At 36.8% G+C, this 72,089-nt stretch overlaps 3 protein-coding genes across 3 annotated transcripts; 2 read left to right on the forward strand and 1 right to left on the reverse strand.

The window, feature by feature from the left end:
* The first annotated feature begins 29,660 nt into the window (after nt 1-29,660).
* Nucleotides 29,661-38,645, forward strand: LOC114265021 (3-ketoacyl-acyl carrier protein synthase III). Its single transcript, XM_028205754.2, has 8 exons — nt 29,661-30,241; nt 32,254-32,402; nt 33,541-33,677; nt 34,053-34,158; nt 34,246-34,364; nt 35,585-35,649; nt 35,732-35,954; nt 38,049-38,645. The coding sequence occupies exons 1-8, from the start codon at nt 30,060-30,062 to the stop codon at nt 38,268-38,270; spliced, it is 1,203 nt and encodes a 400-aa protein (XP_028061555.1). The 5' UTR covers nt 29,661-30,059; the 3' UTR covers nt 38,271-38,645.
* A 546-nt stretch (nt 38,646-39,191) lies between these two features.
* On the reverse strand, nt 39,192-41,050 carry LOC114265020 (putative xyloglucan galactosyltransferase GT19). Its single transcript, XM_028205753.2, has one exon. The coding sequence runs from the start codon at nt 40,796-40,798 to the stop codon at nt 39,353-39,355; it is 1,446 nt and encodes a 481-aa protein (XP_028061554.2). The 5' UTR covers nt 40,799-41,050; the 3' UTR covers nt 39,192-39,352.
* Nucleotides 41,051-41,978: 928 nt separating this feature from the next.
* Nucleotides 41,979-44,763, forward strand: INP1 (transcription factor). Its single transcript, XM_028205791.2, has 2 exons — nt 41,979-43,553; nt 43,651-44,763. The coding sequence occupies exons 1-2, from the start codon at nt 43,538-43,540 to the stop codon at nt 44,442-44,444; spliced, it is 810 nt and encodes a 269-aa protein (XP_028061592.2). The 5' UTR covers nt 41,979-43,537; the 3' UTR covers nt 44,445-44,763.
* The last annotated feature ends 27,326 nt before the right edge of the window (nt 44,764-72,089 follow it).

A 72,089-nucleotide genomic window follows, 5' to 3' on the forward strand; every position in this document is an offset into this window, starting at 1 on the left:
CTCACCTGCTCTTCTACACCTTTAAATCATTGCATTAACCTAAGTTTTTCAAAACTCTTTGAACACTGCGGTGAAAACAAAGAGGAAGGAATTCCTCGGGTTTTGCAAAATTTGATCAACTGAGAGAAAGAGAGGCATGCTAAGCCCTTAATGATTGAAATCATGCTTGTTAGTGTGAGTACTGAGAAGGACCCTGGCTTGATCCAGATTGGTTCTATATTGTCTTCAGCGCGAGCAATTTGTCGCTTTTTTAAAAATTTTCAAAAAAATGTTTTTGCGCAGTCCTGTGAAGACCTGTGTGGAATCGCTCTTGAGATCGTGCAGCTTAGGATCGCTCTCAGCCTCGAGACTCGATCCCTCACTTTCAAACCTTGAACTTAGATTCAGAATGTTCAACGGCCAACCACAATGTAAGGCCCGTGTGGCCAGATCAGAAGCAGCCCATGAATCAGGGGCGAGAATATCAGATATGATCAAAAGGAAGCTTGAAAAGCTAGATCAGAAGTGCCCCCTGGAACTAGGGGCAAAAATGTCAGATGTGCTCGAAGAGCGAAAGATGAGTCATTCCTACAAACCAATGAAGACTGGCAAGAGTGCCAAATCCCAGAAGGAAGGAAAGAAGAAGGTATTGCTGAAGAACAACTGAGTTCCTATCCGCAACACTAAGGGGCAAATTTAGCCCCCCATTGGATGGACTCCTACATCGCCAGCGAACAGCAGCCATTCTCCTGGATTCAGATGACTTCGGGATCTCAAAACCATTTGACATGGACAAAGCTACATTATTACCCTTGAGAGGCTCACTGGGCCGAAAACCCGAAAGGGCGACCTAGGCAAAAGTTAGAGAAAAGAAAAGAACAAGAAAAAAAGAAAAAAGAGAAAAAATGCGAAGATAAAAAAATGAAAATGAAAAAAGAAGAAAAGAAAAAAAGAAAAAAAGAAAAGAAAAAAAGAAAAAAAGAAGAAATTAAAAGAAATGAAAAAAGAAATGAAAAACATAGCTCGCAAGGTTGAAAACCCGGAAGGGCGGCCTTGGCAAAAGTTAGAGCGCAAAAGGAGAGGTTAAATACCCGAGTGTACCTTACCGGAACTACGTAAGGCTTGAATCCCATGTTTGGGATACGTAGGCAACTTCATCCTGAAGTCCCGCCCCAAACACTTCCAAATTGATTATGTCCATGTAATGGTTTTGATCATCTTTGCCTTATCTGTATCCAAGAGTTTGGTTGTGTTCGTCACTCTTAGGACTGACTACAATGCACTGTGGTGCCATTCAAACAAGGGGCAACTTTCTATTGCCATTCAATGCGCTACGGTGCCATTCAAATAAGGGGCAACTTTCTGTTGCCATGCAGCTCTCTTCGAGTAAGGGGCAATTTTCCTTCGGATCTGAGGTTGTGCATCTCAAGAGTAGGTTCCGAGCTCGGTGAACAGTGGCCGTTTGCAAAAATAATTTTTGAGAATTTTTACTGAGATTGACTGATTCTCTCGAAATTTATTTTTCTAAAACTGGACCTTTTCTTGGACCCAAAAAAAAAGAAAATTTTCAGTGCTCATAACCTAACTTGCATGATTTCAAATCAAAAATCAAACAAGTGTGTTAATCTAACTCTCATGTTGGTTAAAAATGTTTTAGTACAAAACCAAAACAAAAATGGTCAAAATGATGAACTAGGGGCACAGTTGAGTTAGGTGTTCTGTCTTTTTCCCATTGTCAACATACTCGCCGGAAAGGGCGCTCCACTTACCAGGAAGGGCACTCTACCTGCCAGAAAAGGGCACGATTGAAGCTAACAATAAAGAGCTAAACCATGTGCGAAGCACGAATTGGAATGGATCAAGATATTCCACTCCCTCATCTGGACAGATCTGATCACATCCAAACTTCCCAGCAGAGCATTGTCAACCGATGTCAGCTGCAGACTTGTTACATACCCAGTTGTAGCACAACCTCTCTGTGGGAGAAACTCGCTGTTGTGAACAAGAATAAGAATCTGGTATCATACCAATAACAAGAGCCCACAACTTCCTGCTTATCCATCAACCACCTAGGGGAGGGATGAAAAAAAATGAGAGATTGAAGAATAGAGAGATGTGCGTTGAGAGAAAAAGTGAGAAAAGGGCTTTTTCAAAAAACTAGAGATTGAGTGCCAAGTGATATGAGAATCACAAGTGAGAAAGGGTGGGAAACAATACCCGATGAAACAGGCTCCCTGTGCACGTCTGAGTGTCGTGTCTTTTTGTTTTATCTCGATTCTTGTTTTGAGTCGTCTCGAGTGTTACTCGATGTGTTTAGGTTGTTTACCTTTTGTTTTCCATTGTTGAGTCGTAGTACGCTGTGTTCAGTCGTAGGCTCAATACCCGGTTAAGAACTCATCTCTCAATTTCAAGAATAAAATCGTTTTGTGCTCCGAGTGCCGTGCCATTCTCTACATTTGTGCAAAACAAGATTCTTTCTTTCATAAACTGCAAGGCTTCAACCCAGGTCATGAGAGAACAGTAGAACAAGGACCCATCTGAAGCTATATAGGTTTCGGGCTGCAAAGCAAGAGAAAAGAGGGAAAATTTGGAGCATCTTAGCATGTTTCAACTTCAGCGAATTCCAAGACTGCATTCCAGGTGCATCTTGTCAGGCCTCGCCTTTCTCTGGAGTATGAGTGTATCTTGACCCCAAGCTTAAGCCTGCTTCAAGTCAGAATGGCAGTCCAAGCAACACATGTGGTTTTAACATGCAGATGTTATCTCTTGCCAATATAAACAGGGTGTACCCTTTTCAAGCTGAGTGTGTTGCAAAGCCCTTTCAGAGATAAATCGGAGGCACCAGAGTACATGTTTGATGCCCCTCTATTGCATAGAATGTGCACTTTTATATACACTTCTGTTACATGCGTGCCACGCATCGTTATGATTCATGCATAGAATATGCTTGCTTTCGATTCCGCATAGAATATGCTTTGCTTTCACTATTGCATAGAATATGCTTTCCATGTTGCATAGAAAATGCCCCCTTACTTGCACAGAAGATGCATTTTATCGCACTTCTTTTGTGCACCTTCTTCACACTTTCTAGTGCATTGTATCTCTCTTGCACTGTCTTGTGCATTTTCACATTTCATAGCATTCGCACTGCCTTGTGCACTCGCGTTGTCTAACGCATCACGCTGTCTAGCGCATCGCACTATCTTGTGCAATCGCACTGTCTTGTGCACTCGCGTTGTCTAACGCATCGCGTTGTCTAGTGCATCACACTATCTTGTGCAATCGCACTGTCTTGTGCACTCGCATTGTCTAACGCATCGCGTTGTCTAGTGCATCACACTATCTTGTGCAATCGCACTGTCTTGTGCACTCGCGTTGTCTAACGCATCACACTATCTTGTGCATTCGCACTGTCTTGTGTTCTCGCGCTGTCTAGTGCATCGCACTATCTTGTGCAATCGCACTGTCTTGTGCACTCGCGTTGTCTAACGCATCGCGCTGTCTAGCGTATCGCACTATCTTGTGCATTCGCACTGTCTTGTGCACTCGCGCTGTCTAGCGCATCGCACTATCTTGTGCATTCGGACTATCTTGAGCACTCGCGCTGTCTTGTGCATTCGCACTATCTTGTGCACTCGCGTTGTCTAATGCATCACGCTGTCTAGCGCATCGCACTATCTTGTGCAATCACACTGTCTTGTGCACTCGCGTTGTCTAATGCATCGCGCTCTCTTGCGCATCGCACTATTTTGTGCACCTTACATTGCATTGCATCATTCGCGCTATTTTGCGCACCTCAATCGCATTGTTTTGTGCATTGCATTTCAATCGCGCTATTTTGCGTACCTCAATCGCACTGTTTTGTGCACCTTACTTGCATCGTGCATGCATATTATCGCGCTATTTTGCGCATCGCGCTATCTTGCGCACCTCGTCTGCACTTGTTAGTGCATTGTATTTTCATTCTCGCTGTTTTGCGCATCGCACTGTTTTGTGCATTACATTGTTTCCTTTACGCTATCTTGCACATCCCACCTGCACTTGCATCGCATTGTATTACATTCGCGCTGTCCTGCGCAGTCTACCTGCACTTGTTAGTGCATTGCGTTGTTACGCACTTTAACCTGCATTGTCGTGCACTCTTCACTTGCGTCGACACGCACGTTTCGCCTCCACCTGCAATGTCATGCATTCTTCACTTGCGTCGACACGCATGTTTCGCTTCCATTTGCATTGCCATGCATGTCTCTATCTTGCATTGTCATGCATATCTCATTTGTATGCATTTACTGCATCATCCATCTATCACTTGCGCCTTTCCATGTTGAGCTCGGTCTAATATGTGCCCATACTTTTCACGTTGTAGCACGGTTTGATATTATGTATACGCACCTAGTATTGAGGGTGACGGCACCGTTTCCGTGTTAAACGTAATTTGTGTGTGTCCATGCCTTTCCTAGGCAAGATTTGGTTTGGCCGCGCGCCTTATCCACTGCATCCATTGCATTTTTAGCTAGCATGTATATTGCATTGTACATAGCACATATTGCATGCATTTACTGCATCACCTCCATCTATCACTTGTGCATTTCCATGTTGAGCTTGGTCTAGTATGTGCCCATACTTTTCACGTTGAAGCACGGTTATGATATTATGTGTACGCACCTAGTGTTGAGGGTGACGGCACCGTTTCCGTGTTAAACGTGGTTTGTTTGTGTCCATGCCTTTCCTAGGCAAGATACGGTTTGGCCGTGCGCCTTATCCATTCCATTCATAGCATTTAGCTATTATATTGCATTGCATATAGAATATATATTGCATTGTAGTTTGCATGCATTTACTGCATTATCCATCTATAGCTTGCGCCTTTCCATGTTGAGCTTGGTTTGGTATGTGCCCATGCTTTTCACGTTGAAGCATGGTTATGATATTATGTGTACGCACCTAGTGTTGAGGGTGACGGCACCATTTCCGTGTTAAACGTGATTTATTTGTGTCCATGCCTTTCCTAGGCAAGATACGGTTTGGCCGCGCACCTTATCCATTGCATTCATTGCATTATAGTGTAGTGTGTTGCATCCAGCATTTAGGATCACGATCTTTCCTCAGCAGGTCATTCCTCACTTATATCATGCCACTCAATTACTTGTATTTTGTGTTCTGTCTACACACACATAGTTTTGCATGTGTACGCACCTATTCCACTGATGGGATTGTGGTTTGAGGGTGACGGCACCTTTTCTATGGTAGACGAAGTTTTATGTTGTATCTCCATCCTCTTCATGATATTTGTGTAGCTTTGTACTGCTTGTGGTTTGATCATCTCAAATGCATTGTATATCATTTGCATTGTTTCAATACATTATATATTATTACATTGTTTTGTAATATCGCATATCATTTTGCATCTTATACCCGCATTGTTATGCGCCGCAGACACATTGCATGCGTTGTCGCGCTATGCTTTACTTATATGTGTTCAAGTTCCTACACACATTGCATGCGTTGTCGCGTTATGCTTTACTTATATATGTTCAAGTTTCTATACACATTGCATGCGTTGTCGCGCTATGCTTTACTTATATGTGTTCAAGTTCCTATACACATTGCATGCGTTGTCGCGTTATGCTTTACTTATATGTGTTCAAGTTCCTTTATTTTCACACATTGCACATGTTGTCGCATGTGCTTTACTTACATGTGTACGTTTTATTCCTGCTATACACATTGCATACGTTGTCGCGTTATGCTTTACTTATATGTGTTCAAATTCCTTTATTTTCACACATTGTACATGTTGTCGCATGTGCTTTACTTACATGTGTATGCTCTTCCTCATCTCTACACATTGTACACGTTGCCACGTGTACTTTACTTATATGTTCTTGTGCCTTCATAGCATTGTTATGCTTGTTTCAAATTGCATTGTTATGCACACACTTGGGTTGCGTTGTTATGCACCCCTTCCACCCGCATTGTCATGCACCCCTTCGCTTGCGTTGTCACGCATCTTTCAATTGCATTGTTATGCATATTGCTAACGATATTGTACCTGTTAAGTTCTCTTTCTTTTTCAGGCACGATATTGTATGTACGGTTCATTTGAGGCTGGCACGACCAGAGGAACCGGACAGGAACGATATTGTATGTACGGTTCATTTGAAGCTGGCGCGACCAGACGAACCACACAGGCACTGTATTCTCCGCATCAAACGTAGCAAGAATTACATAATTCTCTTACATGCTTTCTGCATTGCAGTGTAGTTTGATTTGTGCTAGCTTAAAACTGTCGCATGTTATGCTTCATTACAGCTTTCTTTGCATGATCATAAATCATGCTCGGCTTTTTGCATTGTTTTGCATTTTGCCCCTGCCTTCGGGCGCTTACCTTTGTTTGTAGCTTGTATGCTTGTCTAAGTCTTCGGCCTTGTCAAAAATGGGTCGTCTCTGGGTTTTGATATTCACTCCCGTCATTGTTATGACTTTTGAGTTCTGTCAAAGAGGGGCAACTGTAGACAACCCATTTTTGACCGTCCTGAAGACTTGGGCGTCATCGTTTGAACACTCGGTGATCATCCATGTTCGTGTTCGTTTTGAGATCCCGAAGGACTCGGCTACGCGCCTTGCCTTAGGATCTCTCGACTTGACTGTTTTGTGCTTGGTTGTGGACCAAGGACTTTTGGTTTTTGCACCTGAGGGTAGGAAGTGGCTTGTTAGCCATCCCTTAAACCCACCGACCGTGACATGAAGCCACCGGCCCTGCTTTCTATCTACCGACCAATTGTTTGGTCGGTCAGCACTGATATCTGGTCGATCAGCCATTTATTTGGCCGATTGTCTCTTTTTCTGGCCGGTACCTCCTTTTTGCCTTTTTCAAGCATTGTGCATACCAGCTGTGCCAGCTGGAGTGCACATACCAATCCTCCATGTATGGAGGATTTGCACCCTTTGCTCTAGCTTCTTGAGGAAGCTTGACCCTTTGTCTTAGCTTCCTCAAGAAGCTTGGACCTTTGTCTTGGCTTCCTCAAGAAGCCTTGACCCCTTTGTCTTAGCTTCTTTAAGAAGCCTTGACCCCTTTGCCTTAGCTTCTCTAAGAAGCTTTGGCCTTTGTCTTGCTCTATAAAAGGAGGCCTCTCCTTTGGAATGGCAATTTGAAACCGGCCCGATGGGGACCCGACCCTCCGACCCCGAATCGAGTGGGTTTTTCCCAAAAAATACCCCCGACGGGACGGGGATAGTATTTAAAAATCAATCCCCGAACAGATTCGGGCCGGGGACGGGGATCAGTGTCCCAGCCCCGTACCCGGCCCGGCCCCGTCCCTGTCCCCGACCCCCGGCCCGATTTATCCCCGATATTAAATTACAATTTTACCCTTATATACATATATATATATATAAATCACTGACTTTACAAACCACTGACTTTACCTTTTTTTGTTTTTTTAATAAGCACTTATTTTACCTTATTTCACCTCAGATCTCATCTCTTTCTTCTCTACCCCGTCTCCGTCTTTCATCTCCCTCTAGCTCACTGACTTCTCTCTCTATCTCTCTCACAGATCCACAGCCACCACACAGCGTCTCTCATCCACTCCCTCCCTTCTCGACGTCGCCGACCACCACCGCCGCTCACAGATCAGATCTTTTTTTTTTTTTTCAGATCTGTTTTAGATCTGTTTCAACTCTATCTCAGATCTGTTTCACATTTTTTTTTTTAGATCTGTTTCAAATCTCATCTGTCTTGGATGATGATGTTGTTGTATTTTCTAAATTTATTTTTTTTTTCAGATCTGTTTCATATATATATTTTTTTTAGATCTGTTTCAGATCTGATCTGTCTCGGAATTTTACAAAAAAAAATTTCTCTAGATCTTTTTCAGATCTGTCTTGGATGATGATGTTGTTGTTGTATTTTCTGAATTTTTTTTTTTTTTTTTAGCCTGGGATTGCTCGGGGTCGGGGAAACCCGATCCCCATTGGGGACGGGGGTGGGGGCAGTGATAGATTCCCCGTCGGGGATCGGGGCCGGGGCCGGGGGAAATTCGACCATCGGGGATCGGGGACGGGGAGGGTGATCCCCGGCCCCGCCCCGCCCCGCCCCGCCCCGCCCCGCCCCGTTGCCATTCCTACCTCTCCTCCCTTTAGAGAGGTTCAGCAAAATCATAGATATATATGGCATATACACCACTCTCTCTCTATATCTCTCTCTCTCTACATTTGTGTGTGTTAGAGTGTCCAAAAGTGAGTTTTATTCTTAGTTTTGCACTAAGACACCTAGTGTCACACCATACCTTGGTTATTGAGGTGTTGAGAGGTTGTTTTTGGAGATTTTGAGTTGGTTTTGATCATAAAAGGGGGCTGGAGTTTTGGTTCTTGAAGTGTTCTTCAAGGGTGAGCATTATTGCTTTATATTCCCCATTCTTGCACTAACTTTTAACCTACTTTACATGCTGTTTTGAGCTTTGTGTATAACTGATAAAAGTTCTAATTTTTCATGTTTAAGATGTTTCATTAAGGTCATTTTTGTGTTTGAGGTCGACCTCCCCCTCTTAGGCCTTGTTTGGCCCTTTTGTGCCTTCTTTGTTTGAGCTTTGAGAACTTTCGTGTATTGGCCTTCTCACCACTGAAATCCAGAGGATTTTCAATGGTGGTGAAGGGGTTTTGAGGTCTTGCATAGGGGAGAGACACCCCTCTCCCCTTTTGTCTCATATGCTTGTGTTTTTGGCTCATAAGGGAAGCATGCATGCCTAGCTTTGTTTGACTTTACTTCAGAGGTTATTTGGTGTTTATCTAGCTTGTTTTACCTCTGTTCCATGTTGGTTCGTCGACCCCTTGCATGCACCATACACTTGCCTTGCATTCCTCTATTTTGCCTAGAGATGCATCTTGCATTTGGGTCACCATGCTTGCATGTTTTGGCCTAGCTTTGTGAAGTTTTTGGTCCTGTTTTATCATGTTCAAGCTCTGTTGGGTGTTGATTTGGTCATGCTTTCCATACTTTGCATAGTCTTTTGTATTTTAGCTTGTTGGCTTCGAGTGTATGAGTCTTTAACATGCATTACTTAGGTTATTTCAGTGATTTGGAATCACTTATCATACCATTTCAATCCATGTTTTATGCTTACATGCTTGCATTTGATTACCCTTTCAATGCCTTGAAGAGTTGTGGTCCTATGCTCCATGTTCGAGTCCTTGGTGTATGCCTTTTTGTTTAAATCCTTGGGCTGCCATATCAGTGGATTTTGGGGTGTATTTTGATGCATTGAAACTAGGCCTGTAAATGGATCGGATTCGGATCGGATCTGTCAAAATTTGAATCCGATCCGAATTCGTTTAGTCTGTATCCGATTATAGATATCTGAATCTGAATCCGATGATTTCGGATATCCAATCCGATAATCCGATCCGATCCATTTATTTATTTATTGAGCTACAATTTTATATAATTTGATTTTTTTTTTCATTTTGTGTTTTTTTCATTCAAATCAAGAATAATCAAATCGGATTATCGAGTCGGGTCAGATTTTTGCATATTCAACCCGATTAATAAATGGATTAAGCGGATTCAGATAATCGAATTATCGGGTCGGATTTTTTGTAAACGGATTCGGATTATCGGGTCGGATTCGGATTAAATCCGATCCATTGACAGCCCTAATTGAAACTCTGTTTTTAGTTGCATAATCCATGCCATGTGTGGTCATGATAGTTGTAGTGGAATACTCCCTTTTATGCCTTAGTTTTAGGCCCATTGGTATGCATGTTTGCATGAGCATTTGTCCATTATTTCCATCACTTTTGGCCACTGTTTATGGCAAGGCTGAGGTCTGCCCTTTGTGGTTTAAGTCCACCATTGCATGTTCGTCGCACGTTTGTTGCATATTTGGTTCATTGTGTGTTGGCACATGCTAGTTCCATTGCATATTTTTTCATATTTGCTACATTGCATTTTTGCATGCTTGGCATATTGCATATTTGCATGTATAGGTTGCATTGCATCTGGCATGTTTTGCTAACTTAGCCTAATATTGCATGCTTGATGCCGTTTTGTACAATTGAGCCATATTGCATACATACATTGCATTATGTTTGGTTTGGGGTGTGAAACCAAACATGGGGAGTGAGGTGTGTTCGTACTCAAAGTGACGAAACACGTCTCAATCCTCGGTCGCCAATGCCCTTGATCTCAACATGATAGGGCGTGAAGAATTCATTCATTTGTTGCATTCATTTACATTGATTTTCAAGCTTGGTGCCTTTGGCCATCATGCATCGAAATGCGTGGTTGGTGGCCCGAGGGCCACACTCCCTTGAGTCTATAGAATGATAGAAAGTGGCCATGCACACATTGCTTTGAAATTTCCTTGCCATGCACTATCTGTCCTCTGCTGCTGTCAAAATAGGATTCTGCAGGAATATTTGGCCGACCAACTACATACAATGCCGACCGACCAAAAATATCTGGCCGATGGCTTCACAACTGGTCGATGACAATCTATCAATGGCCGGTGGATCTTTACCTTGGCCGGTGGCATCCCAGAATGATCAGGGAGTGGTTCAAAAGCATCAAGAATATTTTCACAATGCTTAGAGGTGCAGAACAGTGCAAACAGAGGCAACAGTGGCATGGCAACGGGTTTCCGAGTGAGGCAATCAAGCATGCATCATTCAAGCATTCCGAGGCGGGGCTGCGGCCACCTCCTTTTGTATTTAATTTATTAATTAATTAAGTATTTTGTAATAATTAATTAGTTAGTTAATTAGTTAATTTGTATTATTTATTCGGACCCTCCGAGCGAGGGCAATTGTGTAATAAGTGTGCGTACGTGTGATGTATGCCTTCCAACCCCACATCTTTCTCCCTTTTATTTGCCAGCTTATGATGGTTAGATTAGGACATGTTTCAATTAGCATACTTATGCTTGCATGTTTGCATCATTCATCTGTATTGCATGCACCGGGCTCGACGCATCATACTAACTGCATCGTATTTCAATTCCAAGTTGAATACATCATTTTTGTAGCATTTCATATGCCATCTTAGAATAGCCAAGCCTATCTTAATTGCATTCTTGCATGTGTTGCATTAGACATCTCAGCATAGTTAGGATTCATGCATGTTTTCTAATTAGCTTCTTTCTTTGGCTCGGAGTACTCAGTAAGTCTTTATACTTTAGCATCTCGCATGTGCGTGAGTAGTAACATGACAACATGCTTACCATGAGGCTAATTGCTTATGTGATATAAATTGTCTGAATGCCTGTGGGTGAAGGTTGGATTGCTTGAATTGGAATAATTCGTCGAAATCCGTGTTTTAGCCTACTTGCGAGTAGCAAACCTCAATCAATTTTCAAAACAAACGGATATGCGATGCTTTGTTTCAAATTAGGCAATCTAGTCTATACTTGTATGCTGTGCGCATCACATAGTAATTCTAGGCTAATAACCGGAATAAGAGCACACAATGTTTTCAAAACTCGATATCATGGTTAGTAGAGGCCGACCTTTGATCGGGCGAGCGGGGGTGCTCACGAAGTGACCTTCTCCAATCGTATCCAAGTTCTCGAGCCGAGGCAACTTTGGTGATGACGGACACGTGGCCTTAGGCAAACGAGTCAGGGTTTCCTAAATTCCCTCATAAAAAATATTTAGGTGGCGACTCTGTATCTGGCAAAGCAGTCCATGTTTGGCACTTCTTTCTAAAAAAATCTATTTTCCAAAAACGATTTGCCGGATTTGGACTCTTTGGTGATTTATCAGTCTTGCATTGCACTTTGCAAGATCAGATTAAGAACCGTGACAATTTGAGTCCTGAACTGTAGTGAGCCCAAATGAACAAAACGGGATTTCCCCTGGGACGTTTGGGGACGTCTACACATTACAAAGCTCAATTCTACAAATTAATCACATGCATGTTTCATTTTACACCAAACTTGTTTCTAACACAACAATTCCATGCATTCAACACTTACACCCTTATGAATTGTACATGCATGTGACATTTTACTCTCATTCTGAACTTAGATGATGAAGAGATGGTCAAAAGCATGAGCTTTAACTAAAATCTCATATGGATTATCCATTTGTGCTCAAACATGCAATTTCAAAGCAATTACACACATGCATGCATATATTGAACTTCAATTCAACAAAACCAACTCAATTTCATCATACTCAATTAGACTCATGTTCTTGACCATTAATCAAACTTTGATTCACAAGATGATAACTTAAAATTCATGAATTCACTTACCTGGGAGCTTCAAACCCCCAAACTCTAGCCAATTCTTGAGTTTAATCTTCAAATTCCCAAGCCTTGAGCTAAGATTACACAATTCTCTCCCTTTCTCTCTCTATAGCCGACCCTTTCTCTCTCAAGGCACAAAATCAAATTTTTGAGCTCAAGTGTACCAATTGAGTGTATAGTGCCTCTTTACATAAGTTCCCACTAGCACCAATTTAATAATAATAAATAATTGGGCACTAATTCAATAAATTAATCCAATTAATCTGATCCGAATCAATTTTCAATTAAATTTCACCGTAGGCTCTAAAAATTACGCTAATCACAATGACGTAATTGATTTCGGGTTCTGTGGCCGATAAGGCCTTCAATTAATTTCCAAAGCAGATAATCAAACAGATATTCCTACGGTGAACAGATAGAAATTCAAAACCATATATTTTCACATAATGGCACACAAAATCATATTAAACACATAATCACATTCATGTTAAGGACCAATTAACATATTACGGAACAGGGATATCACAGGCCCAATCGTTCATATCCGACGACCTTTGGCCCAATCGTTCAGACCAAACTATCATTCATGTCCGACAGCCTTAGGCCCAATTCAGATATATCAAACATATCAACAGCAAATGGCAAATGGCAAACGGCAAACGGCAAACGGCAAACGGCCTTATACATATTAGGCATATAGAATACTCATTCCTATTTCAAATCAACAAATCCATAGAGTTTATACAGAAGTAGTATTTGGAGAGTAACATACTGTGAGTAATATCTTAGTAAAGATATTTTCAACTCTGTCATGACCCGAACCCGCCCCTATGGTTTAAGGACATAACCGGCCAATAATCAAGGGATTACCTACGGCCTCAAACCAAACAAGACATATCTCGTCAGAGTAAAGGGGCCAAACGGAAGCAAATTTAAAACTTTTGTCCATAAAGCTGTGCTTACATGGCACATCATAACAATTCATATATATATACTTGTTAATAACTCACATCAAAGGGATAATAACACAAAGTTCTGTACATACACAGGATCATTCAAGTCTACGTCAGTCAAACCCAAGATTTATATATAAAAATAATCCAATGTTTTCGCCAACATAACAAAACTATATCAAAAGAACAAAAAGAGGCGAAGACAAGTCGCGGGCGTGAGACGTTTGGGCTGACTCTCCAAAACCTTGACTGTTTCTCACATATTTCATCGAGGCTGGGTTTGGACATCCCTTGGCTCACCTACATAGACATGAATGAGCGTGAGCGAAAGCCTAGTGAATAATATCAAATACGGAAGATACATGAACAATCTTTGAAATAGTCACATCAGACAGCCTTGGGCCCAATTCATGTTTCTATTTAATGTATCAATCAACTAAAGTTCTAGACATATCAAACGGCCTTGGGCCCAATTAACTCATGCCCGACGGCCTTTGGCCCATCCATTCATGTCTAACGGCCTTTTTGGCCCAATCATTCGTATCCGACAGCCTTTGGCCCAATCGTTTAGATCCGACGGCCTTCGGCCCAATCGTTCATATCCGACGGCCTTTGGCCCACTCGTTCATACCAAACTATCATTCATGTCAGACGGCCTTTGGCCCAATCATTCATGTGTCAGTCTATCATTCATGTCAAACTATCATTCGTGTCAGACAGCCTTTGGCCCAATCATTCATATGTCAAACTATCATTCATGTCAAACTATCATTCGTGTCAGACGGCTTTTGGCCCAATCATTTATATGTTAGACTATCATTCATGTCAGACTATTATTCATGTCAAACGGCCTTCAGCCCAGGTAATTGTATCCAACGACCTTTGGCCCAATCGTATGGCATAACAAATATTTGTCCCCAATTCAATATAACAAACTTACAAGACTTATATGAAATTAAGCAATTGGTCAAATAACATACTTCAAATATCTTTATTAAGATATTACTCACAGTGATCTGCCGGTGGATTTGCCCTCGTGTTTGACCCTACACATTTCATGAACATAATGGGTCACAAACGATTCATTCCATTCTTAATTACTTAGGCTTTATTCTTATCCTTTTAACTCATTTTCAATGCTTAATGCATGCTTAAGAGCGCTTAGAGATGGAAGAGAATGGAAAATGAAACTCAATTCAACTTTACAAAATTTCAGAAACAAGGTTCCCCACTCGAGCGGACCCCCTTTTGTTTGCAAAAGTACTGGTTGCCTCATTTTTATGCTCGAGTGTGAATTCGGATGCTCGAGCTGAAGGTCACACTACATGGCTCCCCTCTCGAGCGGACATCCATGTCTGCAAAAAGTTCTAGGAGCTAACATTTCCCGCTGGAGCGGCGCTTTCCCCACTCGAGCGGACATGCAAAATTCTGGGTTTTCCAGAATTGTTCTTGAGGCTCAATTTCAACATTCAAAAGTTCCAAAGCTCGAATTAGGCATCAAAAACATGGGAAGTGATCACATAACATGAGAGCATAGGAGATTCGAGACCAATCATGTAAAACCAAGATCAAATTCCCAAATTAGTCAATATTTCTCTTGTTATGATCAAAGCCCATGCATCCAAACTTCATATTCCCATTAATCAAGCATGCATGTAAGTTTTGACTTCCAATTCTATTCCAAATGGTACAAATAAGGCATATGATCATGGAACTTACGAAAATCATGCATGCATGTGAGATTTGGTACCCAATTCTTTTGGTTCAACATGATTCATGCTTGAATATACAAAATTATAGCAATTATGCACATGCATGTTCATACAAGCTCCCAATTCAACAAATTTAATTCAAATCATGCTCTTGATCACAAACAAACCTTGAACTCATAAAATTACAAATTCAAACTTATGAATTCATAACCATTTACTCACCTAGAGGCTCAAATCTTCCAAATTATGGTTAATTCTTGAGTGAAGCTTCAAGATCACCAAGTTCCTTAGTCAAATCTCTATCTTGAGCCCCCCTCTCTCTCTAAATTCGGCTCTCTCTCTCTCTAGAGTACAATTTTCAGATGTTGAGCTCCAAACAAAGTGGTGAGTTCAAGAGTATATGGCCTATTTATATACACCTCTAATCAAATTCCATTAGCACTAATTAGTTGAGCATTATTAAATTAATTTAATCTATTTAATCCGATCCATATCAATTTTCAATTAAATTTCACCGTAGGCTCTAAAAATTACGTCAATCACAATGGCGTAGTCAATTTCGGTTTCTGTGGCCGATAGGGCCTTCAGATTAAATTCTAAAGCAAATAATCGAATAGATTTTCCTACGGTGAACAGATAGAAATTCAAAACCATATATATTCATATAAATGGCACTCAAAATCATATCAAACACATAATCACATTCGTAATTAAGATTAATTAGCATAATACAGAGCAAGGTTATCACAGATCAAATGTGCAATATTGGTTAAAGTCGTGTTTAGGTGGGAGAGGATTAGGGAGAGGTCGAGGATTGAGCGGTTTGAGATACCTTTTCTCCATCAGTACCCATAGTGCATATGTTAGGCTCATATGGAGTTGGGTAAAGGTTCATTTCGGGGAGGAGGAAGCATTAGGTTTAGAAACATTGGCAAATAGGTCGGCAGGTGTTGGTCGGGTATTCCTAGGCTTGGGACTGGGATCAGGATGGGTGTTTCTGGTAAAGCATCCATTTTCATTGCTTACCCTTTAATTCAAAATGCTCTCACCCTAGGTGACAAAAGTGTAATCCGTAGTTTTTGCAACAACTTCAAGCACTTGCTGCTTGTTTAACCCTTTGACTTTCAAAGTCTTAATAGCCCGCCAGAGTTGTGCATAGGGATCAATACTTGTCCCGGCTTTGTTCTTGCCACTTGCTTCTGTTTGGCCAAGGAATTGGGTGGCTATATCGAAGTGAGGCCCATTTGTTATTGATCTGTCATCACCCAGACATGAGATAGTTTTGGGTTGGCCCTTTTCAACTACAGCTCGCCTCAAGATTGAGGAACTTGGCGATGGGATCGAAACCCCAAATGTTAAATCTACCAACGTTCCTTGAAGGTCTTCAATTATTCTCAATATCTCAGCAGTAGTGGGTTCACCCATTTGGCGCCCTTGGTGTACCTGAATCGGATTGGGTGCATCTATCATGCACAAATCAGTGCTTTCGGAAATGAACACCTCAGGCTTGGATAAATGGGCCGGGGTAATGTATATGCTGGGGTTGAAAGTAGATGGGAATATATGGATAAAGTTAAGGTGGGCATGAGATATTTGGTCATGGATGGGAAGTGGGTTGGTGGTAATATTAGGGTCTTGAGGTGGAGCTATTATTTGGTTGTCAATGAGATTCTAAACCTCATGACGAAGATGGTAGCAACGATCGGTGCCATGACCGCATTGCTGATGATACACGCAGTACTTGGTAGGGTTATGTCTGGCAGGGAGTGGGTCAGGCAGAGGTTGAGGATCAAGGGCCTTGAGATACCCTCTTTCCATCAAGACTTTTAGTGCGCTGGTTAAGCTCATATAGAGGGGGGTGAAAGTTCTGCCTTGAGCTCAAGTTGGGCTAGCCGTTTGTGGGGTTGGATTGGTGAATGGGTCGACAGTTTTGGAAGTCGCGGCAATGGTATTGATTTCAGTGGATTTAGGAATAGCATTGGTACTCCCAGAAAACACCATCCTTGTTAGTTCACTTGTTCTGGGAATAATCCCTCTGTTAAATGCACTCTCAATCTGAACCCCTAATTCATGCAAAGTTTTGAAGGTGAATAATGGAGCAACTATTAACTTCTACAACATATTAGGTTCAAGGTTCTGTACCACTATCCACACTTGATCCCTCTCAAAAGGTCGATCTGTCATTTGTGCTTCATTTGCTCTCCACCTTGCAACAAATTCCACAAAAGGTTCTATAGGATTCTGGTGGGTTGCTTAAAGCTCTTGAGTAGTCATTTCAATTTGGGTATTGTAAAAATACTAATCGACAAATGCCTCAGCCAATTCTTCCTAGTTCTGCTTCATTGTATCCTCCAACTTGGCATACCAAGTGGCTGCTATACCCGACAAGGTTCTTTCATACAGAGAGAGTTTCTAAGGCTTAGTCAGACCCATCGTTTTCAGAATGTCCAAGAAAAGCCGGATATGTACCATAAGATCTCTAGACCCATCGAAACGGTCAATGTGTGGCATTTTGAATCTGTCTAGGAGTCTTACAGCAGCCTCGGTGTACTCATCCTCAATGTCAGGGATAGAGTTAAGGCCTTGTGCCTTTTTGAATTCTTCTCAAGATTAGAAATTTTTACCAAGGTCGGGTCGAGATTATTAGTATCAAGGGGATAAAGCCCCCCATTAGGCTGCACCAGGGGTCTGAAAACTTGAGCTTAAGCCAACCCTTCTTCAGGATCTGGGCCGTGCAAATCTTCAGCTGGTGGAGGTGGATCAAAGCTCAGCTGGGGGCTCGGGACTGGATATGTAGTAGATGCCCCAGATAGGCGTTGTATTTTAGCATTGGTTTCATCCTGCATGGCAATTCCCTAGTTTAAGGCCGCTATCATGGCCATAACTTTTCCTGGACTCTGTGCCATCATGGGTTTGCTGAGTTGGCAATCGGGAAAATGGATGGGTGTAAGCTAAAAGCTAACCAACGAGGATTTCGACCTGGTTATATTTGATGAATTTGAATTGGATTGGGCTTTTTTAGAGTGGATCTTTTGGCATTGGTTGGATCTTTGCTGAGTAGGTTTTTTTCTGGGATTGAATAGACTGTGATGGGTTAAGACGGGTACTGCTCCTTCTTTGGCTCAAAAAAATCTAGCATTAAAAACAAATGCCCCATCATATTGGGATACCGGATTTGCTGGTCAAAATAATGTAAGATACAATTTGGGCCCTAGCTCTGGTTTTGCTGAAAATTCACCCATATCAAACATAAACCCCAAGATTTCAACCCAAATCTAATTCTGATATGATCCTCAAGTTTGAAAAGGAATCGCCTCAATATTAAGACTCTCCGAGGATTACATCATTCATTCCCAAAGAGTTCACATTTTGCATAAAAGCATTCAAAACACCCCTATAAGAGGATAGGGTTTCCCTGTCCTATCTTTTGGAGTGATCTACAGCTTTATTACTCAAACAAAGTGATATCACATCATCCTGCGTATGGGAGAGTATCCTGTCCTAAGTTGGAACAGTCTCTATGGCTTTACTATATGCAGCTAGGTCAAATGGTTAGAAAAGGTGCCTCGGCAAGACTACCTAATATGCCTCTCACACTTAACACTGAGAAGTGAAAGACGGATCAAGCGGTACAGCGGTAGTCCAGATCCAAGGGTTGTGTTCCCATCGTGGTAGAGCCCGCGATCGGTCAGCCTTTGGGCAAGCTTTTAGGCAAGCCTCCGGCAAACCGTCTAGGAATAGCAGATGGCAAGCACAGTGACTTAGGCGCACCAATGCAAATGCAATGCAAAGAAACATATAAGTGTAAATAAAATTTCATATCATGAGTTAAAGTCAAGTTCTCTAAGTCCCCAGCAGAGTCGCCAGAAACTGCAGCTCGGCTTTTTCGCGTCCCCTTTTGGAAGTTCAAAATATCCCCTACAATTCGGACACCCTCGGTTCTGAATCTAATTTCACAAGTGTAATGTGAAATTGATAAACACTAAAGAGTCCAAATCCGGCAAATCTTTTGGAAAATCGATTTTGAATCAAATTGCCAAAAATTGACTGCTTTTCCAGATACAGAGTCGCTACCTAAATATTTTATTTTGAGAAAATTTAGGAAACCCATGACTTGTGCCAAAGGCCACGTGTCCGTCATCACCAATGTTGTTTCGGCTCGGGAACTTAGGGTCGAAAAGGGAAGGTCATATATTGAGCACCCCAGCTCGCCCGATCAAGGATCGGCCTTTACTAACCATGATATGATTTTTATCAACATTATATGCTCTTGTTCCGATTTATTAGGCTAGCATTTACTATGTGATGCACACACGAGATATAGACTAGTTTGCCCGAATTGGAACAATTCAATTTCATGTTTGTTTTTCGAAAAATGTGTGATTTTGCCACTTAACAAAGTGGACTTAAAGTTTTTGAATTTGCCACTTGACAAAGTGGGCTTAAATGTACATTTATTGAATCATTCCAATTCAAGCAACAAGCCTTCATCCACAGGCACTCAAACAGTTATAACAAGTAAGTACTTAGCCTCATGGCAAGCATGCTAGTCATGGCAGTCACTCACACTCATGCAAGTATGCTAAAGCACTAAAAACTCACCTAGTACTCCAAGCCAAAAGAGAAACTAGTTAGAAAAATGCATGATTCCTAACTATGCAAGATGGTTAATGCAATGCATGCAACTAAAATAGGCTCGACTACTTAACATGTTATTTGCAACAATTTCATAGCATGCGTTTAAACACGTATTCAATGAGGTATTGAAACGACAATGTAGTTTGAATGATGAGCCGAGCCCCGGTGCATGTAAGACAAATGAATGGATGCAAACATGCGAGATGCTAATTGAAACGTAATGCTCCTAATCCAACCATCAAAAAACGGATAAATAAAAGGGAGAAAAACGTGGGGTTGGAAGACATACATGTTATTACATCACGCTCTCACGAAGGAGAGTCCAAATGAATAAACTAAGCTAACTAGCTAACTAAGCTAATCTAATTAAGCTAATTATTACAAACCGAATAAAATAAACTAGTTAGGCTACTTAACTAATTATTACAACACTTGAATTAATTAACTAGTTAACTAACTAATTAAAGAATTACAACACAATTGCAATTAATAATTAAACTAAGCAATTAACTACTCTACCTCGGGAAATGAGAGATATGCATGTGCATGCTTGGATTCCACCCAAAAAGACCACTGTTTTGCTCCCGAATGCCTCTATTTGCACACTCGAACATTTCCAGAACAACTTTGCTTCACCTTACCAACACTCTGCTGAGATTTGCATTAGTGGCCAGCCGACCACTGGTAAAGATTACCAGCCACCTGTCGGCCATCAAAGGTGGTCTGCTGGCCACCTACCGACCATAGAAAGTGGCCTACCGGCCACTGATGCACAGGTTCATCTTGCTGCAACAGAGAACAAATAGAGCATATACAGGGTATTTTAAGGGTTTGTTTGCACAACTCACCTTTCCTTTTCATGAACAAATCCAAGGAGTTGTGAACTTAAGCCACAAACCACCTACTCAAGCAATTTCATTGCATGATGGCTTGTGACTCAAGATGTGAAAGCTCAATAAATGTAAAACAAGACACAAAACTCCTCCCTTTCATGAAATATCAAGGGAAGAAGTTGACCTTGGAGACTTGGATCATTTCATCACTAGCACATATGAAATGGTCCAAGCCCCATGTGTTCAATTAACGTCCGATTGAACACACCAAGTTATTATCTTGCTCACTTTTAGTTCCAAGTTTTAATTACTCATTTTAATCTACCAACCATTCTTCAATCCAATTAAGTCCAAAGGGTGAGATTAAGTTCTCTAATGGAAAGAGGGCTCAAAACATAAGTTGCTTAGGGTATGAAAGAAGCATCATATCATTGGTAATGAACCCCCTAAAGGATTAAACCATTAAGTATGAAACCTTAATTTTACACTTAGGCAAGCAAGTGACTGGAAACCACTTTCAAAGCAAAATTAAAAGCTAAGAAAGGAGGGAGGTTGCCAAGATTATTAGTGCTGAAATTAAGTGTGAAAAGCACTAAAACAATGCAATCAACTTGAACAAATGGTGTCTAAAGGCCTAAAACACCAAGCTTGTGAGGACTATTACACTAGAAGCATGCAAAACAAGACTCAAATGACTTAACCAACCCAAAATATAGTTAAAATAGCCCAAATCAAAGGCTAAAACATGCTAGAATTAAGCTAAAACAAGCTAGAAAAATAAGCTAACACATAGCACCAACTAGGCTAGCAAACATGACACAAGGAGGGGAGGCTAACCCCTCCAAATTTGGACTTCAAAACATGATTTTTACCACTAAAAAAGCTCTAAAATCAATTTTTAAAAGCTTAGAAAAAGATAGTTTGAAAGTGGGAAACACAAGTGGAAAGGCCTTACGAACAAGGTACAAAGAAAGGTGAACCACCCCATACCTTAAATGGCCTAAAACCACAAATTTCAACGCACAAAGAAAGAGTTTTTATAGCCCAAAAATAACCCCAAAACAGTGAAAAAAAGATAGAAAAACAAGTATGTAAAGCAAGCTAATAAAGCAAATATTATACCTTTTGAAGAGAAGAGTAATTCCAAGCTACAAAACCAAGCAAGTACACCCTCTAGAGCTCAATCCGAGCTCAAGAACACCTCAGCTCAAAGATGAGAAGATTTGGTTATGGGTGTATAGGCAAAGGTTAAGGAATTGAAGGCTAAAGTGTAGAGAAATGCTAGAGAGAGAGGAAATTTTTTGAGTTCAAAATTTTCTAACCTTACTACAAGAGAGAGAGAGTCGCTATATATAGAAAACATAAAATTCCCTCAAGGAGATCCAGCCCTACACGTGGGGATAGATGGGTGCATCTGTGCAAACAGCTGGCACAGTTGGCATAAAATATTTACAAAATACACTGGTGGCCGGTAAGCCACATCAGTGGTTGGCAAACCAAAAGTGATGGCTGGCAGCCTCTAGGGATGGCCGGCAGGCCACCAGAGGTTACAAGCTGGAAAGACCAAGGCCTGGTCCAAAAATGAGACAAAAAAAGGCGCAGGGTTTGAAAAACTCAAAGTTGTGGCATTCCGCTGAAGACTTCAAGCACTTGGTGAGCAAATACATTCATCATCGGGCGTGCATACGAGGACGTCAAAAATGAGGTGTCCACAAGGTGATATCACTACAAGAAAAAGCACATTCGGCGACCAAATTTCCCGACTAAAAAAATTTGGTCGCTGAAAGTATAGCTTTCAGCGACCAAAACAGCATTGGAAGCCAAAAGTAAAGCTTTTTGGCGACTAAACAATATTAGTACCCAAAAGTCTACAATTGGCGACTAAAAATAAGTTCAGCCACTGATTATATGAGTTTTAGTGACTAAAAAATTTTTAGTAGCCCAAAGTAAAGCTTTTTGGCGACCAAAAAAAATTTAGTACTAAAAATAAGTTTGGTCACTGGTTTTATGGGTTTTACCGACTAAAAAACTTTTAGTAGCCAAAAGTAAAGCTTTTTGGTGACTAAAAAAATTTTAGTAGCCAAAAGTCTACAATTGGTGAGAAAAAAAATAAGTTTAGTGACCAAAAGTGGTCATTTTTAGCGACTAAAATTATTTTGGTCACTAAAAGTTAATTTTTTTTTTATTTTGCTACTAAATAGTTTATTTTACATAAATTATGTAATAAAATAATTATTTTTGAGTAAACTACCAATAAGTCCTAATAATTTGATTTAATTTCGATCAAGTCCTATTGAAAATAAGTCATGGTAAAATTGTCGCTAAAAATAATTTTTTTGTGACAATTTTTTATTTATGTCGCTAAAAATTGACAATTAGTGACTTTTTTTGTCATGATTTTTATAAGTTGTCGCTAAAATTTATAATTAATGACTTTTTTTATGACAAATTTTTTCTGTAGGACCTATTAGATAATAAATCCACTTATTAGGACCTACACATAAGTACCCTTTATTTTTATACGTATACTTTTATATAAATATGGGTGTATCTACTATATAGATAATATATGTCACATATGCAATCATGTGGTACTATAGAGGTGTAGTGGGAAGAATATGGTACAAAAGGTTTATGGTGCGGGAGGTTAGTGGTTCGAATCTCCATAAGAGCGGATCAAATTGTTCTACAACGAATTATTATTATTATTTTTATTTTTTCCATGTTTGAAGCTTTTGGCGACTAAAGGTGTTGGTCGACGATTCCTTGACTATTGGCGACTAAAACATTGATTGATAAATGTATAATTTTAAAGAAATATAATTGACTATTGGTGACCAAGATTTTGATCGCCAAAGACTTGCTTTTTGGTGACCAAAGGTTTTTTGGTCGGCAAAACCCTCCAAGATCTTTCCCAACAGGGTTTTAGCGATAAACGTAGCGACCAAAATTTTTGGTCGCAGAATGTCATTGGCGACCAAAAAACAGACAATTGGCGACCAATATTTTAGTCGCTAAAAGTGACTTTTTGTAGTGTATTACCCGGTTAAAAAAGTTGATGTTTGTAGTGTATTACCTGGTTAAAAAAGTTGATGAATTGTTCAACTCAAAGCTTATAACTGAGGTGGTTTTATCCGGTCAAAAGAGTTGATGAATTGTTCAGTTCAAAGCTTTTAACCGAGGTGGTTTTACCTAGTCAAAAGAGTTGATGAATTGTTCAGTTTAAAGCTTATAACCGAGGTGGTTTTACCCGGTCAAAAAAGTTGATGAATTGTTCAACTTAAAGCTTTTAACTGAGGTAGTTTTACCCCGGTCAAAAGAGTTAATGAATTGTTCAACTCAAAGCTTATAACCGAAATAATTTTGTCCGGTCATAAGAGTTGACAAATTGTTCAACTCAAAGCTTCTAGCTTGGGTGTTTTGTGCTCGGCTACTAGAGTTGATGATTTGTTCAACTCTAAGAACTTAACCAAGGTATTTTGCCTGGCTACAGGAGTTGATGGCTTCTTCAACTCCTAGTTTTTAGCCGAGATGCTTTGTCCGGTTACGAGAGTTGATGACTTGTTTAACTCTAAGTTTAGACGAGGCGTTTTGCCCCGCTAAAGGAGTTGATGCTTTGTTCAATTCCGAATTTTTAGCCGAGATGTTCTGCTCGGCTAGAAGAGTTGATGTCTTATTCAACTTCTGACTTTGGCCGAGATGTTTTGCCCGGTTACATGAATGGATGTTTTGTTCAAGCATATAACATGGTTGTAATAAAGAAACACAACGCAATTGCAAGTAACAACGGTTGTAAAATTTTCATTGATTATAATTGTAAGTACAAAAGTTGGGGGCTAGTAGCTCGGTTACAAAAGACTTCCAAAGGAAAACAAGAAAGAGCACAAATCTAAACTAGGGGAGAGGGGAAAGATCAGCAAATTCATCCTCGTCTCCTGCGGTGGTCTTCTCTAAGTCCACTACGGCGGTTGCATCACCGCGCTTCCCTAGTCCGGTTTGGTTTTGACTGCCTTTTTCTACGACCTCCTCTTCGGCCTCCTTTTGCAAAGAGTTGAAGACGTCGTTGGCATAAGGCACCATGTAGCCCGGTAGGAAGGCAGGGGGTGGAGAGGTGAACACCTTGGTCTTGGGTCCTTGACCGAGCTTCTCGCAAGATGCCTTCCAACCAGACTTGAAGAAGATGTCCTTGGTGGCTTCAACTTGCTTTGCGTAGCTCTCCTCGGCTTCTTTGAAACCGAGGTTGTTGGCCTCATCCACCGTTTTATCCTTTGCCTTTTTCACCTCTTCAAGCTCGGCCTTATGGGCATCTCTCTCTTGCTTGGCTCTGCCGAGCTGACCAAGCAATCTCATTATTAGCATTCACGATTTTGAGTGAAGCTTTTGCTTGGCCCAACTTACCTAAGACATTCTTCCCAACGGTGTTCAGCTCGGTTACCTTTTGTTGTAAGCTGACAATGCGGTCCATGACAATGTGGGTCTTCTGAATAGACTGCAGGAAACTAGAAGAAGGTTAAACCGAGCAAGTAACAAACCGAGCAAATAGTTAGGAAGATTTCAAATTTGAAGCTCTTACCCTCGTCATGGATTTCACCGTGGTCTTGACAAGCCGGGTGTCTGGAACATGCTCGGTCCCTATCATGTCTTCCAGTAGATGTAAGGACTTGGAAAGATCGAAAGCAAGGAGATGTTCCTTGTCCCCTTTCATAGAAGCGTTGGCCGGGATAGGGCCTCCCCCAGACTTCAACCTCGACTGCCAAGCAGGAATCGGTTTGACTTCGGTCGTTGCGTGTTCAGTATTAAGCTCAGTTGCTAGCTCAACAGATGGATCAGTTGAGCGAGCCCTCTTACCAGTCCAGCATTGCTCAACATGTTGTGTAACTGTGGAAGCCAAGGCGATCACGGTCCCCGAGCTCTGGCCAGCTGTTGGTGCAGAAAGCAGGTCGCTCGGCAACTCGGTAGAAGTGGCGATGATTAGGTTCTTAATCCGGCTCCTTTTTGTCATCTCTTTCTCCTCGGTCAATCTAATTAGGGGCATATCTGGCAGAGTTAGGTTAGGCAGAGGAAAAGGAGCTCAGAGAAAATTGGTAACCTTGCTCTTACAAGAAGCTAAGTAATGGTAGCTCGGTACGTACCCGAGAAGCTCGTAGCAATCTCGGTGCCAATACCTTAGCACAGTTTAGGTCGCCTCTTCGTTTGGATAGAGGTAATTGGCTTATAACTCTTCGATAGCTACAAAAGGAAGGAAATTAGCTCGATACAATTAATAATGACAAAAATAAGTAGTCAGAAAGCTCGGCTTACAAGAAAAACTGAAGTCCTTGCTAATGTACCAACCGGGTACATCGGCCGCTTCATAATTGCCAGTCACCCAGAAAAAATAATCGTCATGCATGTCTTTGTCCAGCATCCCGATTGCTAATCACGTTTTGCCCGGTCTTATTTTTAAGTAATAACTGTAGCCGTCCTTCATCGGACCGAGCGTGTATTGACGTAGGATCTCGGCCAACCCTAATTGTAACCCCAACCGATTATTCAACTCGGCCACTCCGTTTATGATCCTAAAAGTGTTGGTAGATACTTGTGTAGGAGCCAGCCCGGTACATCTCAAGAATTTGCACATTAGGGGCTACACTGGGAAGTGCAACCCTTCTTTGACTATGCTTAACATGGTGAAGGGACAAGACTCTAATCTGCCCCATGGGTTTATGCCCTCTTCACCGAGCTTCAAGTGTACATCGGTGGGGACGCCATACTCCTCGCTGAACACGACCAAGGGGCTCAGCATGTTTACAAGGAAACGGTAGCGCCCCATAAAGGATCAGCTTGTTCAACTTGACATAATTGAGTTGACTAAGCTATGCACGATGGCTGCTCGATCTTTGAGAGCCCTAGTGTTGGTGTACTTGGTCCCCTAGGAGTCTATAGTTAAAAACCAAGTGTAAGTGGCAGCGCAGTCGCGCATATGAGCCTGATTTTAGCTCGGTCACATCGAGTATACTTGGCAACTCGGCCTATTTGGTTAGCTCGGTTGTGCAAGAAGGCTAGATATTAACCCGGTAACTAGTCCTTTCAGATCAAAAAAGTGCTTTGAGCTCAGCCAAACCTAGATCTGCACTTGTTCATCACAGGAGATGATGAACAGTTGGAAACTAGGGGCACGGGAACTTTTGGACGTCAAAAGCAACGCAAAAACCCTAACCCTATTCCATTCTTGGTAGTATTTAGGTGTTTTAATCTTCCTCAGTGGATGCATGTGAGAATTAGAGTTCAAAAAATACAGGAAAAACATGAAGAACAGACGAAGAACACAAAGAGCAGTGCAAATCTTACCAAATCAAAGATATAGACGACGCTCCGATCGTCAGAGGATGTTCCGAAGGCAACGATGGTAGAGAGCTGGTGAAACAGATGCTTTGATAGGGACGACGAACACAGGAAATGGGGCTTGGATGCTCAAGATCGACGGATTGCTGTTGGAGAAGAGAATGAACAGTAGGTATAGGGAACTGAAGAGGTGTGCCAATATATATATGTTAGAGATGAAGGGGTGTCAAAAATTTAAATCTAATGGGACAATGTGGGATAACTATATTGGCTATGACGAAATCAGGTTGCAGTCATGAGGCGATAGACTAAAAAGATGAATAGCCAACCAGGCAAGTCATTAGATCGAGCACGAAAATTAGCGCGGTCGAAGATAGCGGACTGATCTGAAATAGTCGATGATCAAGCAATGAAACGAGCCCGTCCTATAAATATAATCCCGGTCACACTGGCGCGGACGGAATTAAGGGACAATTAAGAAGGAGGTTTATGACATAATAATGGGCCGAGCTTGTTTAGGCCGAAGTCAAGGTCCTTGCTTGGTCAAACATTGGGTACGTGCCAGACCGAGGACTCAGTCCGATCGAGTTGGAAAAACTTTGGATTGCTAGGCTGGAGGAGATGTGCACTCTGCTAAGTTGGACGGGATTAGTCCTCAAAAGATCAGGTTCGACCGAGCAGGAGCTCAGTAGTGATTGAGGAGCTCGGTTGAGCCCATAATAAGGAATTATCGAAGAGACCAGACGAGTAGCACGGTCGTAAGGTGATGGCGTGGCGCCGCACTAAGTGTAGCTTGGCGGGGAGTACTATGCGGCATGACGGGACTGTGGAAAGAAGATTCTGCCGCCCGTATGCTTCAATACCGTTTGATGGTTTTGTCATTTGGTGTTTAGTTGTATAAGCGTTGACACGTAAGAGAACATAAGAGGAGAGTAGGCCCACGCGTCCAGAGGGGAATGGACGCAAAGGCGCGCACATAAACTATATAAACGATGTTACACCTCCATACACAGGTCTGGAACATCTTTTGATCAGAGCTCACCTATTACTTTGTCTTCTCTCTCTCTTTTCTCTCTCTCTCTCTCTCTCTCTCTCTCTCTGTGTACTAACTTGATCGTCGGAGGAATTTTTCGACAACCACTTGCCGGGTAGCTCACCGTCGTTGTGGTTTCAGGTTAAACGACGTCATTTGAGTAGGGGTGCAACTTGGGCGAGCTCAACCCGAGCAACCCGAATGTAGCCCGAATTTTTTTAGGGCTTGGACAAGATATTTTTAAATTTAGTACGGGCTTGGGTAAAAATTCAAAAGGCTGAATTAAATTTGGACGGGCTTGGACAAAGACGTCAAACAATCCGAGCAACCCGAAACCCGAATTATACATATATAGATATATAAAAATATTAAATATATATAAGTTATTAGTCATTACATAATATTAAAGTATTTTAAATTATTAAATCATATTGAATATATATTATATATACAAACAACATAAAATCTTACTTTTTATGTTTATTTTTACTCATAAATTATAAAGACTACTATAGCGGCATCTCTCTTACATTATATAAATTATTTATTTTGATGGTATTAATGATTTTCTATATATATAAAAAAGTAAATAGAGTCAAATTTTAATAATTTAATAATATAGCTGCAAAAAAAAAAATAAAAAAAAAATTATAATTCGGGCAATTGGGGTTTAACTTGGGTCGGACTTGGGTCGGACTTGGGCAGGCAACCTCGAGTTACAATTCGCGCTTGGGCGGGCCTGGGCAAATCTCAGTACAACTTGGGCTGGGCTTGGATAATCTCCCAACCCGACCGAACCTGCTCGAGTTACACCCCTACATTCGAGGCCACGAAGGGCTTGGACAACAAAGAGTATGGAAGCAAGAGAATATTTGCCCCCCGTACACAAACTAATTCAAATTTAGCTAGCTTGCAATAATTGTGTTAAAATAAGTATCATACTAACCCGTTAGAGTGATTAAAATAATATAAACTAGTTATAATAGGTAACATTTTTTTAAAAAAAAGAGCATTTGGAAATGATTTAAACAAACAAAATTAATAAAAAAAGAATTATTATTATTATAAGGATAAACAATTGATAAGTATTAATAGTTGGACTTAATTCTCATAAAATCTTATTAAAAATAAGTTTTACTAAAATTCTCATTAAAAATAATTTTTTATCACACTTTTTATATGGTACTAAAAATTAACAATTAGTAATTTTTTTTGTTACGATTTTTATAAAATTATCTCTAAAATTTACAATTAGTGACTTTTGTGATGAATGTTGCTAAAAGTTGAAAATTAGTTATTTTTTTGTAACGCTTTTTTAAATTGCCGTCAAAACTTATAATTAATTATATTTTTTGTGACAATTTTTAAGCTATCGTTGAAAATTAACAATTAATGACTTTTTTTAATAATTATTGATAATAAAAAATACCATTAATTATCATAAAATTTATTAGATAATAAATCTATCTATTAAGACCTACACCTAAATCTCTTTATTATAATATTATTTAAACATAATTTAAATACGGGCCTGGACTGTCTTCAGTTTAAATTTGGGATAGTTTGGTCTAGTTCGGCCCATTGGGCTCACTTTTGGGCCTCTTTTTAATAATTTGAACCGGTCATATTTTAGGGTCTGTTAAGTACATTATTTCTATAAAAAATCACATCAATCGGATAATGGATACTATGTATTCAAATCACTTTTGTCTAAAAAAATAGAAGGTCAAAAAATTAACGGTTCATAAAAAAGTGATCTGAATATATAGTATATATTATCCGATCGACTTGATCTTTTACAGGAATAATATTTTAAATAAATTTTAAAATGTAAACGATTCGAATTTAAAAAAAAAAAAAAAAAAAAAAAAAAAAAAAAAAGCCCCAATGGGCCAGACTGGGCCTCCAGTCACTGGAGGCAATCCACTGCCAATACCCCACAGATCAAAATATTGGGATTGGTTGAGCATGACAGCATGAGTGAGTGCAGGTGAAAAACATATATAGAGAGAGAAAGTACAGAGAGAGAGAGAGAGAGAGAGACAGAGGTGTTGAATCTGGTTGATATGTGTTTGCATTGGAGTTTCCATTTTTCGAGTTGGCTTAATCGCCCATCTTTCTCTTCTTCGGTCTCTCCGCATATTCTAAAAAAGCCTCTGTAATCCATTGTTTTTCTGTCCTAATTAATTCAATTTCCAACCACCTCGCTCTGTCTGTCTCTGTCTCTCTCTCTCTATCTCTCTGCACATGTATATACTCTATTCACATTCTTGGATTTTCATCAATAAGCTTCGATATCTCTCTACATAGCTCTTTCTCTTTTTGTCTCTCGTTCTATAAATGGCGAATGCATCTGGGTTCTTTTCACCTACAGTTCCAAGTCTGAGAAAGAGGATTCCTCTATCAATTGGCATATATCGATCTGGGTTTTGCTCTGCTGATGGATTCTCCAAAAGGGTATTCTGCTCTAGCACTATCGAAGGTGAAGAGAAGCTTTCCCCTTCTGAATCTCGAGTACCCAGGTGAGTTCAATCCCTGATTTCTTCATTTTCTAGTGATTGATCAATTAGGTTTTGTTGAAGTAATGATTTTTCGATCAAATGGGTACTTAGTGCAATTGGTTTGAAAATTTTATGATTTTGTCTGCTGAGGTGATATTATTGATCCGAATTTGAATTTTGTATCGAATTAGTTCACCAACTTCAACTTATTTGGCTTATTGTTTTGGTTGGGCATGTGGGGTTTTGGTGGTAATGACTATTTTTTGAGTTTAATTTGTTTATCTTTGACTCCTGGGTTACTCTGATTTTGATTTTTGAGTGCATTAGTTGTCATTGGACCAACAAACACAGTTTATTGCTCTTGCATGCACGCGTAGTCTTGAAAGGATTCATGCACAGTAATCTAGACTATATTTACAGAGGAACTTGACTTAAAAAAAAAAAATAGTTTGATTGTAGTATCTGAAATGTTAATAGATGATGTAAATGTTGCCCGATGAAGAAGATGACTCTAACTCCGGGGCTTGATTCCTGGAGATCCTGTGACCCGCACTTGACAGGTGCTTGATATATGGTCGAGGTTGTCGGGCGCTAAATTCGTTCTTTTTTTACCATTTTGCCAACGGGTTTAAGAGATCAGATTTCATTAAATGTTTAAATGGTGCCTTATGGACTTGACAAGGGGGTGGATGATGAGGAAACTCTTGGTTTTGTAATCAACAATTAGAAGTTAAGAGAAGGCAGTTTATGCTAACAATTTGTTTCTAATTTTTCGTAGAAAAGGATTAACTAGTATATCAGTGATTTTGGTAAGAGAATATCATGGAAAAAAAGGAACAAAGGAAATCAAACATAGAAGGGAAATATTAATTGTGAAGTTGGATTGGGAAGAGATACAGTCTTGATCTCATTCAGTATTTATGGAGGTAGAAGCTCCAAGTAACTAATATCTGCATTTGGGCTTCAATAAAAAGCATTTACTTTTGAGTGGTGTACAACATTTCCGCCCTGTTGCATGTACCCAAATGATTCATGTTCTAGGTGTGCACTTTCCGTTTTCAGTGGTACCTCATTGGGTGTTTAAGAAACAATATATGTTCTAAAAATTAGAGTAGCTGAAATTAGTATATTGGGATGAATGAGTGATGTTACTCGAAAAGATAAAATAAGAAATCAATACATTGAGAGGAAGTTAGAAGTGGCATCAATTGAGGATAAAATGACAAAAGCTGTTTGAAATGGTATGTTAATGTGTAACGTGGACAAACTAATGCACCTAGGTTGATGGGGCTGAAAGAAATAGCAGAATGTGAGAAAGGATGTGGTTTCCTTATAAATTAATTGAGGATATGCCTTTTCAGAAAGACAACTAGAGGAAATGTGTCCATGTAGCTGATCCTAAGTAATTGGGATAAGGCTTATTGACTTGAGTTGAGTTGAGGTGAGGAGTAGCATTTTAGTTTTCTAGCCTCGGGTTGTCTGGTTTTATTCTATATCTGCATTAGTTAATTATGTTTGGCTTGGCCATTATTTCAGGCTAGTGTGAAGATTAAATCTGGTACGTTTTGCATAATTTTATACTTAAGAATTCTAACACAATAAACAAGATTATTTGTATATAAGCACATATGTGTGCGTGTGTGTGTGTAAACATGCCCGTAGAGGTGGGTGGATGTATGTGACTATGTGTATGCGCGTAAGCTGATAATTGTAAGTTGAGCAGGTTGTTCAAGCACTGCTACTGCTTTGAAAGTCTACTGTTCAAGCCCATTTTGACTTGGGGCTCATTTTTTTTATTTCTATTTTTTTATAATTATTATTTCATTTTTATAGTTTTCTAGCGTTTTTTGGCTGTTACTTATGTTTCATTTTTCAAACTTGCATGTTTTATCCACAACCCTTGCCTGGGAAATATTTGTATTTCTTGTTGATCCTTATTTGGTTCAATAGAGTGAGTCTAGAAATTAGCACATAATAATTCATTTGGATAGATCATCCACTTGCCTTCTTATTTTGCAAATAAATTTATCCAGGCTTGTCAATAAAGGCTGCAAACTAGTTGGATGCGGCTCTGCAGTACCAACTCTTCAGGTTTCCAACGATGATCTGGCAAAAATTGTTGATACTTCAGATGACTGGATCTCTGTTCGCACTGGGATTCGTAATCGACGTGTTCTAACAGGTCAGTTATTCTTCAGAGTGCTTACCTAGAATTTATCTGGCCTTATGAACAGTTCAATGGGTCTTTGCCTGGCTGCCGTGGGTTGGCTGGGTTAGCTGGGTGTTAATTCTTGTAGAATTCATGATTTGGTAGGTTACGAATGTTGAGCCTAAATCACCATAACCATCTTGCTGGACTGCGGAGTTTTTGAAGCTGGCTGACTATGGAAAGCCTGAGCTGGCCAAACCCAACCCAACCCAATGCCCACCTTTTTTCAGTTAGCTCCACAGATTCCTCCTTTTTTTTCTTTTCTTTTTTTTTTAAATGTCTAAATTGTTTTACAATACCCAGTCATTCAGTGTCAAATTCCCTTTCCTCGCTTCTATGGGAGTCATGTACTGTCAATTGTGGCTTCAAAAGTCTGATTGTTTGGTTTAGTTTTTGAAAACTGTTTTTGAGTTTTTTTTTTCATAGTTTTTTTTTTTTGTGTTTTTTTTTTTTTTCTAAATTCATATTTTAGTCAAAGGTTTTTTAGATGCACCTAAAAAGTAAAAATATTTATGAAGAAATTTGATAAAAGTTCACTTTAAAAAAAGAAAAAATGAAAGACCATTTCCAATTTTTTTTTTGGCTTTAGTGAACTCTTTTTTTTTTCCCTTTTTTGTTTAATAATTTCTTCACAAATAATTTACTTTTTAGGTGCATCTAATAGGTAAAAAAAACACGAAAACAAAAAACTCAAAAAAAAATTCAAAAAGCTATATTTCACCCTAGGATTATCTTCAAGCCATATTTCCTACTATCTTGACTCCGAGTCTCCATCAGTGGGTTGTGGCGTTGGTCTTCATCCGTATTTTCCTAATGATCTAAAAGATAAGATGGGATTTGGAGCTGATTGACATTTTGTATAAGAGGGATCTACCTATCAATTTGATAAGAGTGATCCATCTTTTAGTGGTTCTGAATATCATAGATGTCTAGACTGTTTCTGATGCTCTGTGAATTGTGTACATATATGGATGCCTGTTGGTGTTCTTATCTTTTCTATGGGGACTACAGGGCTCTATCAACTCTCTCTCTCTCTCTCTCTCTAGTGCGCGCTTGGTGCCCTAGTTATGCAAACTTTAAATGGCCTCAATCTGACTGTGCTTTTTTACAGGCAAAGATAGCTTGACGGGTCTTGCTGTAGAGGCAGCCAAAAGGGCTCTTCAGATGGCACAGGTTGATCCTGATGACGTGGACCTAGTCTTGTTGTGTACATCAACTCCAGAGGATCTGTTTGGCAGTGCACCTCAGGTATAATAACCTTACAAGAGGATTCCTGAAGTAATGCACCTTGGGGAAGGGCTGAAATCTTTTTTTAAAACTATATTAGGCAACTAAGCATAATTCATTGCTAACTTTTATTTATTTATAAATGGGGATTACTTGACTTTGGCTTTATTAACACTTAGGCATTAACGGTAGGTTTCATACACATGATTTCTTGTTTTTGCAGAATTTCCTGCCATATTCTGTTTGAAGAACTATTGTCTGATTTTTATTTATTTATTGATTGATTTGAACTATTACCTGATTATGTGAATTGATTTCTCATTCTTCACATTTGGTATCATAAACACTCAAAACATTTTTATGTGTTTTTAATTTAAATTTTATGTTACATTTCAGATCCAAAAGGCACTTGGCTGCAAAAGAAATCCATTGGCTTATGATATTACAGCTGCTTGTAGTGGATTTATGTTGGGTCTAGTCTCGGCTGCCTGTTATATTAGGGGTAACATTTTTGTTTTCTTTGCTATATGGGATCTCAATTACTGTTTAAATGTTTATTAAAACTCAACTCTATTATTGTAAATTTTAGGAGGCGGCTTTAATAATGTTCTTGTGATTGGGGCTGATGCTCTTTCCCGTTATGTTGATTGGACCGATAGAGGGACCTGTATTCTCTTTGGGGATGCTGCTGGTGCTGTAGTAGTACAGGTAACGCACTCTGTTTTGTTCTCTAGAACACGTGGCACTTTTATGTAGATAATTCTTGCGATCCTGCAGTCTTGAATATAAATTATTCCCTCTGCTTATTTGTAATGGTTTTTAGGGATTATAGACGGAAAAGGTGTGAGATTTGAGTTGGCATTCTGGGTGAGGTTAGTTGCTGAATATTCATTTTCAGAAACTCGTTGCTTGAGATCTCTGAACAGTAGTGTTTTATGGACATTGCGTAAATTGAAAGCCAACGTTTTGGGTAAAGGGCTGGAATTGATTAAAATTTCATTTGAGTAGCGTTGTGGGGCTGTAATATGTACTGTTTGGAGGCTATGAATAATACTGTGGAAGAAGAAGAATGCCTTCACTGTCATGGTGGTTAAGCCAAACCACACAAACAATCTGAAATTATTATAAGCGTAAGTCTTTAGAGTATGGAGATTATATGCATAATTGTGAGCTTTCTCCTAATTCTACAAGGACAAATATATCAGAATTGGAAACGAAGAAAATTCGACTACTAACACAATCGTAGACTAACAAAAAACTCTGTATAAGATCAAATTATTGACTCATAGCCTATGTCAATCAAATCTAAAAAGTATCAAAAAATATCCTTAATTTATTGAACCTAATTGATTATAGTTTTTTATATACCAGTAACAACTAACCTATGAAAAAGAGTAATAAATAAATTCAACCAAGGCTTGATTAGATAAGGTCCTCGTAGCTGCCCAAGTGAAATTCCATATTTTCTGTTTTTCTTGGTAGCATGCTTTGTATCACAAGCCCATGTGTAAGATAGGCCCCTCAAGTTAAAAGGCCACATAAACTTCCAATTTTCATAAATGAAGGCACCTGGGCTACTGGATTGAAACTAGTAGATCTTAATAACAAATATGTAATGTGCAAATAGTTTCTTTGTTCTAATAAATCGCATGGTGGAAACATATCTCATCTCCTCTCCCCTCAATGACAGCCATGCATGCATTTTGACCTCAACCATTAATTACTCCATTTGCCTCTCTATTTCTTGTATCTGTCATTCGATCACATATCTCCTCACTATTTTTAAGTTGTTTATGGTATCACGTTTGCCTCTCCCATCAAATATTTGTATACCTCATCTTGTTGCTTTATCTGCTTTTTTTCTGCAAATTGTTGGTACGGTTGGGAAATGAACTCTCGTGTCTATATTGATACTAGTTTTTCTGCAGGCCTGTGATAGTGAAGAGGATGGTTTATTTGGTTTTGACTTGCACAGTGATGGTGATGGTCAAAGGTTTGTGTTATGTTCTTCTTTAGAAACAAAAATCCATTTCTGAGTGGAATAGGAATTGAGTACTAACCCCCTCACCATGCAGGCACTTAAATGCCCCCATTACAGAAAAAGAATCAGATCATGCTTTAGGTTCTAATGGTTCAGTGTTAGGCTTCCCCCCAAAACGCTCCTCTTATTCCTGCATCCAGATGAATGGTAAAGAGGTCTTTCGCTTTGCCGCTCGGTGTGTGCCACAGTCAATCGAATACGCCCTCCAAAAGGCTGGTCTCACTTCGTCTAGCATTGATTGGTTACTCCTCCATCAGGTATGACATACCATCTGCATATATAGGGATATACTGATCTAATGAATATATTCGAGTGGAAAGTTATTGTTGAATGGTCAGATCATCCTAATGTCTCACTCAAAGTTTGCATTGATTATTTTCTTAAGGTCATGTTTGGATTATGGATTTGGATAGGGATTTGGAAAGGAAAAACTATGAGAGAAATGTGAATAAAATATTAGTCAATTTTTTTCTTCACTTCACTCATCTTTTCCTTTTCCTTTTCATTTCCAAACCCCTATCCAAATTCATGATCCAAATACAACTTAAATGAACCTGACAAAAGTGCATACAAATTTTCATTTACACATGCATCTACGGGCTTTGTGCATGTTTTGTAGACTAAAATTGTGGACGACTTCTTGTGGTTATTTAATTGATTCATATCAGTGTTTTCCTGGTGATGGTCTAGGAAGTACGGATACGGATACGGGATACGGATACGATACGATACGGATACGGCGATACGACAAAATTTGAAAAACTAGGATACGGGTACGGCGGGGATACGTTCGTAAAAAATATTATTTTAACAATTTTTAGTAATACAGTATGCATAAAAATAAAACCTAAAGCAAAAGACAACTTCATAAAGAAGAAAGATTCCTATAAAACTAAGAGTCTTCAAGGTCAATAGCTTCAATTTGTTCCCCTTCATCATTGAATATCACAAGACCTTAGCTAAAGCCAAAAAACCATTCTTAAATAAAAATTTCAGCAAATATACTTTTTTAAGTCATCAATGATAGCGTAGGAAGCACGGATACGAATATGGTGATATGGGGATGTGGATATGGCGATATGTCAAAATTTGAAAAAGTACGATACGGGTACAGCGGGGATACATTCATAAATTTTTTTTTTATATAATTTTAATAATGTAATATGCATGAAAATAAAACTTAAAGTAAAATAATAAATAAGGAGAGGGATTCCTATTAACCTAAAAGTGCTCAAATATTCATAAAACATCCAAAACTAAAAGCAAAAGCAAAAGCAAAAGCAAAAGCAAATGCAAATGCAAATTAAACATCATTCTTACATGCCAACACCAAAAAAAGAATGAGAGCAGAGAGAAGAAACATGAGAGAGTGAAAAAGCGAGAGAGACAACAAGGATACATCAATTTGACAAATTCTATTACTTTAACTCTCACTATATTCCTCTTATCAAAGAACTAAACAAAATATTATAAGTAATATATAACTTCGAGTATCCGATACTTCAAAATTAAGTATCCGATACTTCAAAATTAATAAAAAATTAATTAAGAAGTATCTGATACTTTTAAGAAGTATCCGATACGTATCCGCGAGTATCCGAGGCGTATCGGTATCCGATAAGTATCCGATACGGATACGTCACCCTTTTTGAAGTATCCGTGCTTCATAGGTGATGGTAAAGGGAAGTTGAAAAATATGTATGCCGGTGTTTTGTACATGGTGTTTGGTTTCATCCTAAGTACTTGCAAGTCTTGTTTCCAGCATAGCTTTTCTACTTCCAAGTTCTCATGAAGCTTTTTCTACTTCCATCTTTGAATTGTGTTTAATTGTCAAATTTATCCTAGGTATCTGAGCCTATAAAGTTTTACCAAATATAGGTGGTTTTAAGTCAGAATTTCCAAATCCAAGTAGTTTTATACCCATTTCTCAAACTCAAGTTGTTTCACGATGTCTTGCCTAGGTTTGGGAAAATTTTGAACAAGACTCTAGAGTCAAACTGATTTTCAAAACACAGCTTCAATCCCAAAGTCGTGTTTTGATGGAAATAACCTAGGTTTGGGAAACAAGTTTAAAACTACTAGGATTTGGGAAATCTGTTTCAAAACAACCTCCAATTGGTTAAAAAAACTTCCTATAAATAGTAGTACTATGAAGTTGTACTCAATTATATGGCCATCATTTCTTCTCATATCGAAGTGAAAATGGGCATCAACATTTTTGATGAGTTCAATAGTAAAAGTACACCATGAATACATTCTTACCTTATATCCACGCCAAGATTTTGTCATGTGCCGTAAATCTTGCTGGTGTCTATTTATCCCAGTAATGATAAACGGATTGGATTATGCAGGCAAACCAAAGGATCATTGATGCGGTTGCAACGCGATTAGACGTCCCACCAGAGCGGGTCATTTCTAACTTGGCAAACTACGGCAATACAAGTGCGGCATCAATTCCATTGGCATTGGACGAAGCAGTACGAGGTGGGAAGGTGCTATCGGGCCATACTATTGCAGCTGCGGGTTTTGGCGCCGGTCTTACATGGGGTTCTGCCATTATCAGATGGGGATGAGACCCTACCTCTCTTACCTCCGCCAGTCACTATAGAAGAAAGAAGAGTGTCTTATATAAACTGTAGTCGTCGTTGTCGTCCTCCTGGCTTGGTTACAGTTCTGAAATGTAATGCCAGTTATTGTGTAGGTTAGAATACCAGTCTCATTCAGCTTTCTTTCGTTCATTCAGATTTTGTTTCCTTTGAATTTTTTGCACCATCAATAAATTTTATTCTTTTCTCCCAAGACATGGAACATATGTGCAGTTGTATATCCTATGGAGTCAGAACTGGGTTGATTTTTTGGCAGGTGAAGAATAGAGCTATAAATATGCCCAGTCAAATTTATGTTGAAATTTAATTAGTTATGACATTATATTTGAATTTTGGTTCGTTTGTCTTTTGAGCTATTTCCAGTGAGTTTTAATGAAACCATTCATGATTTTTAGTGGATATATATATATGTTTATTGAATTGTTAATGAATTTCAAAATATGTTTAAATGTATTTAAACTTGACTTTGTTCATATAACACGTTGAGATTAAAAAATTAACAAGTTTTAAAATGTGTTTAAATTTAATTTATTTATTTGATTACTCAAATTTTAAAGCATTTTTAACCAATTGACACGAATTGAACTTGGTTTATAATCTTAGAACATTGATGTTGTGTTTGAATCTTGGATGTAAGTAAGAATTTTTTTTTCTTTTGTCTATAAATTCATACTCAAATCAAAATTTCAATCGAGGTTTGAATGACTAGGACGTTAATTGTACAATTCCCTTACCGCACAAAGATCCATTTACAAAATTAAACGAAATCCTCTTATATTGGGTGCAAAAATTCACAAAAAATAGACCTACTTGATGGATTTTTGTTTTTATAGACTAGTTCTGATTATATATATATGCAGAAGATAAAACAAACCCAACTCCAAGAAGTGGAAAACTGCTGCCCATGATTGCAAATTATTATTGTCAGTGAGAATACAAAACATCAAATTGTCACAACACCATTTGTGGAGAATAAATAACATTAAAAATTATCAAAATAAAAACAATAATAAATATAAAAAAGAAAAAGAAAAACTATTAGAGACATATCATTGAGCTGCAACTTCTTGCAGCCTAGCTTTAATCCTCTCCAAAACCCCATCAATAGCAACATCAAATGCATCTTTCACACTCCTCAATCCCAGTGAACTTCCATGCTTTCTATACACAATCCTTGGTATCAACTCCATAAGTTTCTCTCTCATCCTCCTCACTTCAACTCTAGGAATCCCCATCAACACATCCACAATCTTCAACCCTTTAAACACCACATCTTCCTTGGGTATAAACACTGAAAATTCCCCAAATTCCTCTTCAGGCAAGTGCCAATTATACTGCGATTTCGCGGACTGTTCTTCGAAGAAAACTGGGATACAACCGGCGAGAATGCTATCGAAAGTCGACCGCCTCGTTGGAGTATCCCCAGGAGGCTGCAAACAAAAGCTGGATTGCAACATTGGCTTCATGAATCGAATTGGGTCTCTCTCACAAACCCCATTAGAACAATCGACAAACTCACACAATTTCGCAAACCCACCATTCGAAAAGCTCGAATTACTGTTATCGCATTCCAAGCGAATACTCCGGCGAATATTCGGCGACGAGGGTATCCCTCCGCCGCCGGCGAAAAGCATGAAATTGTTCCGCCGGGAACGGCGGACCCGGGCGACCCACGAATCGAGAAGAGGTTTGTTTTGTGGGTGAAACGAAGTTGGGTAAGGAATGGCTTGTTCTTGCCAAGGCCAAGCTCTGGACTCCAGTGTCAACGCAGTGACATTGAAAAACTCGGGTAGTTCCAAAAAGGAAGTGCCCCAAATGGGTGGATCGTTCGAAAGCGGTTGACTGAAATCCCAGGCAGGCCTGGCCATGACTAGGAAATGGTCGTGGCCATGATTTCGATCCCAGATTTGAGGCGAATCGTGATGCTTCAAGAATTGGAAGAGATTGAGGCCGTGTTGGAAGCTGTTGTTGAGTTCGGGACCGTAGAGGTAGCGGAGGGAGTCGATGGCGGCGTAGTAGGGGAGGAAGACGGCGGAGGCGGCGGAGGGGTCGGAGGTGAGACATGGGTATTCGAGGATGCGGCGGTGGAAGATGAGTTCGAGGAGGAGGGGGTCGGTGCGGTACCAGCTGAGAGTGCGGTTGTGGGTTTTGTGGCCGAGGCCGTGGTTGGAGAGGTAAGGGCAGAAGTCATCGAAGAGAGGGAAGGAGGAGCAGTTGGAAAGGAGGTCGAGGTTGAATTGAGGAGGGAGGTTGCGGATGTGGATCCAACGGTTTTCGCAGTCTGTTGTGTCTGGATCGGATTGTGTGGAATTGACGGGATTGAAGAAGACGAAGAAGAAGAAGAGGGTGAGGATGGTGGTGGTGATGATGGGTTTGAATTTGATGGTGGTCATTGGTGGGGTGTGGTGGTTATGGGGAGGAAGTGGGGTGGTGGTGGTGGAGGGGAGAGAGAGAGAGAGAGGGGGGGGGGGTTTGGTTTTTGTTTTTGCTTTCATTGTTTTGTTTGTAGTGTTGTGTGTGGTGGATTTGTGGAGTGAAATTTGGCGGAAGTGGGAAGTGGTGAAAGATGAAATTTTTGGGGGGTTGAAATTGCAGAGTTTTTAAGAATTGGGGGTTGAAATTTGAGATGTCTTGAATTTGGGGTTATGGGGAGGAATATGTGGTGGTGGTGGTGGTGTGATGTTTTGGAATTGGTTTTGCTTTCATTGTTTTGCTTGTTTGTTGTGTTGTGAGTAAGAATTTGGGGAAGTGAGAAGGGGTGAAAGAAACAAATTTTTTTTTTTTTTTCTTTTTTTTTGGGGGGGCCGGGGAGGGGGTTGGGTTTGAAATTGCAAGGTTTGAAGAATTGGGGGGATTGAATTGGAGATTTTTGAATTTTGGGGTGTTGACTGCCACCAATGTCGGTGAGGGGAGTTAACCGCTTGTGGTATCAATTCCCACCCAATGCGGCGGCGGCGATCCTATTCTTTAGTTTTTGTAATTAAAGTTTATATTTTGATATTAGCTTTTTCCCTAAAGTTTTTGAGAAATTCAGACAACTTTGCCTTTAGTTATTAAAATGAGACATGGGTTTCTTTTGTTTGATTGGTGAAACAAGCCTCCTTTATTACATCTGTCGGTCAAATATAAGATTAATGATAGGTATATTTTTTAAAAAATTAAATTTATTCACGTTTTAATTTTTTATTTATATATTTTTTAAAAAAATTTAGTGAATATTTTTAAAATTTTAAATAATTTTTTAAACTTTTTTAGGTACAGCTTAGATGTATTTAAAAAATAGAATATTAATAAAAAAATATTTTAAAAAATCAATAAATATGCAAGAATATGAAAAACATATTATATTTTTATATATTTTTAGCATTTAGTGATTTTTTTTAAAAAAAATCATAAATATTATATTTTTTTAAGTGTATTTGTGTTTGGTGTATCTAAAAATTAAAAAAAAAAATTGCTTCAAATATTTAAAAAATTTAGTAAAAATAAAAAAAATACAAAAAATAAAAAATTTCAATTTTTTAAAAAATGAATTCTGAGTTATGAAACCAAACAGGTTGAAACAGCCATTAAAAATTTAGTTGGTTCAATATATTTTAGGATTTGAATTATGTGAAGTTAGCTATCTCAATTTAAGAGAGTATTTGAATTTATTTATTTATTTATCAGAAGAGAGGATTTGAGTTTGATGTGTCTATTTTAGAACTAATCTTGGTGATTCAAACCGTTTACTTTTTAATATTTATTGAATATAATATTCATGCAAAAAGTAAAATAATCAAATATTAGTAGTTATATGTTTAAATTACATTTGTATTATAAAAAATTGATCACTAATCTTGAAATTATAATTGTTGTTAATTTTTTAAAATAAATATGATTCAAACATATAGTTATCGAGGTTCAATTATCTTAATTTTTTGCATGAATATTTTACTTAACGAATCTTAAAAAGTGAATAGTTCAAATCATTAAAGTCAATCCCAAAGTGAGTCGACCAAGCCAAACCCTATCTCAAGTTGGATAGCCAATTTGAAAGAATTCAATCCCTATATTTTTTCTTAATTATGTGTTTATTTTTTATGTGTTTATTTTTTTTAATTTTAATTCACATAACACTTATATCATTTTTCATTAGTAATTCAAGAGTCATATGGATAAAAGAATGATATTATCATTTATTTTATATTAAAATACATATTTGAATTTGTTTATTTTAGCGTTTATCCACCATTTATATTTGTTTGATCGCTTTAACCTTATTAAAAGAGGAATTAATATAATTATGTTAAACTTGTAGGATTAGATGTATTTTTTTCCAAATCTAAATAGAGGTGAATATAATCTGCCCTTTGTTTTATTTTTAATTTTTTAATGATTTTTTTTTAATATAAAAAAAAAAAAAAAAAAAAAAAAAAAAGTGGCTTAAGTTGATTTCTCGAAGAGGAATGAATATGACAAACGAGATGAATCTTTTTCATGCAAAATGTTTATTATTTGTCCCAAATGAGACCTAAATCATTGTTTTGTAAAATCTGCCTTCAAAACACAATTTAAATTAATTTATATCTTTAAGAAGAATCGTCCTGCTGAATTAATTAATAATAGTTTCAATTAATGCACTGCAAAATTGTATTAAAAAAATAATAATAATCACTTGAGTTTTGCTGGTAATCTATTCGATTAAAATTTATTTAAGATCGAATTAAAAAACAAATAAATAAACTTTAAAACACTTTGTAAAATATATTAAGTTTTCATTTAAAAAATAAATAAATAAATAAATAAAATAAAAGTCAACACAATTGCTGGCCCAAATTTGTAAGAGGACCTTCAAACATATAAAGGCCTATACTAGGCACCTATTGGGCTATCCCCATAGTGAGCCCAATTATAAGAGTAAGGATCCTCTAGAATTTTTTTTTTATAAAGTTTTTTTTAGAGTGATACATTGTGTGGTTGGGATTTAATAATAAGTCACATTAATTTTTTAATATTAAATTTCAACCACACAATACACCACTTAAAAAAACTTTTAAAAAAAAAAACATTCTAATTATAAACCGACTACGGCTTATAACCGCTTCCCATTTCCCTCCAAAAACTTCAACTACCCTTCAACTTCTTTCCCAATCCCTCTCTTCCTCTTCTTTTCTCTCCTCTGTTCTCAACAAGAATCAAAAACCCAAGAAGAACAACAACCCATCAAAGCACATCAATCAAATCTCCCCAAGATGAAGAAAGCAGTCTGTAAGTCGCCCTCTCTCTCTCTCCTCTCTCTCCTCTCTCTCTCTCTCTCTCTCTACAAATATATAATTTCTCTTCAATGGTGGATTCACTGAAACAGCTTTGTTCAACTGCAAGAAGACCTCTCGTCCATTCAAAGACTTCTACATTGAATGGATCGAAACCCTCAAGAAAATCCACCTCCCTCTTCTCCGGCGATCAATCTCCACCCTCTCGCCGCCGTCAAGTCTCCTCCCAACCCACGTCGAAATGCTCCACCACCACTTCCAACTCTACTACGACGCCCTTGACGTCGCCGCCTCCAACGACATTGCTCAAATCCTCTTCCCCGATTGGCGAAACTCCCTCGAAAAGCCCTTCCTCTTCCTCGGCGATCTCCATCCCTATCTCTTCACCAATCTCCTCCGATCATTCCTCAACGACGATGAAGAAGACGATAAAGAAATTGGGTTTCAAATTGGGGAAGATTTGGAATTTTTTGATAAGCCGTGGCACGTTGTGATGGCTTGGAAGAGTCCTCCGAAGGCTTTAATGACCAAAATCGATCAGATTGAATGTGGGTTGAGGCTAATGGTTCCTGCGCTTGTGGCTAGAGCGAGAATTGCTCAGGCGGGTTTTGCGAAGAGAGCAGGGGCGGAGTGGGGGCGGAGCCAGGGGAGGAAAGAGGCGGCGAGAGGTGAGATTAGGGAGGCTGTGGCGGCTCAGATGGAGGAGATGAGAGGTGTTTTTATCGACGCAAATCGGCTCCGGCGAAGTATTCTTTCAGATATCTTGAGTGTTACCAGTGTATATCAAGCTGCTCTGTTTCTTGAAGGATTAGCCCAATTTCTTGTTGGGTTTCGAGATCATGAATTGCTCGGTGAATTCAATCGGTGCAAAAAGGTTCTCAATTGATGAATTCAATGGGGTTTTTTTCTCAGATTTGGGTTTCTGATTTCTGGTATGGAATGAATGAATGAGTCTGTGCTCTGGACTTTCTTGCATGATCTTGAAACAGAGGAGCTCTGAAGTGTTCATTGGCATATCAAAATTTGCTGATCAAGGCCATTGTTCATGCAAGTTCTATTATTTAATTGATTGTTTTGTTCTATAATCCTTTTTAGTTCCACAATTTTCATGGGAAATAGGCCTGTTTGATGATTGTTTTGAGTATTTTTGTTGTGATGGTTCTGGTGAATTTTGTTTTTAATGTTTTGAGATTCTGTTTTTGAAAACGTGGATTGTGTTTTGTGCGATAATTAATCAAATATTGATAAACTTGATGAACTAGTATTTTCTATTTTTTAAAGCTAAATTATTTCATATTTGTACAATATTCAATGAATAATACATTAATTAATAATCAACTACAATGAAATTTTAAACATCTATCAAAATTGCTCGTACATAATGTGTGATTTTTAAACTCCCATCCACTCCTTAATAGGGTAGCCCACTAACCCGATGGCGAAGCCTAGCCCAGCATATTTCGCACTTCTGATTAATATTTCAGCCTGTAGAATATAGGGCTGTGCTGAGATTTTGAGTCCATTTGGTGGGAACATGGGCTTCCATAATTTTAAGTTGTTTAACGCTATATTTGGTTGGAAGATTTGAGGAGTAATTTGAAAAAAGAAAGGAAAAAAAATAGGCTAAATGTGAATAAAATATAATTATATTTTACTTAATTTCATACATATTTTCTATTTCTCTTTTCAAATCTCTCTCTAAATCTACTAACCAAACATAGTATAAGGCTGTATTTAAATCATAAATTTGAGTAGGTATTTAAAAAATAAATAAATAAGGTAGATCAAATATGAATGAAATATAACTATATTTCACCCATCTTTTTCTTTTTTCTTTCTAAAATCTCTACTTACATCCATGATGCAAGCACAAAATAAATAATTAATTAACAGACAACCAATCAATAATCTCGTTAATTTTCCTTATTTGTTTGTTTAATGTTTAGATTAGATACTCTAGCAACAATCCTTAATGGTCATAGATAGTATATTTTTAATTCCTGGTATTAGTAAAGATTACAATGACGTGGTAAAATTTAATCCCACTTGATCATTTTTTTTGGCTTATCCAAAGGTTTTCATATATCAGAACACAGTTATAGAGTACTGCATTTTAAAAAAAAAAAAAGCTAATTATAGTAATCATTACAGAATTAATTAATGAAGAGGGAGAATACAATACGGGTCGGATTCAAGCAGTGGGCCAATCCAATCAACTAAGCTCAAACCCAAGTGGGTCAGACGAATGTGTGGGCCAATTAATTAAGCCCATCTCCATGAAGAAAGGTCTTCCCAAGTTCCCAACTTGTAGAGGAAAGGTTAGTCCAATCGCGATGTTAGGCTGGGCCAAGCTGTAGAACCATGGACCGAACTGATGGGCTGAACCCATCATCAGAACCAAAGTGGGCCGAGCCCACACAAAGATGTCTAAATGAGCCAACCCATCTTTACAAGCAGTCTTACGAAAGGTCGAGCTAAGACACAACGGTGCCAAGTTAAAGAAACCTCTCAGAGAAACATGAAAGTTATGAACACATGTACATAAAGGCTACCACCTCAGCTGATCCCTTTCCCCCTAGAATCACAGAAACAATTAACTAAGGGAATGTGATCAGTTATAAGCATGATTACAATGAATACATGCCTCCATTGTCAACTACTTGGAAGTCTCATACCTTGAGCAATGTTAAAGGGAGCCTTGAAGCACTAAAGCTCTATGAAATCATCTTGGGCAATAAGTAAAATCTTCTATATAAAGTCTTACTCTCTTCACATTGAAGGTAATTGAGCTGAACTGAACTTTACTCACTTAAACACAACTACATTCGCTCTACACTTTCCTCTCTCTGCATCTAGAGAGAGCCTCTCATCTTCTTCAACAACTCATTCCCACGCTGGAGGAATTTTCCGGCCAACCCCAGTCGAGCAGCTTTGAAGGTGTTATGTGTTTGCAGGTCCTCAATTCCTGAATAGTCCATTCAATTGCGGAGCTCTAATCCACTTTCATCTAGTGCGAGATTTGGTACGCACAAGTAAGATATATATGAAATAGAACTAAAATTAGTGCATCGTTATCCAAAGCACAGTCCATTATTTTGAACTTAAAAGAGATCTAGACAACTCATCTTATGGTGATCAACTCCCTGGACTTTACACAAGTTGCAAGATATATTAATTATACAGATGTCTCATAACTTGGTGACTTAACTTGCAGTCAGTAGTAGCCAACTTTTCAAGAAAACATCCCTTAAAACCCAACCGTCAGCCTCAAAACCCAAAACGTGTCTCCAAGATACTGCATCGTGACTTTGATACCACGTTAAGACGAGCAATCCAACTACTACTACTGGAATATATTATCTACTATGATACAGTTCACTAACTGGCTTAAAGATTTGTCCCTTTAAAATAAAAATATCAATGTCATGCGATGCCTGTAAATCTATTTTGAAAATCGTTTGCAACCAAATGTGAGATGTCAATAACCAAAAAACATGAATAGTCACTGCACTTCCATTGATAGTTTCTCATCCTTTTTTTAAGTCTGATCATGATGTTGCAAGTTAGTCCCAGATTCTTGTTTAAAAATAGGAAAACTTTACTTTATTTTCTGTGATTTGAGTCATGTGTGGTTTACCTTCCTAACATCTGAAAATGACCACGTAATGCTCTTGTGATTTGTGAACTGAAGTGTACCGTTAGGCCCGTTAACGATTTAATAAAAAGACTAAAATACCATTATATTTTTGTCATTTATTTGGAAGATAAAGTGTATTTTAACCCCTAGTGCTTTATTCTATGTGCGATTTATCCCCATGAAATTTGAAAATGAGTATTTAACTCCGTTATGTCTGTCATGTGTTTCACTGTTAAATTGAACAGGATGTTAACAATGTATTTCTATCTACAAACCATACGAAGATTATACGGTTAGCTCCAAACGTTAGAAAATACACTGCACATTACCCAAATCACAAAGGTAAAGTAAAGTTTGTTCTAAAAAATAAGATACATGCATCATTCATGCAAATTACAAGTTCAATTTTCCACAACAGGCGCTTGTAAAGCAACTTGTGGGACTGTTCATAGTCCATGTACTGTCTGTGAAAGGTCCTTACAATAAAATAAAACAAGATATATTATGCACTCAAAATATGAAATTCGTGTTAGACAAAACAGCTGCGTCAACAAACGTGAGTTTCAACTCATTAATTTTTATTTTTTTTGAACAAAGCTCCAACTCATTAATGATACCCCAAAATATGTATGTGCTTTTAAACTATCTCAATCAATTACGCTCGAGTTTAATCATTGCAATTGATGTTTTCCTTCTTTTATTTCTCTCTAAAAAAAATTACTATGCAACAAGAATAACTATTAAATACTCATAATCGCTCCAAAAATAACCACTCAAGGGAAAATTTTTTACTAATCAATTCAAAACTAAAGAAAATAAAGACAATAAATTTTAAGTTAATTAATTTGAAATTTAGATTCTAGATCAAAAAGAAATTATTCAGAAAAAACCTAGCCAAAACCAAATTCATTTAAACTAAAAATTCCAAAATAAAAAATTTTAAAAAAAACAGCGGAGTTTCAAAATTGTAGGGCAGAACGTTGAAATTTGATTGAAATCCAGCTAAGGTCATAGGTGTGGTTTGGGAAGTGAGTTTACTTTTTGATTTTTTAATTTTTTTAGTTATTTTAGTCTGTGCTAAAAAGGTTAGTTTGGGAAGGACATTTTGATTTTTTTTTGTGAGAGAAGAGTGTAATGATTATAAATTGGATGTGATATTTTATTTTTTGTAACTAAAATAATTTACTTTATCTTTTGTGACTAAAATAATAATAAAAAAAAAAATCTCAAATCCATCTTGCCAACGGAGCTTGAAGTTTGATTTTTTTTTTTTTGGTTCCACATAGTGAAGTTTGATTGTTGGGCCAATTCGGATCACACATGGTCTTCTGCGTCAAATCTGACAATAATGGAAGATCTCCAAAATTAGCGTCTTGCCACCTGTTAAATAAAAATCATTATTTTATTTGTTTTATTTTTCTGAAAATTTTTTATTTTATTTTTATTTTTTTAAAATTTTTTACATGTTGGGCATTTTTTTAAAAACATTAATGTTTAATATTTTTTTATTTTTTTATTTGTTTTATTATTTTATATTTATTTTATATACAAATAATTTAATAATCCCTACACAAACAACTATCATTAAAACAAACACAATTTTACTTAATCCCCTCACTATTAATCCTCTCACTATTAATCCTCTCACTATCAATCCCCTACATTCTACCTCTGAAAACAAACGCAACCTAAGGGTTTGACTGGTGAATGAAGTCAGTGACTTGGGGGTATGCTCCCTTTAAGGTCTCAGGTTCGATTTTTTTTCCAGCAAAACTCTTGGGAGTCATGAGCCGCAAGAAATAAATTTGTTTCGAAAGATTTGTTCAGGCTGTTAAAAAAACAAAAAAACACAGGTCTGCATGAGAAGGAGATAGAAACATTACAGTAGGCAAATTATCATTTTTTTTTGTTGTTGCATTATGTAACAGTGATGAATATAGATAAGGTTATCTAGAAATTAAATGCATTTAACAAAGTTTGTGAAAATTGTTCAACATGTTCAACTATACCGTCTCAACATTAAAATATTGATGAAAATTAAGGCACTATGAAATTTCTGCTTAAAAATCATAACATATTGAGTTCATTAAGAGGAAGTACATGGGCGTTGTTTTTTTTTATAATAAAAAACCTTAGTACTTGAGACACTGTATGAGTTTCTGCCTGGTACTGACCATCGACCTGTTCAGGTGATGAAGAGTGTTCAGAAATTTGTCTTCTTGTTTTTGAATATGTTATCCAAACCTTAAATTTTTCATCATCTTCAGTGCAACTTGGCAATCTTTAATACTGTTTAATTACAAGATAACATGGGTACTAAAAATGAAACTATCAAATCTCTGTGTAACTGTTATAATCTGTTTGTTGATCAGGTTATAATGGAGAGATTTCAGAATTAGGTTCTCTTTTTCCTTTTAAAATGTTATCCTTCAACCAAGTTGCTCACATTCTTCTTATACATAGTTGTGATCAAAATAATATTTCTGCAATTATGCAGTATTTTCTTGGCCTTCTTCTATTGATGTACTTCCTTCGTTTTAGTGGATAATGTCTTTTGAAATTTTTTTTCTCTCTAATAGTTGGTACGATGAAAATCGAAAGTTAATAAAGAAATGTTTTTTTGTGATAAAGGCAAAATGAGTTGTTTTGAGCTGATTTTTTTTTTTTTTTTTGGCACATTATAAAGAAACATATATTCTGTGTTAAAATCTTACTAACATCACCACCATACAACCATCATCACTACAAAAGTCGCTGCCAATCCTACTGTTGCTACCCAACCATTATCATGTTACGAATCCACAACACTAAATCAAAATTATTGAGATACAAAAATATAAAGAATAACAAATGCACAAGAACGAAAAATCACACCTACATAAAAAAGGAACACAATTTTTATGTGGTTTACTCCAAAACTAGATTAACGTTTAAAGTTGTTGCAGTTTTCACTATATGTAAAAAAAAAAAGTTATAAAAAATTACAGAGATGACCGTCTCTCCTCAACTATAAATACTTGAAAATTAAATTAACATGTTGCAGTGCAAAACTACTAAAAATATCATTACTCTAATACTTATCAACATCTATACTAGCCCACATATACCACCACTTCTACCACCCGGCCATTGCCACTACTATCATCACCATCACTATCCCATCCAAATGAGTTGATTTGAGAAAAAACTCTTTAAAGCAGTCGTTGTCTACCATAAAAATGTTTTCCAATCAAAAAAATAATAATAATAAATTTGATTAAGCTACATTATTTGTAGTTACATGAAAAATTTTAAACGTACAAAATTAGATATCCAATTCTATACATACAGAAAAACTATTCACGTTAGGTCCATCTAGTTCCCACTTCTAACCTGTACTAAATAGACCACAAAATAGGTTTGTTATCTCACCTAGGCTCATGGCATTGCATCTGATAGTCACTAACAAATTTGAATTTTTTTTTGGGTAGATCATGGCAAATTATTAAACCTAGTTTTCGGACACAAAAATGTTGTTGTTGTGACAAATAGTTTAACCAAACAAACATTATAGTATAATTTCTTGGATTATCGCCCAATGAAATTTGCCTTCACTTTCTAGACATTGGACGGCTTAAACATGTTTCACGAGAACCTTAATTAAACTAAGTAAGGTTAGTGACACATCAATTAATTAATCGACATCCTCATATTACTCACATGAGCTTATGACAAGTTGCACAAAGTAGCCGACCAAAATATTTTCAATCAATTGATTAAAATTGTCGTTTTAATAAACTTCAAATTAACAATTTGACAATTTTCCAAAATTATTATTGTACTTGATATTAAATACAAATCAGTAGCTTTCAAAGGTCACATATGTATTTAGATGATTGTCTTATTTGATGTAATTTTTCTCAAGTTAAAATTTAATAATCAAAAAGTAAAAATTAAAAACATCAATCTTTCAAATTTCAAATAATTGATTTTTTTTAATAAATTTATTTAAGTTAATTCTGTCTAAAAAATTATAAGCAACAGTAGCACCAAATTATGGTACAAATTTCTAGAATGAAAAAAAAAAAGCAATTTTAATAAGCAACACTGAACAAATACATTCATCCTATAAACTAATAAAATATAGGATAATGAAACGATAAGAGAATGAAACATGTAATCTTAATTCATCACATATTGGCGAAGTTTAAAATTTTGGAGTTACTTTCTGGAGTCCCAGAAAAATAAATAAATAAATAAATAAACAGTTGAGAGGGTAATTTATGTGAAAATTGGGCCGAGCTAGTTGATGAGTCATTCTATGGGCTACAGTGAGAAGGACTGAGTAAAAGGGCCTTGCAGTTAGCCCGGTCCCAGAGAACCTTGTTAGCTCGGTCACCACGGTCGGCACGGTGGCAGTTAGCTCGGTCAAAACCATCTTGAGCCAAGGTATTGTTGGCTTCTGCTTAGGACCTTGCTGTTAGATAGCTCGGTCCAAGCTCATTGTGGATAGCACGGTTTTAGACAACCCAATTGGAGTATGTCAACCGAGGTACACACGCAGTGAAAGGAAGAACCGAGCTAGTTGGAGCTCGGTCTAGTCTGCGACTTTAGCGTAGCCATGTTATCTCGGTCGTATTGACATCCAATCATGGTAAAACCATCTCACTTGGTTTAAGCAGTGAGGGGTACAAAAGGATAAGCATTATCTTCTAGGAATGTGATTCCTAGAAGGACTCTACATGGAGGAGTAAGAGTCCTACTAGGATTGTGCCACACGGAACCTATAAAAGCTCATAACATCACCTATGGAGAGGTAACACAACTTTGATTCCCGAATACACAAAGCTTTTTGTCTATTTGTCCATTTTTGCTGACTTAGGTATCGAAGAGGTATCCGACACACACCCGCCGGCTAGCTCACGTTTGTGTTTTCAGGGAGTAAAGTGACGTCGTACGGAGTAACACAACTTTGATTCCCGAATACACAAAGCTTTTTGTCTATTTGTCCATTTTTGCTGACTTAGGTATCGGAGAGGTATCCGACACACACCCGCCGGCTAGCTCACGTTTGTGTTTTCAGGGAGTAAAGTGACGTCGTACGGAGGAGCGCAGACTTGATCAACAGGATTATACGAGAAGGTTTATTTCTTTCCCGTACAACAGTTATGCTACGTAGCTCGGATCCTTTCTTCCCTCGAATCCCCCGAATTCAAAACGACGTCGTTTCGTCGTTTTGATTTTTTTTTTTTTTCCAATAACGCAGAAGAAGGAGGAAGAAGAAGAAGAAAGAAGAGGAGGAAGAGGAGAGTAGCAGAGAGAGAGAGAGAAAAAAAAATCATCATCAATAACATCATCATCATCATCATCTTCTTCAGATTTTCATCAACATCATCATCAACAACCATTCATCTTCAACAACAACATCTTCAACCATTCAACCATTCAACATCTTCAATATCTTCAGATCTTCATCAACATCACCATCATCGTCATCAACACATTTTCAGAAGAAAAAAAAAACCAGGCGATCTGCGATCGATCGGCGTAGGCGGAAGCGGAGGAGGCAGCAGCGATCAACCCTCTCTCTCTCTCCGTTCCCTCTTCCCCTCTCTTCTCTTTCTCTCCTCTTTCTTTTCCCCTCTCTTCTTCTCTCTTCTCTCCCTCATTCTCTTTCTCCCTCTGTTTCAGACTACATAAGGAGAAGAAAAAAAAGAAAAAAAAAAGAAAAAGAAAGAAACTGCCCAAAACGACGTAGTTTTGGGCAGTCGGGGGATTCGAGGAAGGAACTATTTGAGCTACAAATCATTTTCCATAAACAAATTGGAGTTCTTTCAAAAGCTTGATAGATGCACAACGATCGATAACGAAGAAACACCAAGTTTGATAAAATGCCAGGGCTTGCATACTATTTTTAAAATTTTACGTTTGATTCTTGAATTTATTATATTAAAAAAATAAAAATAAAGAACAATGATAAAGAAAATGTGAGAAAAATAAGATAGATATACATTATTAACCAATTAACCCAAATATATAATTTTAATTATATGTTTGTTTTGCATTATTAATTGGAAGATTAAAAAATTTACTAATTTTATTTTATAGAATCCATTAGAATATAATATAGATAACAAAAAATATTATAATATTAAAATATGAATTTTATAAATTAATAATTTCAATTTTATGTTATAATCTGTACAATCAAACAAACCTAACAAAGGGAAAATACCGCAACCTTTTAATCAATGACTTTACCGAACGAAAGCGTGTGGAAATATGAAAGCAACATGGAGGGTCGAAATCATAAGTCTTTTCCCATGCCTGGTCTTGTGTACTATTTTTTTAAAAAGTGTGTTTGATTTTTCAATTTATTATATAGCAAATAAAAATAAAAAATAAGAAAAAAAAGGTGAGAAAAATAAAGCGAATATACATTATTGATCAATTAATCCAAATAAATAATTACAATTATATTTTTATTTTACATTATTAATTATAGAATTAAAAAAATTATTAAATAAAATATTTATTAGAATCTAATGTAAATTAATTTTATGGTGTTATGCATATAACAACCTTCGTAATCCAAAATCGTGAACTGTCATGATTTTCACAAATAATAACATAATGCGAAAAATAAATAACATATCCTGATCAATTATGTGAAACCTTCAAATGACCCAAAATTAATTGAATATAAACCTAATAATAATATTAGTGGAAAATGGTTTCTCTCTTGACCCTCTTTAGAATAGATTGAATTCAGAATTAAGTTAATGGGTAGTCTGAATGTCCTTTTATAAGTAGAGAGAGAACCAGTTTCCTTATTCAATTTCACTTTTTCATCAAAGTATGATATTTAGAAAACACTTTTCTTTATTTACCAATTAATTATAACAAAAAATATGAAATAATAATCCTGCCAAATCTCTAATTCATATTACCATATCATGTGAGTCAATATAATGACTAAATAAATAATTTAGTCTTACATCTAATCCACATAACACTGAAATATGAATTTTATAAATTAATAATTTTAATATTATATTATAATTCGTTCAATCAAGTACACCCATCAAAAGACAAATACCGCAACTTTAAATCAATGACTTTACGAAAACAAAGCGTGGAAAAAATGAAAGCAACATGGAAGGGTCGAAAGCAATTGGAGGAGTTACCAGTTAGGTTGAAAAAGAGAACCAGTTATGAAGACAACAAATCATATGTAGTGGTGAAGGGTAGCACTACGTTGCAAAAGTCCATGAACAAAAATTATTGAGCACCGCCTAATCACATGATTCTTTGGTGGTGGATATGTACTTTCAGATTCTTAGACCTAATTATAGCTTTCTTACACACCCATAAATGCTCTAAAAAAGAGTTACATATATATAGATATATATAATTAATCATTTATCATCAAATTTAAATTTATTCGAATTATTTAAATTTGTGTATATTGATCCCACTCTTATCTATCACATTTACTACCTTTATCCATCGCAATCATCACTCTAATTGTCGAATGATTGACAAATCAAAATTCAAACAATTTGAATAAGATAAAATTTAATAAATGTAGCATTTCTCCCTCTCTTTCTATATATATATGTGAGTTTAGCTTGTAAGGATTTTCAAATGAGACCATTGATAGGGGTATGAAATAGGCCCGTGGGCTGCCCGAAACTTGCCCGTGACCTAGGTGGGCCCGGCCTGCTTAAGCCCAATAGGTCTGGGCCCAAGCCGAGCCTAAGACTGTGGGCCGAGTGTTCTGGAGCCCGGCCCGTGGTCCACTCAAGGCCCAGCCCGCTTGACTTGCCCGAGGTTCGGCATCGTTTTTGGTAAAACAAATAAAATTTTGATAGGAAAAAAAAAAAAAGGTCAGGCTCGTCCGAAGCTTGAACCCAGGCCCAAGCCCACGTGCCTAGCCCATTAGCCCACCTAAGGCCCAAATGCCCCTTGGGTCTAGGCTTGGGCTTGAGCCTAGTTTTCTAACCTGTGTAAGAGCCTGACCCAACCTGAAATCTGGCAAGAGCCCACTCAGCACGACATGGGCAGGCTCAAGTCAGGGCCCTAGTAGGCTAGGCCAAATTTACAACCATAACCATTGATAATGAAGAAGGCAACTCATGTGGGGTAATGATTTATTTATTAATTTTTAATATTATTTTTAGTATTTCACTTTATGTGTTAGTATATTATTGATGTAATGTGTACCGTAAATACCTTATCATTAAAAAAAAAAAACGACATAATTTCATATCTTTTAAGTTATAACTAAAAAAAAATCATAACAAATTACTCGTAACTAAAGAAGAAAATGACATAACTTAAGGTGCATATGGTAAGAAATGTGTATGTTAAATTTAACAATGATTGAGATCTCCGTTTTTTTGAAACCCCTACAATCCCCTTTAAATCTCAACCATTGATGAGTGAAGCCCACACATACATCAATGATTGAGATCTAAAAGGAATTATGAGAGTCCCCTAAAAAAGGGGTCCCAGCATTTTTGTATTAAATTTTTCCTAAATTTTATTATTAATATCTATTTCTAACACATGAGGTGATATATTAAAATGGATAAATGCGGTAATACTCATTCTACATGTAGTCTTCATAGCTAGAAATCCCCATAATTTCAATTAATGAATTACTTTTTCTTGAGTTATTTCATATCTTTAAAGTAATATTTACTATTTATATTTACATAACACTAACAAGATGTTTCCATATCAAAAAATAAAAAAATAAAAAATTCAAAACCCAATATATATATATATATATATATGTTGGACCATTTTAATATCTTATATTTATTTATTGATTTATCTTTTTCATTAATGGGGTTTTATTACTTTGGTAACCTCTTGGTCATAAATAGAGGTTTAATAGAATTCATCAACCTGGTTAATGGTCATTATTTTGGTGTAACCATTTTCTTGTTTAATGGTCATTATTTTTGGTGTAACTGTAAGGTCCTTATAGCCTATATATATAGTCTATTCTTTTCTATCTATAGAGATAAGCTATTTTCTATACAAGAGAGATTACTAGCAAAGAAGGGTGTTTTATTGGTGGAGCTTTGGGTTCACCATCTTGTGCAGAGTTGGCCTGAACCATACGACAAGTGGTCGGGCTGTTGTATCCTGGAGGGGACAAGTCATAGTATTGTGACTGCTGCATCGGTATTTGGATTCTTCCTACCGCAGTGGGCTTGATCTCCTTAAAGAAAACGAGATATCCGTGCCTCAGCCTGATCTATTTGTATCTCATTTTCTTTGCATCATTTATCAATAATATTGTTTAGTTTCTGGTATTTTCTCCAACAATTTTAAGGAGATCAAACATGGAACAAGTACCAGAAAAAACCAATGATGGAATTGGAGATCTCAACAAACCTTTCAAGTTCAAAGGAGTTCATTTTAAGAGGTGGAAAGGAAAAGTTCTTTTTTACCTTAGCCTTTTGAAAGTTGCATATGTTCTTACAGAAAAGAATCCGAACAAAATCCCAACCGAGGAGATGAATGATGAAGACTATGAGGCACATGAAGCAAAAGTGGCTTCTTATAATACAGATGAGTATAAATGTCGCTTTTATCTCTTAAATTGCCTTGCTGATCAATTTTATGATTACTATGACACCACTTACACTTCCGTAAAGAGAATTTGGAAAGCTTTAAAGACTAAAATTGTCCCTTATGAGTTGTGGCGAGGGCATAAACCAAATTTAGGTTATTTGAGGGTTTGGGGTTGTTTAGCTTTTGTGAGGCTTGCAGATCCTAAACGACCTAAATTGGGTGAACGAGCTACCACTTGTGCTTTTCTTGGGTATGCGTTGCATAGTACAGCTTATAGATTTTTTGATATGGAAAATAATATTATTTTTGAATCAGGTGATGCTATTTTTCATGAAAACAAATTTCCTTTCAAATCTAGAAATAGTGGGGGTCAAATAATATCTGAAAATATTTTTAGCTCTTCTACTCCTTCTCAAGTTTTTCAAGAAAAAGAAAATTTTCAAATTCAACCAAGAAGAAGTAAACGAGCTAGAGTTGAAAAAGATTTTGGCCCTGACTATTATCTTTACAATGTGGAAGAAATTCCTCATACGGTACAAGAAGCTTTATTATCACCTGATGCTATTTTCTGGAGAGAGGCTGTAAATGATGAGATAGACTCACTACTTTCAAATAAAACATGGAAGTTAGTGGATTTACCTCCAGGTTGTAAAACTATTGGGTGTAAATGGGTCCTTCGTAAAAAACTTAAACCGGATGGAACTATTGATAAATATAAAGCGAGGCTTGTCGCTAAAGGTTTTAAGCAACAAGTTGATCTTGATTTCTTTGATACTTTTTCTCCGGTTACTAGAGTAACATCCATTAGACTGTTGATTGCAGTGGCTGCAATTCATGATTTAAAAATTCATCAAATGGATGTAAAAACAGCATTTTTAAATGGAGATCTAGATGAGGAGATTTATATGGACCAACCTGAAGGCTTTGTGGAGCCTGGCCAAGAAAGCAAAGTGTGTAAGCTAACTAAATCCCTTTATGGTTTAAAACAAGCTCCTAAACAGTGGCATGAGAAATTTGATTCCTGCATGCTTGAGAATGGCTATAAGACTAATGAATGTGATAAGTGCATATATTATAAAACTTGTGAGAATGCACATGTGATTATTAGTTTATATGTGGATGATCTACTTATCTTTGGCTCTAATTTGCATATTATAAATGAGACTAAAAATATGCTTAATAGCCACTTTGATATGAAAGATCTTGGTGAAGCTAATTTTATTTTGGGAATTAAAGTTACCAAGACTGAGGATGGCATTTTTCTTGATCAGTCGCATTATGTTGAGAAAATGTTAAAGAAATATAATTTTCTAGACTGTAAACATGTTGCTACTCCTTTTGATGCAAGCATACACTTATCTGTTGTAACAAATGAAAAAGAAGTGATTAATCAAAAGGAATATGCTAGTATGATTGGTAGTTTGAGATATGCTACTGACTGTACTAGACCTGACATTGCATTATGGTTTGTTTTATAACAAGTATCCTGCGGTACTTGAGGGATATAGTGATGCCGATTGGAACACTTTGTCAGGTGATTCTCTCTCTACCTCGGGTTTTATTTTTACCTTGGGTGGTGGTGCTATATGTTGGAAGTCTAAAAAACAGACGATAATTGCTAATTCTACAATGGAAGCTGAGCTTATAGCGTTAGCTTCAGCATGTGAGGAAGCGAATTGGTTAAGAGATTTGTTACATGAAATTCCTTTTTGGGAAAAACCAATTCCTCCTGTGTTAATTCGTTGTGATAGCACTGCTGCTATTGGTAGAGTGAACAATCATTTTTATAATGGTAAATCCAGACCTATTAGAAGGAAACACAGTAATGTGAGATCCTATTTGAGTAATGGCATCATAACTGTGAATTATGTAAGATCTTGTGATAATATTGCGGATCCATTGACCAAGGCCTTGGCGAGAGATAGGGTCTGGAATACATCGAGGGGGATGGGTTTGAAGCCTATAAAATCAAAAACCATGTATGAGGATACCCAACCTAGGGACCAGAGATCCTGTAACTAGGTTCAATGGGAAGAACGAATCATATGGTGGTTGTAAAAATGCACTCTTTAATATTTTGTTATCCATCCCTATGATGTAAGTGTATTTGTCCTGTAATGTTGGAGGGTTGAGTTTTTATACTCTTAATGAAATTCTGTAGCTCTTGTTGAGTGGGGTGTGTAAATTACAGGAACATCCTTGACAGATTTCACCTATGTGAGCATGAAAGTGGGGCCGCTTTCTATGAGAACTAGGCTTATTCTCAAATATGCTCATGAAAACTGGGATTAGCACAAGGCCGTAATGTGCTGGCTATTAAAGCTCATGTCAACACCTGGACTATTATGTGTGAGCAGTAATACTTTATTTCCCTTAAGCAGTCATAGTTCAAGTCTGAGACCACTACTGACTCTGGAGTAGAGGTTGCTGTTTCACTAATGAAGGTTCAATGCAGAGCACACCTTCATGATGCATACTAGTCCATCTTTGTTTGGTAATCTCTTTTATCCTTGTTGATATTAAAATGAGTGGGGGATTGTTGGACCATTTTAATATCTTATATTTATTTATTGATTTATCTTTTTCATTAATGGGGTTTTATTACTTTGGTAACCTCTTGGTCATAAATAGAGGTTTAATAGAATTCATGAACCTGGTTAATGGTCATTATTTTGGTGTAACCATTTTCTTGTTTAATGGTCATTATTTTTGGTGTAACTGTAAGGTCCTTATAGCCTATATATATAGTCTACTCTTTTCTATCTATAGAGATAAGCTATTTTCTATACAAGAGAGATTACTAGCAAAGAAGGGTGTTTTATTGGTGGAGCTTTGGGTTCACCATCTTGTGCAGAGTTGGCCTGAACCATACGACAAGTGGTCGGGCTGTTGTATCCTGGAGGGGACAAGTCATAGTATTGTGACTGCTGCATCGGTATTTGGATTCTTCCTACCGCAGTGGGCTTGATCTCCTTAAAGAAAACGAGATATCCGTGCCTCAGCCTGATCTATTTGTATCTCATTTTCTTTGCATCATTTATCAATAATATTGTTTAGTTTCTGGTATTTTCTCCAACAATATATATATGAATAATAAACACGATTCTTATTCACTTTTGATCTCTATGCACATATATATCTATATTAAAAAATGTTATGAATCTCAAATAAATTATCAAATTTTTTTATCAAACCTCTCACATGGGATTTGACTCACACAAATCACATGTGTGTAGGTCCCACACCTATGTAAAAAATTTGATAAAAAATTTAATAATTTATTTAGGATCTCTAACATAACCCCCCTATATTTTGTATCTATATTTTGTATGTTTTATTAAATGGGTCCGGCTACTACACAATCGGTGTTCAAGAATCTAATGACAACAAAATAAAATAAAAAATTAACTTTAACGCACATTATATATATATATATATATATATATATTAAAATTTTAAAATATTTTTTCACATATTCCCATTAGCATTTCTTTATTATTTTTTTTTAACGCAGGGCCGGCCTGACTTATTAGGCGCCTAAGGTAAATTTTTTAAATTAGGCCCTTCATATATCATTATCCAAAAAAAAAAAAATTTATTTGGATAAAACAAAAAAGATAAAAATTTATTTCTATTGCATTACAATTAACAAAATTTAGATAACAAATATATATATATATATATAATAGTTGAACTTCAATTAGTTGAATCGAATCTTTATTTTTTAGCTTACCAATGCTATAAAAACAAAAATTAATTGGGGTTAAGGATGAGAATTTTCGACACAACTCAAGCAATATATAAAAATAGCAAGTTAAAGTTGACTATTTTCAACATGAATCCAAGTATGACACAACTCAATAACATGAATTATTAGTTATATATTTGAATGTTCACTAACGGATGCCATGACATTTTTTTAATATTTTATTTAACACTATCTAACTGAATAAAAAAGTATGTAAAATAATAATTAAGGCTAATATTTTTTTTTCATTTAAGATATATATTTTTTTGTTACCTATTTTAGACTCAATCTAATAAAAAATATATAGTAATAAGGTACAATTTTTTTAATTAGAAAAATGCAATTGAATTAAAATCAAACATTCTATGTATAATTTCATTTAGTTGAAATAAATTTTATAAAATTCAACTTATAAGAAAAATTTTAATCTCTCAATACACTTGCTAAGTTATTTTTAATTAAAAGTGAAAGTTTTCACATTAGGTGTCGTTTGGAAAGAGCTCATTTGGGCTCTTTTGGCTCTTTGAGCCAGAAAAGACAGAACAAGCTATTTGAGCCACAATAGACAAAACATCACATCCAATCCATAATCATTACACTCTTCTCTCACAAAAAAAGTCAAAAAAGCCAAAAAGCCCTTCCCAAACCAAGCTTTTGAGCCCAGGTTCAAATAGCTAAAAAAGTCAAAAAGCCAAAAAGCCAACTCACTTCCCAAACGGAGGCTTAAACATCAATCGAACACGAATCAAAATAACACCACATGACAACATAAAAATAAATAAATTGAGTTAATATTAAACTAATTATGAAATAACATGACATGATACACTCCCCTAATTGGGGGTCCTAAATTTTGTTCAAAATTAGGGGCCCGAGGCGACCGCCTCAGTCGCCTAGGGCCGGCCCTGTTCTAACGCTCCGTGTGTTTGAGCAGAAAATATTTTTTGAAAAATATTTTTATGCATTTTATGGTGTTTGGTATAATGGAAATCAAAAGTCAACGAAAAATATTTTCCATAGTCAACAGAAAACAAGTCTATATGGGTAGAAAATATTTTTCACTTTTAAAAGACGAAAAATATTTTCTAAACTAAAATCTTACCAATGTCACTACACTATCACCGTCACTCTCACCTCTACCACCACACCACCCTCACCACAACCACTACCACCACTATCACTGTCGTTGTCACTGCCGCCACGGTCTCACCATCATGCCACCACCACCATCTCCACTCTACCACCACCTTCATTTTACCACCACCACCAAACATAAAAAAATATTTTCTTTACATAATATTTTTAAAGAAAAGTTTTTCATAAAAAATCTATTCTACTCAAACAAACTAAACGTGAAATAGAGTCCATTATTTAACATGAACTTATCTATATTATTTTTTGTATATTTTTATAGAAAATTTTAGCACTCATATTGATAACACTCTACAAAAGTGCCATTAATTTAAAAGCAATTAAAAATATATAATCATAATATATTTTTAAATAAGTTGGGGTTTAGAAATTACGATTTAAGTAATTATTTATTTATTTATTTTGTAAGATAAAATTGTTATTAAAAAAAGTTGATCCGTTTAGTAAATGTTATTTTTTTTGTTATTAGAAAAAGTTGACGTGATTAAATTTTAATTTTTTTGAAACAAAAAAAATTGACATTTTTGTATCAATTGTGTGAATCATGTTAAAAAAGTTATATATATATATTTTATATTTACCAGCTAAAACCGCCATAGCTAAAGTGACTAATTTTTTTAATTAAAAAAAAAACTATACCATAAAAAAAAAGGCATTAATTGTAGGGGAAATATGAAACCAGTGTTTGTTGAAAAAAATAATTATAAATAACTAATAAATTTTATAAATATTAATAATTATAATTTTTTCCCTTAATTGTATATTTTCTTAGTGGATTCCACGTCCCAAGGAAAAGTGAGAAGATTCATTAAAAGATAGTACGTTCCTTTTTTAACATTTCACTTTCGTTTCGTGTTTGACTGTTTATGATAAAGCTCTCGTTTGGCATATTGATTGAGTTGCGTTTTTATTTTATTTATTGTTATTTACATAATTACAAAAAAATAAAATAAATTTAAAATTTAATAAAATAAAATAAAATATCCTATTTAAATTATAATTATTTTAATTTTTTTAACAAAAATTAAGAAATCAAAAAATTCAATTCAAATAAGACTTTCTAATCTCAGGTGTGGTGGAGGTAAGAGTGGCTTTTGGACTCTTTTTTTTTTTTTTTTTTTTGAAAAACACGTGTAAAAAAATCAAGAGATAATATGTGACTTAAAAAAAAATCAAAACACTAAAAACTCAAATTTTCAAAATGAGTCAAAATAGCTAAAAAGTTAAAAAATAATCCACTTTACATTTTTTTGGCAATGTTAAAAGCAACTTTTTAATTTTTAACCTATTTAAAATTACATTACTTTTTTATTTTTTATATATTTTATAAAAAAATCAAAAAAATAAAGTTTTAATCTACTTTTCAAAATAATTCAAAGCCAAACTTAAGAGTCTTTTGACAAGTTGATTAAAAATTAACTTTTAATTTTTAACTTATTTTAAATTATATTATTTTTTATATTTTTTACTTATAAAAAAATATAAAAAATTAATTTTTAACTAACTCCGTAAATCATCCGTAGAAAATCGAAACGCGGTTTTCGATTTCCTTCCTCCGAACCTTCCGCGCTTTTTCTAACCTTGACTTTCCTTCCAAATCACCACCGTTTCGCCGTGGTCATGTCATGTACACGTATTCCCAAACACAACCAATCATATACCATCCTCGTCAGCTTCGACTCACGACTACTCAGTCACCGCCACGTCATGTTTCTTCAGTGGGGTGGGTCCCACTGTAAGAGTAACATTAAAGTACTGTTGGATTCATATGCCACATCCAACTGTAGCCACGTCACAACTTGTCATTTGAAGATCTTATCAATCACGAGAAATGGAGTAATGCATTGTATGCTCATATCGAGAAATTATTGGTTGATTCATGAATAATGTGACAAGATGCTTTATATAGCTTCGTTTGGGAAGTTACTATTTTAGTAGGTTATTTTAATTTTTAACTATTTTAGTAGGTTAAATTTTTATATTTGGGAAGATGATTGAATTTTTTTGTGGTTTGATGTAATGTTTGTGAGAGAAAAAGTGAAATGATTATGGATTTGAAGTGATATTTTGTCTTATTAACTATTTTAACCTATTTTATCTTTTTGTGAATTTTAACCTAAACTAGGCTATTTTTTTTCTTGCCAAACACCCCCTATATATCGTAAGAGTAGTGATGGATTTGTTTTAATATTAAGGTCAAGTTTGGTATACTGAAAATAATTCATCTTTTTATTTTTTTTATCTTTTTTTCATCATATCACCTCTCTATTTTTTTGCACATTTTTCGTAAAAACGTAAAAAGTGCACTTATTTAGGTCATCCCAAACAACCCCTAAAATTTCGTTTGGGAAGTTGGTTGATTTTTTGATTTTTTAATTTTTTTTTTTTGATAATTTTAGTTTGAAATTAAAAAGTTTGATTTGGAAAGGACTTTTGATTTTTTTGGCCATTTTGATTTTTTTGTGAGAGGAAGAATGTAATGATTATGGGTTGAATGTGATATTTTATCTTATTAAGCTAAAAAATTTATTTTCTTTTTTGTGACTATTTTAGCTAAAAAAGCCTCAAACTCATCTTCCCAAATGATAACATGAACTCCAGTAAAATGTTAAAAAAAAAAAAAGTCAAAACATTACATTATTATATGGGATTCACCATTAGAGTTATATTAGCGCTCTTAAATTAGAGCTTCCAAATATTATTGACATTGTAATTGATAGAGAAAATAAGACTCATAATTTTATATTAAATGATTAAAAAACATAAAAAGACATAATAATTGATGATCGGTAGGAATACCACCAAATGAGACCCCAATAGCAATTAATAATTTTTCCCATCAACCCCACCTGCATGTGTGTGATTTGATGCAAATTATACAAGTTATTTATAATTTATTTCAATTTAGAAGGTTGTATCATGTTGTTTGATATAATTTTTATTTATAATTTAATAGTTACAAATAATTTAAATAAATTAAAATTTTTTAATTATCTAATAATTTGGAAAAGAACAATTTTTATTTTCTCATTATTATAATAAATTATACTAAATATGCCCATTTGTGTAATGTTTTGTTTTGTTTTGTTTTAGCAATGTTCATTAATCATTGGTGGAAGTAGGGGTGTGCACGGTGCGGGTCGGTGCGGTTTGAGAGAAAAATAGAAACCGTATGGCGGGTGGCGGATTGATAAAAGTGTCACTAGAATTTGCCATTTTCCTTATCAAAAACCGGCGGTTCGGTTGGCAAATAATGGTGGATTTGCCTTGGCGGTTCGGGCGGATTGGCGGTTTATAAAAAATATAATTCAAATTACAAAACTTAAATCAAAGAGTAAAAAAAAGACGAGAGATACCGTGATGTTAAGCATCTTGCGAAACTTTCTTCTGATGCAGCAAGTGTAGCAACATGGCCAGAAAAAAAAAAAAAAAAGATTGAAAAGTGAATTGGAATCCAACTTTATTTTGGATTACTGACATCTTGAATTCCCCTCGAGCAGTAATGTAATACTATATTCTAAGGTATAGAACAACAAGCAAACTTAAGTAAAAAAAAAAATTTAGAATCTTATAAAACATGATTTAATAGCGGTGCGGGTCGGTGCGGTTTGGAAGAAAAATAGAAACCGGCGGATTGCTAAAAGTGTCACTAGAATTTGCCATTTTTCTTACCAAAAACCGGCGGTTCTATTGGCAAATAATAACGAATTTGCCTTGGCGGTGCGGTTCGGTGCGGTTTTGGCGGTTTCAGCGGTTTTGGCGGTATTATGCACACCCCTAGGTGGAAGCCATGCATAGAAACTACGTTTTGGTTTGAGATGTGAGTTTATTTTTTAATTTGTTTGACTATTTTAATTTGGAATTAAAAAGTCTTATTTGAAATAAGTTTTTTTGATTTTTTTTTATTATTTTTATAAGAGAAAAAATAAAATGAATATAGTTTGAATATGATATTTTGTCTTATTAATTTTTTAACTTATTTTATCTTTTTATGAATATTTTAACCAAAAAATCTAAAATAACTTATATGCCAAACGAGCTCTATGTAGGTATAGAGACGAAATTACTCTAAACCATATTTGGGAAGTTGGATTTTTTTATTAAAAAAAAGTTTTAAAAAACAAAAGATTACTAAATAAACAAGTCACACATCTTTGTCATTCACGATTTTTCATATAATTAAAAATATTATTCATATTCTTTTCACCTCATAAAAATATTAAAAACTTAAGTTATTATTAAAAAAGTCAAGCTTCTGGTAGAAATGATACTTACCTCCACAAATACCCTGTCCCCACGACCCCATGCACACGTGTCAGAGAGGGATTTGGGATGTCTGCTGTATACACAGCGTAACAGGCACTGCTATGCGACCTTATGAGTTTATTTCGGAATCTATTTTGATAATTCGAACTGTTCACATTTTAGAGTATATCGAGTAGAACATACCTGTAAAAAATTAAGTTAATCAGATATCGTTAACTCTTTCATCCACTCACATTTGCAGCTTCAAAAATAAATGACATTGTGATTTAAAGTATTAAAATGAATACAAATGTGAGTAGATGAAAGGGTTAACGATATTCTATTAACTTAATGTTTTGCAGGTATGTTCTACTCGATGTATTCTAAAATGTGAATGGTTTAGATCATCAAAACGGACCCCAAAATAAGCCCATAAGGCCGCACAGCAAACATCCCAACTCTGTCAGAGAGATGAAAAAAAAAATATATATGATCAATTGCAATCATTTGGGGTCTCAAGTATTTTCCTTAATATAATAAACATTCCATTAATGAAAATTTTTTTTAATATATAAAATTTGTACGCAGAGATATTGATTTTTTAGTTAATCATTCAATTATTATTATTAAAAAAAATTGACCACAGGGTTGGAGAAATGAAAATATTTTTGTGGTTAATGCCTCAAACCTCCACTGGGGATGACCCCCAGGGCCCCAGTGGGGTGTGATTGGTCTATTTTTTTTTGATCCAATGACAAACCCCCATGTGTGTGGGGGTGGTAGGGGTGGTTGGAGACTGGGGGTCTCAAGCACAACTCTATTTTTGTCTATTTAATAGTAATTGAATTAGTTGGTAATTGAATAGACACTGTACCCCAGTAAGCTTTAAGTGGGAAGGCCAGAATGTCTTGAAAGGTAAAGTGACCCAATTTTTTTTATACACACTATACCAAAGTGTTGACTGTATAATTTGTAAAAGCCAATCGTAGAGTGACACGTGACACTTAAAAGGACATTTGGGGAATTAATGTAAATCTCCAATCAAAGACAGACACATGGCAATTTATATTAGTAGTATTGGATTTGCGTGGCATCGAAATAGTCAAGAGGTGTGAGATAACGTAGCCTAACGGTTACCTACAATTCAAATTCAAATTTAAAGGGGAAGCCTAACTGCAAAAGAGGCGTAGTGGAAGCTAGTTGAACGAAGCCATTACCAGAGATTATGGAAGTGTATTTCGACGGTTAGAAGGCCACTTCGATGGTTACCACTAAAGAGTATAAATAGCAGAGAAGGCTAAACAGAAGGGACACAGACTCAAATCCAGAAACCAATCATTTATTTCATATTTTCTTTCCAGTTTTTTACAATTCCAGTTCTTTACGTTTACAGCACTTCAATTCCTATACTGCACTTCATTTCCTTAGAGTAGTTTCAAGTAGTTGTTGTAGATCTTTTCAAGACTGGGTCATTTCATCGTAAGTTCTTGTTCACTCAATGAAATTTAGTTTCTAAATTATTCTGTACTTGTTATTTCTTATAAATTTCTCCTAAAACCAGTTGCCAGTAAAAGTTTTCTTCATTGAGGCTGAAAGAACTTCAACACAATCGTCTGATAATTGGTTGGCAATTATAAATTCTGTAAGGATTTATTGATCTTTGCTGGCACGCTTAAAATTACACAATTAACCTTCGAAAAGTCAAAAAACCAACATATATTTTTGGCACGCCTGATAAGACTATTAAAAATGGCTCAACGTAGAGCAAAATGAGAAAATGAACTCCTAGAAGAGGGTGTGGAAGGAGAGGTAGAAATACCTAACGTAGAGGACAACATGATGGATGCACCTATCCTATCAGATCCTCCACAAATGGTTGAACAAACCAACATTTCAGAATATACAACACATGTCCAACACACTGGACAGGACCATGAGATTGGACCTTCGAATGCCCCTTCTACCCAATCATATAATCCATGGGGAGATTTAGTAGATGTTATGGGACAACACTAATGTATACAATGGAAAGATGGGCAACATCCTTTTTGGATTGAATGAATTCTCATCAACCAACTGCTGTAAGACAATTTGAAGAAAATGTTAATAGTTCTCAACAACGATTGGCTCGAGATGAATAGCCTATGCAAAATAATGGACAAGTCAATGGTCAAACTAGTAGTCACAACCATGAGAGGCCAGCACCTGTGCCTCAGTCATGGTATGAAACTCCTTCGAGACCAATGCCACTCAAAATTTACCATTCTTTACCAGCGAAACCATACAATTTGGTGGATCTGGGCCAAACCAGGATAACGGCATGAGGGCATTTCGAAATTCTATGTTTGAAAAGATGCCTGGCACAAGGGGTTTCACCAACCCTATGTTTGAGTTTGCACTTGGGGGATTGAAAGGATTTCCTGCAATTAGAAAAGAAGCAACACATGCTTCTCCTATTGTGGTACTTTTTGCAAGACCTTTCGCAGAGCAGGCCCCAAGAGGCCAGCCATACCTTCAACGGCAGCCAGTACAGCAGGGACAACCAGTCTTGAATGTACCTGTATATAGGCTAAGAGGCCCACAAGCACGTGGTGTTCCTCAAAACTCTGTGTTTGTCCCTCCAGTAATGGTTTAACCAGCACAAAATATGGTTCTGATGGACCAAATTACTGATATAGTAGAGAAATGTGTAGACCTATGGCTCGGGGGGTCCAGACACCAGTGTACAGAAAACTTTACCCAGAGTGGATGGATAGGGTACACGAATATCCTAAGGGGTTTAGAATACCATACTTTGCCATTTTTTATGGAAATAGAAATCAGTCAACTATAGAACACATTGCCAGGTTACAGGCTAGTGTGGTGAGTTCATTAATAATGATTATATAAAACTGAGACTTATTTCAAATTCTCTAACTGGGGTAGCCTGTATATGGTACATAAACCTTACACCTAGCTCTATCCAAACTTGACAGCAAATGAGGGAAGTTTTTCATGCCAAAATTTTCCAAACAGAACCTGAAGTTTCTATGGCAGACTTGGCAAGATTGAGCCAAAGGCTTGATGAGAAGGCTGCTCAGTGTATTGCCAGATTTAAAAGGGCACGAAACAAATGTACAGTCATGCTACCAAAGCCTAAATTTGTAAGATTGGCTCAGAATGACTTCGAATTTAGGCTTCGAAAGAAGTTTGATTTAACTAAGTTTTAAGACTTAATAGAGTTAACCTATAAGGTGTCTAGATATAAAACTTTACTTGAGGAAGAAAAAGATTGAAGTAATGCATCATATAAGACCTACTATAGAGGCCCTAATTATGAAATTGACGCAGCAGAGATAGTAGTAAAAGAGCCTATGACTTGTGAAGCATTAATTCAGAAAAAAAGTACAATAAACCAGCAGTTTAAAAAGAAATACCTACATAGGAAGTATTCTTTTGACTTAACAAAAGTAGATGACATTTTTGATCATTTGCTTGCAGCAAATTTCCTAAAGTTACCAAAGGGAGTCAAGATGCCAACCCTTGAAGAACTTAAAGGAAAATTATATTGTAAATGGCACAATTCTTGCTCTCATTCAACTAAAAACTGTATTGTTTTTTGAGACATGATTCAAGACCAGATTCGAAAGGTGAGGCTAAAGTTTCCAGCCAAGTCTGAGAAAGCTATGGGAATTGACACCAACTCATTTCCAGAGATTGAGGAAGCTGCAGCCAATATTGGCATGCTAGATTTCTAAAACCTATCCCTGAAAGAATTGGAAGAAATACTGTACAGATGCATGTGGCTAGCCTGGCTACTTTTAGGAAGAACACAAGAAGTTCACCAGATGATGGACAAAGCTTTGCAGGCCTAAAAGATGGCTATAATGAAGAGATGTTGGATGATGACTCTCTCGAAACTGCTATAGTGCAAAGGATGTGTCCTAGGTGCTAGACGTGTTACAAGTGGCTGAAAGAGCTCCCAGTTGATGGGAAGCATCATTACAAAGAGACGCAGAGAGATCGAATAACCAGCACCCATAATAAGAGGCCATACCTAGCTGGCCTTAGACTGTATTCATCCTTGGTAACCCTACCAAAAACCAGGATGCAATCAAAGGGAAAGAAGCCTCTGTATGAAACTAGGCCACCCAATTGTTAGAGAATAGACAACCAGCTTGAAAGAAGGCATGGATTCAGTACAAGGCATGGGACCAAGACTGATAATGGGCCCCCAAGGACTGTTTCGGAGACTGCTTCAAAGAGTGGGGCAGCAGATCCAACAGCCAAACCAGTTGGCTCATGGGTCCCAGAAGTTCCGGATTGGTTTAAGGAAATGCTCACTCAAAGAAAGGTTTTTGAAGACTAGGGAAGAATGATCAAACCTCCCTTGGTGGCTCCAAACAATTGAGTGTTATTAAAGAATCCAAAAATAAGGGAGCCAGATGTGGTTCCTATAATTTCTAGGTCTCAAAGGAGGAAGATCCAACGAAGATATACCCAGTATCAGAGGGATCTGAAAGAAAGTGAAGAGAGCACTTCCATGGCACAAGCAAAAGACCAAACAAATGGAGGTATAAGTTCGAAGCTTGCTCCCAAGATCAAGAGGAGCCCCAACGTGGAGCAGTTGGCTAAAGTTCATGCTGAACTAAGAGCCAAAGAAAAATCTAGTTTAGCAGGCCTTGAGAAGGCTTTAATGGAAAGTGATGATGAAACAGATGAAGGGATTGAGCTAGGCCAAAAGAGAACATCGGCCGAAGATAGAATGTTTGAGGCCTTCATAGCTGAGCAAACCTTCTTGGTTAACAAGCCAATGGAGGTAGATCACCAACAGGTTGCTTCAAAGGAACTTGCTAGCATAGAGGTACCAGAGTACAACATGGAAGATATTTCCAAAATAACAAAAAAAACTAGTTTGGAAGAGAAAAAAGTACAGCCAGTAGTTCAGTTTGGCTCATTTCCTCCAGTGTCAGTAAACATGGTGTATATACTGCCATAGGAGTTCCAGGCTGAAAAGGGAAACCAAGAAGGTCAGAAAGATGACCCTATTCCGGTTTCTAGTGAAAATTCATAGGCCAGCATGATTCAAGATAAGTTTGAAGTGGCTAGAGATTGCATGACAACATTCTTTGTTATAGACAGTAATGCCAAGTATAATGCTTTACTTGGCAGGGATTGGATCCACACCAACAAATGTGCCTTCCTCTATACATCAGAAAATAATGATAACCCTATGCAATAGAGAGATAGGGGAGATCAATGCAGACCCTCAACCCTTTATTGTTTGTGCTGATTTTGTAGAGGCCAAGTTATACATTGAATGAGTGACACCACTCAGTGTACTGAGGAAACCTAATGGAATAACCGAAGTGACGACTGACAAGGAAGTAACACACCTGAAGCACTTACTGCAGGAGAGTGCTGATGAAGAGTTCGTTACCAAAGATGATAATGATACCCTGTTATAGGCAAGAAGATAAGAACCAAGAAGCTAGACCCTTGGCCTTAGTCAAGTTTTCAGTATTGGACATAAAGTCAATAGTCCAGAAGGTTCAAGAACAAGAGAAGGAAGCCATGGTGGTTGGTTGTAATCAGGAGCTACAAAAGGATAGGCCTTTGGCCCTTGATAAGTACTATGCATTAGACATCGATACAAAAGTCCAGGAAATACAGGAAGAATAAGCCTTATGGACAGATTTTGTCTGAGGAAGAAAACAAAAATGTTGAACCAGAGAAGGTGGGAGCAGAACAAAATGAAGAAGTTGCTTCGAAGGCAGAAGAAGTCAATGGAGAATCATTAGTAAGTGCTCAAGTACAAGACCCCTTGGAAGAAGTCAATTTAGGAGAAGTTCTGCACAGCAACCCACTTATATCAGTACTTGGTTAAGTCCTATTGACAAGAACCAGTTGTTAGTACTCCTAAAGCAATATAAAGATTGTTTTACATGGTCTTATAATGAACTGCCTGAATTGGATAAGTCATTAGTGAACTTCAAGCCACACAAGCAAAAACCAAGACGGATAAGCCCTGAAGCGACTCAAAAAGTAAAGGAGGAGATTCTCAAGCTCCTTAAAGCAGGCTTCATTAGAACAGCTAGGTATGTTGAATGGTTGTCTAACATTGTGCCTTTACACTTAAGGATTTAATATTAATTTCCACAGGCAGCACTGCATCATGTTCATATACTAAGGCATAATGA

This window comes from Camellia sinensis, chromosome 11, assembly GCF_055761805.1.
Source record: "Camellia sinensis isolate YWXY chromosome 11, ASM5576180v1, whole genome shotgun sequence".
Lineage (NCBI taxonomy): Eukaryota > Viridiplantae > Streptophyta > Magnoliopsida > Ericales > Theaceae > Camellia > Camellia sinensis.

What these genes read in the sequence shown, in the direction of transcription:
- LOC114265020 (XM_028205753.2), bottom strand. Translation starts at nt 40,798, where the DNA reads ATGAAAGCAAAAACAAAAACCAAACCCCCCCCCCCTCTCTCTCTCTCT.
- LOC114265021 (XM_028205754.2), top strand. Translation starts at nt 30,060, where the DNA reads ATGGCGAATGCATCTGGGTTCTTTTCACCTACAGTTCCAAGTCTGAGA. An exon ending in GGCTGCCTGTTATATTAGGG is followed by an intron (nt 34,159 to 34,245) that starts GTAACATTTTTG and finishes TGTAAATTTTAG; the next exon opens with GAGGCGGCTTTAATAATGTT. An exon ending in CTGGTGCTGTAGTAGTACAG is followed by an intron (nt 34,365 to 35,584) that starts GTAACGCACTCT and finishes GTTTTTCTGCAG; the next exon opens with GCCTGTGATAGTGAAGAGGA.